The 67,028-nt window shown below is 39.4% G+C and overlaps 3 protein-coding genes across 8 annotated transcripts in view; all 3 read left to right on the top strand.

The window, feature by feature from the left end:
- Nucleotides 1–16,085: 16,085 nt before the first annotated feature.
- On the top strand, nucleotides 16,086–22,705 carry sall4 (spalt-like transcription factor 4). Its single transcript, XM_038721866.1, has 4 exons — nucleotides 16,086–16,237; nucleotides 18,486–20,936; nucleotides 21,019–21,323; nucleotides 21,448–22,705. Exons 1-4 carry the CDS (start codon nucleotides 16,171–16,173, stop codon nucleotides 21,880–21,882), a joined length of 3,258 nt encoding a protein of 1,085 aa, XP_038577794.1. The 5' UTR covers nucleotides 16,086–16,170; the 3' UTR covers nucleotides 21,883–22,705.
- A 2,598-nt stretch (nucleotides 22,706–25,303) lies between these two features.
- Nucleotides 25,304–58,476, top strand: LOC119905130 (probable phospholipid-transporting ATPase IIA). The gene is made up of 28 exons (XM_038721867.1): nucleotides 25,304–25,371; nucleotides 27,862–28,006; nucleotides 30,617–30,730; nucleotides 30,913–31,021; nucleotides 32,251–32,309; nucleotides 33,275–33,326; nucleotides 34,308–34,402; nucleotides 34,716–34,796; nucleotides 35,273–35,348; nucleotides 35,809–35,885; nucleotides 36,117–36,277; nucleotides 36,380–36,522; nucleotides 37,401–37,513; nucleotides 39,313–39,522; nucleotides 42,837–42,998; nucleotides 43,594–43,686; nucleotides 43,819–43,902; nucleotides 44,782–44,952; nucleotides 45,949–46,047; nucleotides 47,594–47,683; nucleotides 47,956–48,100; nucleotides 48,803–48,867; nucleotides 50,310–50,465; nucleotides 52,879–52,943; nucleotides 53,192–53,300; nucleotides 53,393–53,450; nucleotides 55,244–55,447; nucleotides 56,596–58,476. Exons 1-28 carry the CDS (start codon nucleotides 25,304–25,306, stop codon nucleotides 56,730–56,732), a joined length of 3,141 nt encoding a protein of 1,046 aa, XP_038577795.1. The 3' UTR covers nucleotides 56,733–58,476.
- Nucleotides 58,477–65,510: 7,034 nt separating this feature from the next.
- Nucleotides 65,511–67,028, top strand: part of nfatc2a (nuclear factor of activated T cells 2a) — an 18,734-nt gene continuing 17,216 nt past the window's right edge. The window contains exons 1-2 of one of the 6 annotated variants that reach the window (XM_038721873.1): nucleotides 65,511–65,678; nucleotides 65,781–65,838. In XM_038721873.1, the coding sequence (XP_038577801.1) occupies nucleotides 65,613–65,678; nucleotides 65,781–65,838 (124 nt within the window). In that variant the 5' untranslated portion in view covers nucleotides 65,511–65,612. Of the gene's footprint in view, nucleotides 65,839–66,989 lie in introns of those variants that run through there. The other 5 variants (XM_038721876.1, XM_038721871.1, XM_038721872.1 and 2 more) reach the window with 5 other exon arrangements.

The raw sequence follows: 67,028 nt of genomic DNA, 5'->3' as shown, positions 1-67,028 counted from the left end.
CAGACACATGTTTGAAACAGACAATCTGTAATAAAATGGATAAAAGTGACACTTTTAAATCACAATGAATGAGTAAAAACAACCTTGGACCTCATCTAATAGGCTTGATAAATACAGCTATCAAAAAGTTCATGAATAACTGTGAAAATTCCTAAATTTGGATCCATAAAGTTCTACTTTTTAGAATGGCAAAAATATGTGTCAATGAACTTTAAAAAAACTGATCAATATAATAGAGGATGTGAACATCAATTTATTTTTATTTGTCACATATTTGTTTTAATAATTTAGTTTAGTTTTGTTATTTCAGTAGTTGCAGAGTTTAACATGCTTCAAGGAATGAGCAGGAATGAATATTTCCTGTCTGACCAGCCTGCTGCAAAACACACAACTAGACAATGACCCCAAAACTAAAATTCCTCAATTGTCACTTGCAAAACTCTAAAACCTGTTATACTCGCTGGTCCACGATTCACTAAACAAGTGCAATATAGTTGTGTGTGTGTGTGGGCGGGGGGGGGTTGACCATGCATGGTTCGATAAGCCACAGCCACATGCAGTTGCTTGTTCCACCACCATACTTGTAGCATTTGGCCACTTGGACCTCCCAGCAGCCAGCAAGCCCTGCCAACAAGAGGGGACATGAAGCCAAGTCGTAGAGCGAAACAAGAGGATCATGTGACTTCTAAAATGCCACTATAATCCAATATCTATGTCTGTTGGGTAGGTCATTTTGTATTGGAAACTGTGTGGAATGCCAGCCACAGCATTATCACCCCTTCTTGATAAGGGGGGAGGAAGAGATGTAATTTAAAGCAATGATTATCTGGGAGGAAAATGAAGGCTAAATAAAATAGTTTGGCCTTTTATGTAAATGGTCTTACCCCCTTCCAAATTCAGCTCTCCCAAGTCAAATACACCCATCCCCCTCATGTTCTCCTCCTCTCCCTACCCCATGGGAGGAGGGGTGGTGGAGAGAGAGAGAGAGAGATCCCAAACCATCTGAATCCCTTTTAACTAAGTGGCCAGAGAGAAGTAAGGGCAATTATACCACCATGATGCATTCCTTTTCAAACGAGGATACCAACAATATTCAACACATGGAATGCATGCTGTGTTATGGGCACTAAAGGCATGCCACGTCCTCCTACTGCTCATGAAAAACTAGAGATGTCTATCAGATACAGCAAAACAAGTAATCACGAAGGGGTTAAGTGCTGCATGCACAGTGGGAAACATGTGCATCATTTTACAGTATGTTTAATGTGGTTATTTACTATGTGAGTCACAAAAGGCCAATTTATCAAAAAGCTAAGTGGATGTATGTTAAAGTGAAATGTTTCACAATCAAAAAATCATTACTTCCTGCTGAATGCATTCACAAATCAACACATTTATTTCATGGTTTCATTTATAATCAGAACTCTCTAATTCCTTAGAATATTTTACACACATGTACATGTTGAAACTGTAGATAAACAGTAGGAGTTTAATAAAGTTTATATCAGACACTTTGTACAATGTTACTGTAGCTGAACAAAATTGTAGGTCAGTTTTCTGCCACGAACGAAAAATGCGGGACAGTTAAATGGAGAAGCCTACAATTAACTAAGATTAATAATGGTGTGCTGGGATGAAGCCCCTCCTCATCCTGGGTCCCTCAGGCAAAAGTTCTGGGAGAAAAAAAAGTGTTTGTTTATTTTCACTCTTCATAGCCATGCTGATTATCAGAAACTGGAGACGTTGCATTCTTGTCTGCATGGAATTTGAAGTGTTTCTCCCCCCTGTCACCTTTCATCATCAGTTCATTGAAAATGGAACAAAAGCAAATGTTGGTTTTTATGAGACGATGATGAAGACATGAAAGGTATTTTTCAGTGCTGAATCAATGCATTCTAAGATAATTCAATCCGGATAGCCACTTATAATTCTGCTGATCTTTCGTTTGATTTAATTAATTTTAAATCCCATTCTCACACTGCATAACTGCCTTTAAGAGGAAATAATACACTCTGCCACACGTGTGATTTTGGTGTTGTGTGGCCTCACTCCCCATACCCCACCTGTAGCTTGTGCAGTATTGTTTGCTTCACACAGCCTTGCGATGTCCAATTCTTCAGCGGTGTTTAATGGAGCTCATCGTCCCCTACCAATTCTCTCACCATTTCCTCTGAAACTGGACACTTCTGCCTATGTATCATCCAGCAGCACCTTTCTTAGGAAGCGACTGGAGCATGGAGCGAGAGCTTTAACACCATAAAGAGTAAGACAATGAGCTCAAGACAAATTTCCAGCAGAGCAGCTGTGTGGTGGAAAACACTTGTCTTTGTCCAGTCCTTCCCACAGTCACATAGGGGCTGTCATATGCTGAGCATTTGTTTGAATGTTTCAGATGGGGTTTTGAATGCATGTGGGGTGGAACCAAACACATTCAAAAAAAAGTCACCGGGTATAAAGACAGATGTAGCATTGCTCAACTCCTGTTCTCCTACCTCATCTGTAATATTACTTCAGTCTGTGCCCTGGAAGAAACAGGTGGGTTGTGGTATATGAAACCAAGTCACATTTTAGATGTTTTTTTTCTCATATAAGTAGCAATGGGGTTTTTATACTGACATTATGGTATATACGCTTACTCGCTTTCTCGTCTGTACAGTAAATATGAAGCTGGTTAGCTTAGCTCAGCAGGTGGAAACGGCTAGCATGGCTCTGTCCAAAAGTGACAACATATTTCCAAATTTCAAACTATTCCTTAGCGCCACAATGTGGACCTAGTCATCATTTTAACATTTGAAAAAGAAGACATTAGTTTGAAATCTCTTTAGTCTGCATCTCATACCAACTGTCACAGTGTCATCGTGTTAGCAGGCAGATTCTACCTGCTGACACACAGACAGCAGCCAGCTAAATGTGTCTGTCCGATAAGACTTTCATCCTCTGGACTTTTGGACTGAGACACAGACAGGTCAGGGTTAATGACAGGCTGTCATTGCACCTTTTAATGTACTATGTGCTGATTAAAGGCCGTTTACTCCTCCAGATATGGATAATGGTTTTTATATTGAAAGGAAAAAAGTAAAATCGCATCAAAGGTTTTCATAATCAAGTATTGATGGATAAACCACAAGCTGTCCATGTTTTCTAACTGACTGAGTGTTAGACTGAGATGGTCTTTTTGATTATAATCAATTTATCTTCCATGAAGGTGAGTTCATATACCATATCTGTGCAGACTCTCCTCTCTCTCCTGCCCTCCCCACAAAGAAACTAAGTATGAACATTTCCTTTAGAGAAGCCTGACTGTAATGAAATACTTGTTAAAAAGAGAAGAATGTGCTTTAATTTGTCAGGGGGATCTGAGCTGACAACTTTAGTAAAGTCCACTATAACAACCTTCCAGGGCCCCTGACCTAGGGAGGGAGTGACCTCTGACCTTATTTGGGCCTCTTTTATGAGGACTTTTTTTGGCTCTGGCCAGATGGCTAAACTATCAAAGGGTTTTTTTATGAGAAAAATCTGCAGGCAAGAGCGGAGTAGTATATTTATCTCATTGTGTGGAGGATGAAGCCTCTGTAACTTCCGACTAGGTGGGTCGAGAAAGAATTGGATACACAGAGGGGTGTGTATGTGAGTGCCAGCCTGCTCACCACTGCTAAACATCTAATGGGTTTGTCATTTAGCCAATTAAGAAATTATGTATTTTTCATAAATAATATCAGCTTCATCCTAACTTTTTAAGCAAAGAGCTTTTTAAGGAGCCTATTGACCTCCACACTTTATTTCTTTATTTCTATCTTTAGATCTCTGCTTTTTCACATTCAAATGTAACTATATTCATGCTCAAAATGTAGATTTTACAGTGAGGTATAATTGCAAGATATTTTTCATAATGGTTTGGATTAGTTAGCTATACACAAAAAACATTTGACTTTGTGTCTCCATTTTCAGCAGCTTACTAGTGACTCAGTCCTCCATCCCCGCTAACAGCAGCAGCAAACAAGAAAAAAGATATTGATTCTGATGTCTTTTCAACTCAAAACCAGGTTGTCAATAGTGGAAATCAGACAGTAGAAAGAAATGAATGGCATGTTGTTGAAAAAGTCTGCTGCTCTTCTCTTTTTCAAACAATCCCGGTCATTTTCACAGGTAATGTAAAACCAGTGTATGAAAAGATTTTATGAATGCTACCCTGAAACTGATGTGACAGTTCCCTGAGATCACAGATGAGTGCAAATCAGTGGAATTTGTGTGTTTGAGAAAAGGGAAGAGTTGTGTGTCCCAGGGTCGCTATAACTTGCTCCGCTCACATCACTCATGTGGCGTCTTTATGAGCGATGGGCTGTTTTGTTGGATTAGGTTTCTGGGGAAGCATTCAGGGCTGGTCTGAAAGCAGAGCGATACAGGAATAGATTCAAGCTCCCAGTAAATGTTTGATATGACGTTTGATATGCATATGATCCAGTGCACATGTTTGTATGTGTATTTGCATGAATCTGACGTTGTGAATGATAAAATGCCACTATATCTGTGTAGTCATACTGGTGAAAACCCCAGTCAGCAGGAAGTAGATGCCTTCTTATACACACATGAATTGTCACACAGCTGCTGCAAGCATTACCTGTTTGTTGTTCTCGTCAGACACCAAATCAACTGCTCCCTCTGAGCCTACTCATCATACGTCTTTTGACCTCTGTATGAACAGGAACAAGATAATTTCCAGACATGTATTCCACATGAGTGGAAAAAACATAGGAAGGAGTTTTTAAAGACATTGACAGCACTGGCTTCATCATGTACATATTCTAAGGAATTCTCACTTTTTTACATTAAGATCCAAAAATGGTGTCACCTAAAATATCAAAATTTAGTACGTTTTGGTTTTCATAACCTTCCAAAGTTATTCTATTCCCAGAGACACTGATTTATGAACATGTGTAGCTTATAAAGTAGTATCTTACTCTTCATAACTGGGGTAACCTAAGCTGTCACTGGCCTGGTTGTTTTAATGTGGCCATTCCTTCCCCTGATTGCACTCAGAGGTCGAGCAAGATCTGAAGTCACTGGAAGCAGTTAAAATAATAGGAGCTGACCATGTGTTTGAGGTTATGAGAAGGGGAGGGATGGACCCCTTACACAGAGCCAAAAGAGCCTCAGTGTAGACTGCTGCAGTTTACTAGAATATGTGTTGATAAAACATCAGTTAAGAGGATTTTCATCAGTTATTGATCTGTTTAGATCTAATCATGACTGATTTTGTAAATTGCTTTGATCAGTAGTTCTTATATTCTGATGTAGTATTTAAAATTACTTGAGCTGAATATGATACAATAAGAAAAACCTAAATTGAGGTTAAAAATTTAAATCATAACTTAATTAGTAATTAATGTTGCGGTGTGTACATTTGCTAAAGTCTATACAAACATCCTGTTTACTTCCCCTGCAAGGCAACAGCTCAGCACATGTACACTCACACGGACTTGCTTTCTAAAATACTCCACGCACGTACTATATACTCCACACAGCTGTCTCCACCCATTTTCATTCACAAAGACAAGTGTGGTGAGGGAGGCGGAGCTAAAGCTAAATTTGTATGATGAGTCACTGAGAGAGCACACCAGGTATCAGCTATATGCTGCAGAGAAAGTGTACTTATTTTGTGAAAATTCACCAACAGAATGTTTATAATAAAGATGCTTTTCAGTGTTGTAAGTAAGTAAGTTTATGAGTACTTTGCTCCATGTTATTTGACTTCACAGTTTGATTTGTGTGTGAGCTGAAACCAGAATTATGAGGAAGATTTTTCACCTTCAGATACCCCCCCCCCCAGTTTCACTGTTAAATCTCCTAAAGGTTAGAACACAAAGACCCCTCAGCGATGGCCAGCCCACCCTGCAGATGGCCAGAGGATCAGAGGCTGTCAGCACGCTTAAACGAGCCAAGAGTCGAGGCTTCAGCCCTGCGGGGGAGGACAGAGCATGAATGGGGTATTTCCACCAACCTCTATAGCCCCCCACTGGGCATTTGTAAAATGATTTGTGGCAAATTTGTTTAATCAATATGGATGTGGGGGTTTGGATACCCTCCTCAGACAGAAGTCTTTCTTTCCACCCTTTTCTTCTTTCCTGTAAATGCATCGGTGGTCACTATGCATTGGGAAAGACTCAGGGCTATCTCAGTTTTTGTTTGTATTTGTGTGCGTGAGAGTACAAAACTAAGTGGACACATACCTGAGAGGAAATACGTTAGTAATCAGGGGCCTCATTACAGAGAGATTTCCTAACTGCATGTCCTATCTTTAGTTTCAAAGATAGGACAAATACTATCTTCCTATTACAGAAGCAATTCCTAAATTGATGGCTGTGTCCTATCCTCAGACTTTATCTCATATCTTATCATAATAAAACCTAACTAGTACTGTAAACTAGAATCGGCACTTGTCCTGTGATGCCTGTGTCTGAGTTCAAAATGCACAAGACTGCCTGAATCCTTGACAACGGCTGTCTCTCTTCACTTGTCACTGTCATAAAGACAAGGAAAGACAGGCATTCAGTTTTAGCTTCAATTTTATTGATTATCAGGTCGGTGGTGGAGAGGCAGAGAGGAAACCCCACCTTTTTGGGAAGTTTGTTTTTCTCCCAATTATCTGCCCAGGATAAATATTTGAAAACACAGCACTTTTATCAAATTCCAAATCAATTGTCTTGGCAGTCGATATATAGACTATCCACTAATACACAGGAAATTTAATGTGTCATCATACGGTTTGAACAGCCTTTCAGTCATAAAATTTCAGTGTTCATGTTGTTTCGCATGTTCACTGTAATTGCCGACAGACCATCCTGTCGTTTTTGGAAGGTATTTTGAATTTAGGACAGGGTCTATACTATCCTAAATCCTTCAGTTATGGTTCTGTAATGGCTAAATAAGATAATATTTCTTTCTCCAAATGCAGTTGGGAAACATGGTTTGCAATACCAAAACATCCTGAATGTAATCCTAAGTTTCTGTAATGAGGCAGAGCACTTTCCAAACAGCACAGGAATTCAAATAAGTAATACAAATTTGGAAACTTTATAAAAAAAGAGGGATCCTTCCTCTGTTGCTCCTCCGAAGGTTTCTTTTTGGTGGGGTGGGGGTTCCTTATCTGAATCCAGGGTCTAAAGATAGAGCATGTCACATGCTGTACAGATTGCAATGCACTCTGAAGCAATTTTGTAATTTGTGATTTTTGGGGCTATATGAAATAAAATTGACTTGACTTCCATGAATTTCCTTGAAGTTCTCTCTTATATGAACTTTTCCATGATATTATCAACACATTTTGAGATTCTCATTGACAGTGAGTGTGAAGTTGAGTTGCTGGGATATACTTATTGTGTGTGAAGTAGTTTTCACTAAAAGCATAAATCCTTCCTCCATCGTGTAGGAAAGCAGCGGTAGTCTCGCTTTTTATCCAGTGTGCACGGTGGCTTTACAGACAGGCAGGTGGCTCCAATCCAATTCTACCGTGGCTGCTGTCCACAAGGAATCAAAGGACAAAGGCACTAAAGGGTTTTCTCCTTTTTGTCTGGGTTGTGATTTACAGTTGTGCCTCCAATAAAATAAACCACCTTCTCTCTCTGTCTCACACACAAACTTTTGCTCATTTATTTCTCATCAGAGAGGAGAGAGAGGTAGCACATCGGTTGAATTAATGATTTCAGTTGAGCAGTCAGCAACATCCTGTAATTATCTAAGACATTTCTGATAACTAAATACACACAATTACACCCATGTACACATTTTACTCTCACCATACCATCATACCAATGCATTTATCTTCATAGTTCACACACAGGCCCTCTACTTTGTTGTCATTTACTCTATGAATTCTTAGTTATGTTTTAATTGTCTTGATGTTTGCATGTTCTGTTGTATCTGCCTCTCTTTCTTCACTTGCTGATGTCCTGTTATGTTTTACCCATAAAAGCAACACCAAAAAAGGTCACAAGAAAGCCCTAGAAGCATACATATTCTGCCTCTGCATACCTTCCTGGTTGCTATGCACTGTCATTATTTACAGCCTATCCAGCTGGATGTTTCTGGCTCTTCCTCTGGAATGGTTTGCCATTATAAACCCTGCACAGCGCATAAGAACTTTTGTCACACACATTTTTAACCCCCCTGTTGAGTTGAATAACTTCAACAGGCCCTCATTTGTCTCTTTTCTTTCTCTTTCTTTATTAACTTCCGATCAAAACAGTGCCACCACAGCTTACTGCATCAAAGTTCCTGGACAGATGCAGGCAGAATCCCTAATTTCATTCTCATTCATCTCAGCTTGTCAGTTTTGAAAAGGGGAAGCAGGACAGAGAATAATCGGCAGAACATCCCATAAGTCTGAATGTGGCGGCAGCAGATGCGGGTGTGGAGGGGGGTGGCCACTGGGCCTCCCCAAAACCCATCTGACTATTGTTCAGCATAGAAGCCATTTCTGTGGTTGCTATAACAACCATAATGCACTCTTATTCATGTCCATGCAGCTCATGGTAGAATGATTTTGATTGTATGAACTTTATTAACAAGAAGAAGCGATATCAAACTCAAACATGTTTTCTTTTTTTGTGTCAGACATTATGTGACCAAGAAGCAGATACAACTACTACGTTTTCAAGAGCACAAAGTGACAAGAACATCATGAAATGTGACTCTTCTTACGGGAAATGTGAACAGATTTTAAATGCCTGGGAGTGAATATTGTTGAATACAGTAGGCAGAGGCTGTGGGGATTAAGTTTCTTTCAGCGGTCACAGAAGGCAGTCAATACCTCTGAGGTCTGCGGCTGTCTTTGTCAATGGCCGCTGTAAACCTACAAGAGCCTAAAAAACCCACCAGGTGTCTTATAGCCTTTCAGTCCCAGAAGAATGACCAAATTCATTGTCAAGTGCTTTATGCAGTGTGTTTCTTTTGTTTTCAGGGAAGTTTTGTACCCTTCAACACCCAAGGGCACTTTTAAGAGCTTTTTGCTTATTCTAAATTAAGCTTTAATCATTATTTTATTTGTACCTTGTCCGCTACATCTGTTGTCACGTCTGTCAGTGACAAAAGACTCTTCAAAGTGACTGACACTGTATTATCAGATGAGGTCATGGAACATATGGCAATACTTTGATGTGCATGATTTTAAATGTTCTGTTCATTTGTTATTACATTTTGTGTGTGTATATAAATATGACCTAAATTTGATCCATTAACACTTTCTGACAGGAACTGTGTGTGTGTGTTTGTGCATATAGTATGTTGCAGGATGAGATCATGTTAACATGGGTGTGTTACAATCATCAATGTTTCATTTGTCCCATACTTTACTCTTGTCACATTGCCATCTGGCTGCACTTTCCACAAAATTGAATCCCTCCGTGTGAATGAGCAGAGCATGTGTCCTGCTGCACCATAAACTAACTTGGTTACATTTGGTTTAAACATCAACCAAAAAAATAACAAACTTAATTATTAATTTACAAAGTAAATTTTTTTGACACATCAGATGTTACTGATGTTGTTTGGTAGATATAATTTACAAGAAAGTCCATCCATTTGAAGTTTTAAATAAATACGTGCCCAGGATTGTTTTATTATTAATACTCATACATAACATGCAGATTATTTTTTTCACATTCTTGACTTTATCCTATTATTTAAATGGATTTTTTATTGCCCTTCAACTGAAATTAACACTTGGAAATCACCACAATAGGGGATGGCATTATGCTATTGTATAACTAGTGCATTCTCATAAGCTAATTAGAAGTGAGAGAGGGCTGATATCCTGCAGGCCCTCTGCTCAGCACTTCCCACCCTGTAAATGTTTATGACCCTGGCCCAGATTGCATCTCAGATTTGAGGGATTGGCCCCCTGTTGACTCACAGCTTGATGGTGACTGCCAAGCTCTCCCTATCTCTTTGTTTATTGTGTCTCAAATTCTTCACGTTTGACCTTTTCATCCCCAAAACTACAATTCATCTTGATAAATGTATAGAAATGTGTAAATTGATAGCAGTTAAATATTAGAGTTGTGGGGTCTTCCAATATTACAACATCCCTGAAAGTGCTAAATCTGTTGCTGTGCTTTACTTTTGCTGTGACTTCAGCTCTCCATGCTCGTTATTGCACATACTCATCATACGCTTCTCCACTATGTGGCTGATTAGAAGAGAGAGTGCGAAGTGGACACAGTGGGGTTCTTTTCATACAGTGAGTCCTTGTCCCCACCCCCCTCCAACACCCTATTGTTTATTGATGGAGGCGGTTGTCATAGTCATGCAATAACAAAAGCCTGACTATTGGTGTGTTTACCTCTGCACAGGAACCACTGGGCAATTCTCCATTAAATTACAGCCATGTGTGGGCCACTGATCTCTCCCCTCACCCGCCAGCCCCCACATCAGTGATACACACACACACACCCACACACTCAACAGATCACACACTGGGGGGTTGAGAAGGATATTTGACTGTTACCATCACTATAAACCAAGGCTTTCATTGGTTGCAAATAAACAGCGGTTACAATAACCTTGACAAAAATGGACATTCAAAACTACATTTTTAAGATTTAATGACCAGAGCAGAGGTTGTTTGTGGAATTCTGTGGCCCATAATTTCCTCCAACTCCAAATCCCAACCTCTCAGTCAGTGGTGTGAGACAAATAAGCAGTCATCTTGTTATAACCAAAGGCACAGATCTAGTTTAAAAACAGTTGTTTATACTTCCGGTTTCACCCAAGTGTTGACACAACTCTTAACATGCAAAAGGACGTGTAAAAGTTTCATTTTGTAATTTATCACATTTTATATTCAAAGATCCCCTCCAGACATGTTGTAAAACACATAAATATAATATTAAAAGTAATAATTTGCATTGATATGGTTTCTCTACATGATAAAGTGAAATGTCCTCATTAAAATCCCTTATTAAAAAATCCTCAAATCCTCAATCAATAAATGTGATTTACCTACCTCAGGTCACTCCAGGTAACTCCTGCACAAAATACGTATTTATTCCAGCATCCACCTCCCTACATGTACATAGAGGGGGGCTTATATATATATATATGATAAATTACATCTATGACCAGTAGGTATGTGACGTGCTGTATGACTGATATGGGCATGCTTTTCAAAAGAGCAACATTCACTGAGGCAAAAAAACAATATTGGTACAGCAGACAAACATCCAATACCTTTTAACTCAATGCCCTCAGTCTCTATTCTAGGCTGATGTTACCAAACAAAAGAACTAAATACATGTGTTCATGAAAAGGAGGACATTTGAAAGGGTGTTTGCTGATCAATAATGAAAACAGTCTGACACTGTAGTAATTGCAGTGAGCCTCTATACTTGTATTTGCTAGATAATGCCATGTTTAGATGATTGTACAATCACCAAGAACAAAGGGTGGCAGGGAACATTTCTGTATAGTCTTAACAGTGCTGTCATAGAAAAAGCGGCATTGATTGCCCACCAGCAAAGCTTATGTTGTGATATGACTAATATGAATGGAAAAAACATAGGTCCTAGGTAGTCTAAGCAACAACAAAAGGTCACCTGGGCTGTTTTCATTTGTGCTTGCTTATCCTCAGCATTACTTACCCTTTCCATGGGAATCAAGTCCTGCATGAAAAAAAAACTTTTTCCTTTGTCCTTTGTGTGAGTTTAATGAAGTTATTTATGACTACAAGGGAGGAAATGTTTTAAGGGGCACCTGAAGAAAACCAACAGAGGATAAAATAATAAAACAGGATATAGCAAATACACTCAGAAGAAATCCTGATGTCAATGAGCAAGAAACTGGTAAACCATTAAAAGACTTTTTGTGGTGTCCCACTGAAGACAGCACATCTGAAATTATGAGAAATTACCCACCTGGCTGTGTTTTCATGTCCTTACATGCTGCAAGAAAATGCTCTTTTGTCATTGTGTTTCTCCAGAGGCAGTTAATTATTTGCATTCTAACTCTTCTCAAGCATGTGATTCAACGCAAGGAGCTCATGATTATACCGTAATGTCATCGGGAATGTTAAAAGGTTATGACAAGTTATAACATGTTTTTCATGCTACATTATGTGCCCATAGTTTATCATAAACTACTGTATTTGTTTGTATGTAAATGTAGAGTATGCAAATATGTTATATTTCATAAGATTTACTGATGGACCCAAGATGTCTCCCACTTTAATGAAATGTGAACTTGTGCTGTGAGGTTTAGGTTCCCATATCACACCTGTGTTAGTTACATATTGGACAATGATTGGCTGTCTAGATAGTTGTGACACCACAAAATCATGCTTGTAAATACACGACTTAAACTCATATTTGAGGCAGTAGAATTCCTTCTTCACTAGATGAATGTGAAAACAGCCTTCTAGTGTCAAACTAGAAATACATCATTGTGCACAGTGAAGGTCAAACATACAATAAGCAAAACATATTTCTGAGTGGAGGGGTAATTTAAAATTTTTAAATCTTGCTGAGGATTTAGCAAACTTCAGTCAGTCATATCTAATTATTTGACTGTGTTCTCATATGAAGACAGTGATGAGTAAAGCAGACCCTTTTCATTAAAATTGGGCTTGTTTTGACAACAGTACTGATTATCACACTGATGTGAAAAAGCTCATCCTTCCCATGTTGGTCTGTGCCTTTCATCTTTTACTGAGTCCTAAAAAACACATGTTCAATTCACAATTCCTCAGCAAGTGTCAAGCTGTTATTGTTTGCCCACTGCAAGGTCGTCGTAAAGCTCAGCAAATGACGTATCTGAGAAACTTTACGTGTCTCTATCTCGCAGTGTTCTCTTGTGTAAACTCCAGAGGGAATCAGAAAAAGGTCAGGATGCATAAAATATTCGCTGATTAGGCAGAGGCTGTTTTCAGACTACCTTCATTTATGAGGTCATTCATCTGTGACCAATGTAGACTCACTCTTTGTCAGATATATGGCCCGATCAAGGACACTGTGTATGTTATGCTATCTGTGCTCACTGCAACACACCACTTTGACAGTTGTTGTTTCTCTTTTCTCAAAACTGTCATTGACCAGCACAAAATGATCACAATGGACTTCAGCAGCTAACAAAAAGTCAACACTTAAACAAAAGACAGGGGGAAAGCCAATAATCTATCGGCCTATATGGTGTATTACTTTTTACATAATAAGTACGGAGAAGAAAGATGGATTTTTTTCTCAAAATCACTGTCTTCATTTATTGTGTGTGTCAAAGTGAAAACTGATTTTCATTTTCAGTGAACCATGTTTTATTGTTATTTGAGATTCTCTATCTTATTATTTAATTATCAAAAAGGTTAGATCAGATGGCTGATATTCCTCTGGTTCCCACAACTGCAGTTTTACAACTGCACACAGTGAAGAGTTGTTTAGATTGAACGTAGAAGAAACAGCGTATTCAAGCATAGTTTCTTATTGGGGCAATAAACCGTCTAGACAGCACTCCCCTCTTTTTTCACCTTCAGCTGGTTCCTTAAAGAGCATTTGTTTATCTGAATATATTGGCTTGTCTTTGTCCTGCAGTTATCGGCTGTGGCATTATATAACACATGCTGAGGTATTTTAGACTGAACCGATTGGTAAAAAGGCCAACATCGTGTTTTTGAGTTAAAATGATTGCAAATGTTCATCAAAACTGATTACTTTATCGTTAATCTTCTATCAACAAATCTAATAATAGTCTTCTAATGCTGTGCTCATTGTGTTTATATAGTTTATATTGTAATTTTTACATCAGAATTGCCTCCAAATGTGTTTAAATATTTACACTTTCTTTCATTCAATCACGCATAGATTAAAATACCAAAACAGACAGTGGTAATGAGTTAAAAACAGATGAACAATAAATGAATAAATAAATAAGATGATGAATAAAAATGCTAACAGAACCAGTGCCAATACAACAGCCTTGAAGGAGTACTGCACAGACCCTTGGGGGAGGATGGGTAGGTAGAGAGAGAGAGAGAGTACAAATAGAATATTTTTGAATGAAATAATGTGAATGGGTAACTTTCTGTGAACAGTTTAACCCCGTAATACCCTTTACACTCTTTTGACTCTTCTTTGTGCTCAAATGTGTGATGTTTATTTCATGCTGTTTACTCACTCTGGTCATTTACTCACTTAAAGTCATTGAGGAGTTTAACATATCATATCATTCTTGTTTTCTCTCTCCTTCAACATCACATGTATACTACATTAGTATCCAAAATAGATTTTCCCACTCTTCAATGATCTCAAGTGACCCCTCAGTGCCTGTACAGCGGCATTTGTTCACAACGTGGTTTGTCTTTGGTAGATCACATTCCAAAAATAAAATCCTGTCTGCATAAGGAGATGTGAGAATGAGAAAGATACAAGTAGGCAAATTATATGTCCTATTCAAGCATACATACATAATATCATCCATCTAGCCTATGAGATTAGAATTGTGGTTTGGATTCTTGGTCAAATGTCTCAAAAAGAGATTTAGCCTACAGGAACATTCACCAGAATCACAATGCATTTTAAAACACATCCTGTGTTATTACAGATTTTAAGAGAAATCATTGTGAGATTTTGTTTTCAGAAGAGGACGTGTTGGGTAATTGACTAGCTGATTATTCAGTTATACCTGTCTAAACTTTTTTTAAGTTCACTATAAACATGCATGAAGTGACCACTGTTAGATAAATGTAAGGTTTTCCTATAAAGGTTTCCCCTTGTGTAAATTATCCTCAGTGATATGTAGTGAATTTCCTGGAATGTTTTTGGCAGTCCAGCTATGCCCACAAGGTGAATGTTAAGGTGAAACAGAACTAACAGCATTATTCCAGCATCATCTCATTCCATAACACAACTTTTTGACAAAGTATTTAACACTTTGTTACACCGGTAACAAAACATTTGTTGACTGGGGTGACATTTGTCACTCTTTCTGACATTATAGAATATTTTGGAGCAATAGGGCCCAGCACACTGACATGTAAGACAGGGCAAACAACGTGACAAATTCAGCCTCATTAATAAATAATGCATCACTGTAAATTTATAATCTCTCACAATAGTTAGAGGTATCATCTAGAAGAATGAACACTACTAAATTCTATTGCATCGATGAACCAAAGTTGTTTCAAAAATATGTACTTATTTTTGCATTAGCCTGGACGTTCACAATAGTTCATTAATCTCTGTTTATAATTCTAAAGGACACCTTTTAGAGCAAATACATATATAACTGGGCACAGTTGAGCATTTAAATGTGAGGAAACAACCTACAAAATAAATAAATAATTATATCAGCCAAAAACAAAATTTAAGTCATGTAATGTGTAAACAGAGTTATGGTGTGTGTCCCCTCCATCACTGTACATTCCTGAGACAAAACCTTGGACAGTATGTGGAAGAGTTTAGAAGGAACATTTATTCTATTTGTGTATAAACAGAAGTAGGCTATGGTTAGATTACTGGTGTTTCCTTACCACAGATGTACCACATTTGCCTACAGGAACCTTAAATATATTACAGTGAAGCTGTAGGAGGATAAATACAAAAAATATGATGTGTTTCCTGGAAAGTTTTGGGCAGCATGCATACACAATGAGTCCCTGCAGAAGGAATATACACCAGATCATGCATGTGGGTATGAAACTGATAGGGATCTTAAAAGAAATAAAATAAAAACCACAAAGCATCCTAAATTGTAATATCCCGGTGTTTTGAGTTAAAAGTGACACAGGTTGTATACAGACTACCAAGTCAATGTTGTTTGACTGATCTTTTGCTCGCTTGTGACTGTCGGGGACAATCTATGTATATTTTCATGAACAAGGAAAAGAGCAATGAGTTGGGTGTTATTAACCCTGCCTCCATCCTGCAGTCCATCCACTAGCATGGCTCCTCCCGCCCCCTCCTGCCACTCCGCTCCGCTCATCAATAGGGAGCACATTTGAATAATGTGTGAGCCCTTGGACTGGAGCCAATCAGCTGTCAGAGGACCGTGATAAATCGCAATGCATTATTGATAATAATAATTACGTTGACATGCGCGTTTCTACTTGAGGAGCTAATTTTCCAAGCAGAAGAATTTGTTGAAGAAGGAAGAGGAATATTGTTTGCAACTCTAGCTCCTGATGGTTGCACCATGTCGAGGCGCAAGCAAGCCAAACCGCAGCACATCAACTCCGACGAGCCTGGTGCGTTAGGAAATGGTAAGTTTACACGCGAGATGTGAGAGAGTTTGTTACCAAAAAACTTAACATGTAGCCTCGCCATGCCATGTTGCGAACAATCTACATTTTATCTCAAAGTTTAGAGGGCTGATTTTTACATTGTTTCTCTCGCACTTTGACCTGTTGCTGTCCGTTTGAACTGACCAAGAGTAAAAGTGAGCCACAGTCTCGGGAAGCGACATATTCAGAAATTATTTTCAACGCAATAACGTTACAGGTGTTCAGCGAGGGTCCTTTTTAAAAAAGGCAACACTGGAAGCTTTTACTTTTTTGTTTGTGTTTTTTTTCCCCCATTTCTCACAAGCGCAGTCAAAGGAAAGATTGACCTAATTTTTCCCCTTATTTTTGTAACTTTGTTTATGGTTTGAATGATTAACTAAGTTACAATTTTCATCTTAAATAAATTACTTGTAGGTTTTTCGGGTAGGCTATTTAATTCTTGGGGAAAGGCGAATCCCATAGAACTTTTTTTGGATTCTTTGAAGCATGTGTTGCTACCTGTTGGTTGTTCATTGTTGATTTGCTTTGGAAGTTGTGTGGCAAGGAACGAGTGGCTGGTCATTGTGTCTTTTATGTGCATCTTTAAAAATATAATTTAGATATTACTAACTCATGACACATCACTTTAAATTATAGCAAATATTAATGCATATACTTTCAAAGCTCTTTAACTGGATTTAGATGGTTACAGTTGCCATTGTTTTGTTTGTAAATGTAATGATCCAAATTTATATTTTGCTTTAAATGTTGCTGTATTTAATATAATGAAGTGGTATTGGTGAGATTTGTTTGCAAGTGTGCGCCAAAATTGAGGTTTTAAACAAAGGTGCCCCAAAACTGTATGAAATGTGACTCTGGAGTAAGCTGAGCTAAAGGCAATAAATCCCCCCAGTTTAATGCATGACTGTTTCCTTTCGTACATATGTGGAGAGGTGGGGGATGGAGCAGTGGCATTTTTGCGGAGACTGGGTGGGGGTGCGTTTCGGTGTTGCCATATGCAAGCTCCTGCGCTGCCGTGAACCTTACCTTATAATTAGGGAACTTTTTGTTAACACGGAGTTTGAAAAGCCGCAGTGCATTCTGGTCGTATTCATCTCAAATGGTTGTTGTGAAGCGCACCCATTTAGTGTAACTTACCATACAAGGCCAATAAATTGAATGTTTAGTCTGACCTCGTGTCATGTACTCCACTAAAGGTGATCGCATACAGGTCATGCGCCGTCAAGTGGTAAACTGGAGCGTTGCCTCCTTATTTTGCATAGACGTGAAGATTAGGAAATGGTAATGCATGGTTAAATATTCCGCAATTAAACCTCGTGTGTGTGTTCCTATCGAAGTTAATTGTATTCAGATGAGAGCGCCATAGTGCGCAGATGTGGGTGGCTGACTCTCGCTTACTGTTTCCTCCATAGAACAGAATGTAATTCTGTTTGCAACTTTTGTGCCACTGTTCCAGTGCCTCCTGGTGAGCAATTAACAAGTCCAACAGTTTCCTTGGGCAAATGCAAACAGGTGGTCTACCCCCTTTCTCTGAGGCATTAGCATTTAACAATACACCCAGTTGTGAAATGGCCTCTTGGTTAGCAGGCAAATTAAAATGCACACAGGACTCAGAGCAATTATCAGGCTTTCACGGAAACACTTGAATGTCATCAACAATAGGTCATCCTTTGTTTAATAATGTATTTTTCAGTCCATCTTTGCACAGTAAACTTAGTCTTGATCTCTGTTTTATACCCACTGGGACATACAGTTTAAAAGCATATAGCCTTTGCTGATTGTGGAACTATTTGCTCTTGGTCACAAGTTTTGCCCCACATGTGGCACTGGAAACAGATCTGATTTTTAGCAAGTGCTTGGTGGCTTATTTCAAGAAGCACAGTAATTTAATGCCTGTGGCTTTTTGTCTTCTTGGACACTGTTCCTGCTAATGTCAAAGGTAGATTGTTGCCCTCTGCTGGTCCTAGGGACAATAACCCATATACAAAGTCCTCAACAGCCCATTGCGGTGACCCACAGGGGGTGGACCCAAACTTAAAAGCCTAAAGCTGTTGTGCAGGGCTTGTTTTGTCACCACAGTTTGACTTATCTTGACACATTGATAATAAAATGTTTTCTAAACTTACAATTATATTTAATATCATACTAATTTTGATTTAAAATGTACATTAATATACTTTATTGTCAAAGCTGGATGAAGATCAAATCCTATATCCTCTTGTTTTAGGGATTCTTCGAGATGATCAAACTGAGGAGACTGGGAATGAAGTGAAAAGGTTCAGAATGGACAAGACCAAGGTCTGCAACAAGTGCTGTGCTGAATTCTTTCATGAAGCAGAATTTAGTGAGCATGAGAAAAATTGCACTAAAAGTCAGCATGTGGTCATCATGAAAGATGCAGATGGCAATGCAGTGCCTGAGGAATATTCACAAGGCTCTCCTGAAGGCTTTATGAGTGACCATGATGATAGCCAGTCCAGCAGTCATTCCCTATCAAATGTCAATACAGACCACCTGGAAAGAACAGAGTCCAGCATGAATGCAGAGGACTCAGGACAACAGGATCAGGCAGACACAGCTGCTAGCCCTGAAATGACTTTCCATCCCTTATCCAAACGGCAAGATTCAAATGTCACTCTTGAAACCATTGCAGACACTAAAGTGGCTGTCTCCCAACATTCTTCAAATAATACATCTCTGACCTCGTCACAGGAAGCTGTGCAGACCATCCAGATGATCTTGGAACAGTTAGTGTGCCTCCAGCAACAGCAGCTACAGCAAATCCAGCTCACAGAACAGATTAGAATCCAAGTAGCTATGATGACTCCACAGGGTCTCCAGTCATCAGTAGGGGCAGTAATGGACCCTCTGAAAGCCCTTGGTGCACATCTCTCTCAACAGCTGTCTGCTGCAGCAGCTCTGATAGGAAAAAGAACTGGCAGTCAGAGTCTTTCCATGGAGACAATGAAGCAAGGTAAACTACCTCTTCCAAATAGCATCCCTACCCCTCTACCTGGAGGACTGGGTACAACTACTTCTAAAACAGACATTTTAAAGGGCATTCCAGATTTGGCTAGCCATTTACCAGCACTACTGCCACAGTCACCAGGTGTCATGGGTTTCTCTAGCACCTTTAATGGTATCCAAGCAGGGATTGAGTCCTCCAAAAAAGTGAAGACAAAGATGCTGAACATCACACCAGAATCAAAGAATAGTGACTCATTATACAAGCACAAGTGTAAGTACTGTGGAAAGACCTTTGGTAATGACAGTGCTCTCCAGATTCACTTGCGTTCTCATACTGGCGAGAGGCCTTTCAAGTGTAACATTTGTGGAAACCGCTTCACAACCAAAGGAAACCTCAAAGTGCATTTCCAGAGGCATAAAGAAAAGTATCCTACCATCAGCATGAACCCACATCCTGTGCCAGAGCACCTTGACAATATTCCCACCAGCAGTGGCATCCCCTTTGGCATGTCTGTGCCCATAGATGAGTCAAATATGACTGAAATTAAGCCTATGCTAGGCCATCCTGCTACTGGGTTCCACCAGTCATCCATACCAGGATTGAAAACATTTGACAGCTTTGCAGGGGATCCATTTTCCCAAAGACCTTCCCCATCAAAGAGTGATTGTTCCCCATCTGTTTCCTCTGTGTTTGGCAATGAGCCAGGACTGGATCCAAATCAGAGGGATGCTAAAGAACTGCTTGGAGCACTGCTTCCCATGAATGGTAGTGCCCTCCCAGGTGAACAAAACTCTGGAACCGCAAAACTTCAGCAGATGGTTGATGGCCTGGAAAAAAGAACCAGTGACCCCAACGAGTGTGTAATCTGCCATAGGGTGCTCAGTTGCCAGAGCTCACTCAAAATGCATTACCGTACACACACCGGCGAGAGGCCCTACAAGTGCAAAATCTGTGGCCGCGCATTCTCCACCAAGGGTAATCTCAAGGCCCATTACGGAGTGCACAGGGCCAATACTCCCCTTAAAATGCAGCACTCATGTCCCATCTGCCAAAAGAAGTTCACGAACGCTGTAGTTCTGCAGCAGCACATTAGAATGCACATGGGTGGGCAGATCCCGAACACCCCGATGCCAGAAAACCAGTTTGATGCAGCAGAAGCAATGGCACCATCTCTACCGGAGGAAACCCCTATGGATGTCAGTCGTTTTGAAGCAAGCATGGAGGACTGCGAGCCAGAGCTGAACTCCCACAAGCCAAACGACACCTCAGATTCCCTCACATCTGCACCTGAAGAACAACCACAGCAGCATGCTGCCCCTGCTGTGTTTTCCAGCCTGGATGTTTTGAAGAACCTCACCTCTGCTCTTGCACTGAAACGACAGAGTAGCACTGCTTCGGAAAGTGAGGGAACATCCAAAGAATCCCCATCAGCTCCTATAGAGCAGGAATATCAGAATGGCCGTAGTCCGGCCATTTCTGACTCTGCCATGTCATTTAATTCATCTTCCCCATTAAACAACATGAGTAGTTGCAAGTCTCCTGAGTCTGCAGTTGATTTATTTGCTCGCAGCATGTCAAAACCGGAATCAGATGGCTGTGCTCAAGGTGTCGCTGAGTCAAGTGGGGCCCTTGACCTCACAGCATCCAGCAGCTTCATCCCCAAAGCAATTAAAGAAGAACCCAGCATCCCATTCACAAATGGAGACTATGGTGAGTTTTCTAGGTTAGAGGAAAGTATTTTAGAGGCGGTTATGTTGATGCTTGGATCTAATTTTCCACCTTGTTCCAACAGTTCATAGTAACATGGCTTTCATGAGGATACCATCAAGTCTAGCTAGTCTGGAGATGAAGATTCCTCCAGAGAATCCTTTGGGCCCCCATGGTTTGTTCAGCTCCCATATGCCTCAGGGAACTACTATGCCCTCCTCCATCTCCACTGCACCGCGACGATCAACCAAACAGCACGTGTGTAATACCTGTGGCAAGAACTTCTCATCTGCCAGCGCCTTGCAGATCCATGAGCGCACTCACACAGGGGAGAAGCCTTTTGCCTGCAATATCTGTGGCAGGGCTTTCACCACCAAGGGAAATCTAAAGGTAAGTCATCCTTGTCTGACAAAGTGCTGAATAGGCCATCTTCTGTTCATTTTTAAGTGTGTACTTGAGAATAATGTAGTAAAGCATTTTGATGGGATTGTTATTTACTGTGTCTTGTCTTTAGGTGCATATCGGCACTCACATGTGGAACAACTCGTCACGGCGTGGCCAGCGTCTGTCTCTGGATAATCCCATGGCACTGATGGCAATGACCTCCGAGGCCAAGATGTTGCCAGAAATGATACAGGCCCCCAAAGAAATGGGTGCTCCACAAATTAACTTTGACACATCTCTGTGGAACCAGTATGCTGCTGCCTTCAGTGGTGGACTGACCATGAAGACGAATGAAATTTCTGTCATCCAAGGGGGTGGCATCCCACTCCCTGGGAGCCCAGCCGGTGGGCCTCTGATTGGATCCACTGGAGGCCTCGTGAAGATGGATGGATCCCACTCTGGCTTGCCTGCCTCCATGGCCGAAATTGAGAAGAACAGCTCTGACAGTGTACCAAAATTGCAGTTCCCACATTTCATGGAGGAGGGTAAAATTGCAGTTAATTAGTCAATTTACCACCTGAACACAGTTTTTGAATGTCTCCTTTTTGAATGAGGTACAATCAACAGAAAAGATTTCTGCTAAGATTGAAATTTTTCTAATAACTTCATTGCAGCTCTCTTCCCTCCTGATCTGAATGATTCTCAAGTGTTATTTTTAGTTGAACTACTGTAGTTTTATTTTATATAAATATATATGCGGGTATTTTTTTTTTTTTTTTTTCTGACTTCTTTTTTTGTTGTGTTTTTTTTGCTGTCTATCCAGAAGTTTGAATGTATAACTTACTTGAAACTGCTTTAATTCAGACTGTCTCCTTGATACTTTTGAAGGATTTTGACTTGAATAGGTAAAGTTTCAGGGCATGACTTTTTTTAAGGACACCATGTCTCAGTGTTCAGAAATAATGGTGTAGTTAAACATATGTATCTATAATGACTACTTTCCCTCCTATTGTGTGCCATAGGTTTTATGACATTGTACATTTTTGTAGTGGTAAATGTCATTAGCATGTCTCATTTTGTAGAGGCTTTTGATGACAAATTGACAGACTATTCTAGTGTCCATTAAGTCAATGTGCAGCAGTTCATTCATCAGTTACGGATAATGTAAATAATAAAATAGGCTATCATCTTTGTTGCCTTGGTGCTAAGATACAGTAGATGAGGACTGAAACATTTTGCCAAGTGCCTAACGGAATTGTACATGTTGCTATCGTCCTTCACTGCACCCTTAAGGTTGTCATGAAGGCTCTGTTAGACTGATAAATTTGTGTGTTGTACCGTGTAGCATTACACATTTCATATTTTCATCAGTTTACATAAGCCCCCCCCCCCCCCCCCCCCCCCCCCCCCCACACGCATACACACACGCATACACACAGAGATGCACATATGATCCACTTGTAAATCTCCAGAGTCAAAATGAGTTGGCTGAGGTCTGAAGGCTATTATGTGCGTAAAGTTCTCATGCCTGCACTTTATTTCAGGTGACAGTTACATTTTTTTTTTTTATTTACATTTCACTGCTTTTATTGTAATGGCTGAACAGAGAAAGGGCAAATCATCAATTTTGTTAACTTTTCCTTCCTGTAAGATTTTGTTTGGAAATAACCATTAAGAGTAATTTGTCAGATGTTTTTCTAGGTTACCGTATCAACTTGTAGCATCATTTATTTATTTATAATTCATCAAATGCTTGAGTTTAGGGGGTAAATTCTACCTCGTTTAGATTTTAGTTTTCCTCCACAACCCCTACTCTCAATGCAATGTTCTGTACATTTTCCGGTACATTCTTGAGTATGCGATAAGATTTTTCATTCTCAACCTGCTGAGTTGAACAGTAATGAATGTATCACTGGACACTTTACACAACTCAGAATGGTCAGCGTACTTTGTAGGCCCCTGTTGTACATTCCTAATCGATATGCATTTGCCAAGTTGTGCCTTTCTTTAGCAAACCATGTCAAAACTGCTTTCACGTTGTCTCTACAGTTAAAGTGATGTTGAGCCAATTTGGCATGTTTACAATGTAAATGTATGTTTGTGTTTTTTTTTGTTTTTCAAATGTTTTCTTCACCTAAAATGTTTTCTGATTTTTGAAAAATAAAATCAGGGTGACTTTTTCAACATTGGTTTTCGTCCCCTGATGTCATTACTCCACCACAGACTAGACCTTGGGACCAAACTTAATTAAACCCATACCCTACGACAAAAACGGTGTCCAACTGCATAGAGTAGGCTTGGAAACTATTTGATAGTGTTGCTCTAGCGACTGAAATGTACCCTGCCTTTGATGTTACTTTCTATGCCAGCACAGGCAAGTTTGAATGCACATAAAATCCCTAATTTACATCAATTCACCTTCAGATGACTGAAGTGAAGTATTACTTTCTATTCTCATGACCCACCAGTGGCCATTAATCCTTACCATTTTGCATCCTCAACGATAAATAATTTGCATCCATCCAACTGTAAGGTGCTCTTCAATCATGTGTCCATGATGTATTTTAGGTCAACCGTATAGAGGCCTTCTTAACAATATTGACATGATACAATACTCTGCATTACTGGCCATTAAAACTACTGCATGGGCCTGCAGTATTATACAGCACCTATGTTGCTTTCTGGTGCAGTCAAACACCTGTAAACTGCCTGGACCATTAGACTGCAATATATTGAAAGGTGTTTCTAATATGCATCTTACCTAACATCCAGAGAACTAAAAATCTTGGCAACATCTACAATTTATGACAACACAACACCCTAAACAAAGCATTCAGAATTACAAACACAAGTCCCAACAGTTGTATTGAATTGCAATGTAAATATTTCTGATTTCTAGTCACACAGTAGCAGTAGTGGAAATCATTGACTTAAGTAAAAGTAGAAATGTCATTATGTATAAATGCTGTGCAACAAGTAAGGGGCCTCAATTTGGGGGGAAAAAAAGAGTACATATATACATCACTACCAGCAAAATGTATTTTAATTTAATGAATTCAATTATGACCTAATTTATAAACTGTTAGTAGTTCAAATACCCTACACACCCAGTGTCCACCATGTATTTTGCCTGATTATATATTTATGTTTCTCAGGATTGTGTGGGCATGTACAAACTGAGCTTGGCTGACATCATCTCTCACTTATCTGCCAGTTTTGTTGTGGGATAAGTGGCAAACATATAATTTTCATTAGTATGTGGATTTTGGTGGTGACCTGAAATCCCAGCATATTTTTGCAGGTTCAATCTTAGTCAGCCCAATTGCTGGAAACACTGGTATTTAACCTACAATAATGCATCATATTCTATATGTTGTCATTTGTCTTTGTGATGTAAAATCAAAGTGACTACTAGCTATAGCTGTTAATACATGTAGGACATGAGTACAATAAACACATTCCCTCTAAAATGTATTTCATTGAAAATATTGTATAAAGTAGCATAAAAGGTACCTCAAAATTGCACTTAAGTGTAGTACTGAAGTTTTATTATATAGAGATAGGTTGACAGGTATGATGTTTATATCATATATATATATATATATATGCTCACGTCTGTTTTTAGCTGTATTTATATTTCCCTGTAAATTGAGTGCATGGAGAACTTCAAACCAGTCAAATTCCAAAGTCGATTCTGATTGTGATTATCCTCCCAAGCACTATAATTTTCAGTTATTCAGTCCTGTAAAAACATTGTGAACAAAATCAAAATATTATCACATGAAATGGGTCAGTGGCTCAAACTAAGATAGGTCTGCTTGGCGTAGTGCTGCATCAGGCTTTCTGTCCCAGCCATGGTCCCAGCACTGCTAACCTGCTGACTGTTGAACCGTCCTGTGTGAGTGACAGCTGGGAAGCCTCCGCCCAGAATAGCTACTACCAGGCGGACTGCCTACAGCTTCTACCCGCTACCAGGAGCTGGAGGAATGACCGACAATATCCCCCTACAGCCCGTGAGACGGCCGAAAAGACAAGACAGTAAACACAGAAATGGGTAAGGGCGTTATATAGCACATAAATATTAATATGAAGCCATTTTTAAAAACGTATTTCGTTCGTGAGTTTGTGCTGCTGTCAGTTAGCCGTTGTATTGTTTATTGGAGCGCATCGACATTGTCTCAATAGCTAACTTAAGCGGTGGCGGTGTTTAGGGAGAAAATAGCAGTTAGGGAACAAAACAACGACTAACAGATACATGCACGGTAACAATAATTACGTGAAAATGTATTGTAGCTTTTAATAAGCTAGCTAGAGCTCCAGGACATATCCTTGTTCCGGGGTGCAATTGGAGCAAGTGCATTTGACGCCCATGTCAATATTTGCTCGGTTGACTGGAGCTCAGTCTCAGAGCAGATATGCAGGCCCTGCCTTTAATAGCAAGGTGTCCTAAATTCACATGCTGGCTAAATGATGCTTTGTAGCTTCGTTTTGAGCAGTACATAATAGGAGCAGGCCTCATTTACTGGTGATGAAGACACACGTAAAGTTAAAGGGAAGACACGGTGCTAATCAGATCTGATCAGGCTATCATGGTGATGTCTCCTGTAAAAAACACATTGAACAAAGACTGAAAATGATCTGTCATACTCATAAGACTGTAGGATTATTGTATCTAGCTGCTCAATGACTCAGTGTACAGTATATTCTGCAGTTTGCAGTGTCATTTACTAAATACTTCTCTATAATGCAATACAGTTAAACGCCACCACAAAGTACCTATTCCAAAATCCATACCTCGCTTAAGCAGTTTCAACAAAAAGTGAACATTATAACCTTCAAAATTTATTGTAGGAGGGTTGTATTCAATGGGCAGGGGTGTCCCTCTCTAACTTCAAGCTCATCAAAACTCATCTCTTCCTAGAACACTAACATCTCTAACCTGTAACCTCCAACCTGCACTACCTGTGCTCTTCGCCTTACAAATCTCGTGCATTGATTGCACTGGTTCGTTAAACTGATGTTCTTACTAGTATCTGTTGGAACTTGTAGATCTCTTACTTAATACATGCTGTAAGGTTGTTCCGCAGCGTTTGCCAAATGAGTTAAGAAAGAGTGTACTACAAAACCAACGAAAGATTGAAGTACCCCATATATCACTATGTAAACATACTTTGGTCTATTTTTGCTGTAAAGCAAGACATCTGCAGTAAAGTTGATTTATCAATTGACTTCTTCAAAATTGAATATTTTTGCAGCCTTTAACTGTTGGTTGGACAAAACAAGACATTTACAATGTGCAAACTTGGCTTCTGGGAAATTTTAATAAGTATTTTCCACTATTAAAAAATATTTTACATAAACAAAACAGTTGTTAGCCGGGTGATCCCTCACTATGTTTGGCGGGTGTTTGATGCTCTAAACTATAATAATGAAGGCCATTTTTCAAAGCAGACAATTTGCCTTGTCATAGTAGTAGAAACACAGGTTTTACTGATCACATTAATTTAATGATGGCTTCATTCTATTCAACTGTCCCGGTAAGTGTGACAGTGAGTCAGCATGCACAATACCAGGGCTCTGAAATCAAAAAGCAGCTAAATAGAATTCAGCCCGCATTAATATTAATATTCACACCTGTGCTTTTCCTTCTGTAAAATGTCAAGATGTCTTCTGTGAAAAAGGCCTATTGTTAGTTGCAGCCCTTATCTTCTGTAGGATGCACTGTAGGTTAGCTTTAAAATGACTTGTTTTTGTTATTATCTGTCTGTGGGCCTGATAAAACCATATGTTTGGTTCCCTCTGCATATGACCGACAGGAACCCCAGCTGTAGCATATAAAGAGGAAGAGGAACCTTGTCTTTGGTGTCCCGTCCGCTGCACGGTTATCACACAGTATACTGTAAAAATTAATTGCATTAGAAAAGTTGTCAGGCCTGGCACGCAGCTTTTGAACAGTAAATAGTGTCATCTGTCATGAAAGTATTGTTTCTGTAATGCCCTTTCTATGAATGGAACCATATTTTTTCTACAGCTAAACTGTATTATTTGTTGTGCCTATATTTAGTTTATAGTCAATGCTTTATAATTTAAGAAGTTGTTCAATTATTAATCACAAGGTCACTGTGCTTTTAGTTGATTGATATGGAATATTTTCAGTTAGGACAAAGGGAGTGGCCACCCTTTTAAAGAATAAAGTTAATATTTGTTTTGTAAGGCATAATCTCTCCAGACTCCATTGTCATCGACCTTCAGCTCAGCCTCATCTTGTCTGTAGGTTTGTAGCTGCATTAGGCAATATATTAACTAAGTGATGTGACAAGAAATTCATTAAAAATGGAGCCGTTATCTAGAAAGCGCCACAAATGTAACACAGGTTTAAGAGTCAATCTACAGAACCTTAATATTAAAGTGAAACAGCCTAAATTAATAAGTAATTCCTAAATATTTTCTTAAATTTTTGAATGTAACATGTACATCTGCTCTTAAACCAAATGGTGACATTTAATGTGAAATTCCGTTTACCTTCTCCACCTCTTCCTCTCAGATGCTGCCCGTGGTCGAGATGCTGTGGCATGGGTGACTTCCGTCCCCGCACTGTGTGGCTCGGCCACCCAGAAAAGAGGGAGCAGAGGTACCCCAGGAATGTCATTAACAACCAGAAGTACAACTTCTTCACCTTCCTGCCAGCGGTTAGTGTCAGTCAAAGGTCACCCCCCCACTCCTCACTGTTGGTTGCTAGTTATGTGGGTGGACATTGTGGATTCGAGAAGCACATTATGACTGCAGCTATTTTTTATTATTGATGAATCTGACCGTTATTTTCGATAATCGATTACTATTTCAGTCTTTAAATGATGAGAAAATAATAATGTCCATTGGACCTTAATTGAGCCAAGGTTAGTGTCTATAAATCACACGTTTTGTCTGACCTACCGTTCAAAACCAAAGCAATGCAGTTTACAATAATACAAAACAGAGAAAAGCAGAAAATACTCACATTTGAGGGGCTGGTATCAGCAAATGTAATTTATTCAACAATTAGTCATTTATTAGCTCGCTGTCGGCTCATCTTACATTTCTTAATTTTATTTTAAGAATACCTTTTTATTTATGGTCAGGTCAAACCCAAAAGACTACATATTAGCATGCCTGTGGATGTTCAGACACATAGACGCTGGTTACATTTTCACTATCATGACTTATGCCAGAGGGCATTTGCTGACAGATGAACAGTTTGCACTGTCATAGTCATGGACCGGCCTGATATGCTGCCGAGCCTTGGTTTGGAAATGATATATTGATTACTTTCTTCAGTTCACTTGTCAGAAGCATAATAAGATAATTAGTCATTCATAATAATGGAATATTTCATGTTAAAACTGCACCAGATCTTTATTATCACGGTCTTGTTCCTATAGAAGAATATTGTAGTGCCCGATTTGACATCAGTTGGAGATTTACTACATTAACATCAGTTACTAAGCAGTGTGTTTTTGACCATCGCATTTGGCCGGCCTGATTTACATATGTATTTGTTTTCCAGGCATACAGTTGTCTTAAGATCTTATGACTTTTTCTATATATGTATAGTCAGACATTGAAAGTAGCTCAAATTTGTTTGGAAAGCAGAAGACAAGAGCAATGCCTTTTTGCATTGCAAATTGTGATGCTTTTTATTTACTGTGGTCATGTCAAGACGTTCTTCTCACTAGAACTTGTTGTGGTCTTGATGTTTCTGTGCATGTTTTCATGTGCTCTACTCTCCGCTAGGCAACAGTTTTGGAAATTACACACAGTAGCAATGTGAAGACACAAATTTTCCCTTGGTAGTAATCTTGCACACTGGTGGAAATGAAAGTTGTTGCTTGAGTGTTAATTTTAAGGATGACACTAGTGGAGGAAAAGCTCCTACATGTGTTTGCGTATTGTTCCATATCTCTTAGGTTGGTGAAAAGATTCCCAGGTTAAAACTAGGCTATATAGGCCTAGTTGAAAATGTTTTACTCTTTTGGAGGGGTGGAATTGAAATGAAATTGTATTGATCTGTTGTCAGAGATTATGCCATACATAGTTATCCCTTCTAAAATGTCTGGGTGTATAAGGCCAATGTGGAAGATGTTACTAGTCATTGTGGACAATACTGGATTTAATTATGATTTTTGTTTGAGGATGTTTTTATTCACTGGATTTCATCCAGAAGTAGCTAAAGATTATTTTGCATCTGCTAATTATTTTCCCTATAAAACAATTAATTGTTTGGTCTATAACATATCAGAGAACAGTTAAAAGGATCATTGCTATTTCCTAAAGTCTAAGATAAGCAAATTGCTTGTTTTGTGCAATCAACAGGCTAAGAAAAGACTTAAAAACAGCTAATATTCATACAACTGCATTTTCTGTCCATCAGCTAATCGACCATTGACTGATTGTTTCAGCTCTAATTATGGTATCTATATCATGATATAGAATTGCATGTACAGTGATAGAGGATTTTACCCATATCGTCCGCTACTACTTTTTGGATTTTAAATATTTGCTGGGATACATGTTACATCAATAGAATTCCTGGAAAGGGCAGTTTTTATTTTTATATTTTTAGTTATTTAGTTATTATTCAAACTTGTCACACATTCCATATTGAAATTGTGTTGAAACAAATGTTTTTTGTATACCTGAATCACAATGATTTATATTTTATGCTTGGATGACTTTTCACCTAGATGTCACCAAAACAGTGTTATAACAAGGCACAAGGAGACCGTAGATGGAGACCAATGGTCAGTCACGGTCATAAAAGAAACATGTCTGGCAGTAAATGTCAGATACAGTCATATGCACAATAACTTGGATGCACGGGTCCGATACTGACTCAAATAGCTGTATATTCAGTTATGCTTGTACTATTCAATGAGCCAGCAGTGTGCCGGTAGACCTGAATATTTTGCTAGGAGAGCTGACATTGTATGGAGGGAGATAAAACCAAGGGGTCCGCTGTTTGGATGTTTTTCATGTTTGCTACACCAACAAGTTTTATGGCTGTTGCAAAATATGCAAAGCCAATGCTTCGAGGGGTGGTGGTAGAACTGCTAAACATAACACAGCCAACTTAATCAAGCACCTACGGTAGCATCATGCTGAAGAACACTATTCCCAGTCTCTTTCCCAAGTGAGGAAAACAGCTTATTCATTTTACACTGGATACCAGGTATTGGTATTGGGATAGGGACTGAAAAAGAGTAATCTGTGCATCCCTACACAGTACATATTTCACTCTGTGCTTCTTTGTTTCATGTTCACAGGTGCTGTTCCATCAGTTCAAATACTTCTTAAACTTATACTTTTTGCTTTTGGCCTGCTCTCAATTTGTCAACGAGCTACGCTTAGGTGCGCTCTACACCTACTGGGTCCCTTTGGTATGTGTTCTCATCATTGCCGTCAATCAATTTGACCTCAATTTGTGTTCAATGCATCTTAGTGTTAAAATGTTAAGGTATTTCCCACAAACATAGTTGCTACAACATTTGCGTATGTAAAATTTGTTTGTTGTTCTCTACTTTGAGGAAAGTTACTTTTTTTTTTACATTTTACTTTCTAGGGGCTTGTTTTGATTATTACCATCATGAGAGAGGCAATCGAAGAAATAAGATGTTACCTTCGAGACAAAGAAGTGAACTCTCAGATTTACAGCAAGCTTTCAACAAGAGGTAAGGATTAGAAGCCTGCACGACATTGGTTATGTTTTGTCTGTGTTGATATCTGAACCATGTTGCTGATTTCGTAGCATCAGCGTCTATTAACTGTAGGAGGTTGGTCCTATTAAAACTTATTGGGGCTAGGGGAAATGGTGGGTAATTCAAAGCAGAGATGTAAAAGTGTACATAAGAGGCCTCGGTATAAAGTGCTACCAGCAATAAAAAGCAGGAGCGCTCTTGTGGTTTCCATCACTTTGCCCCTTTGATGTGGCAGCTTGTTTTACCCATAAACACAATGACTGGTTGCCTACATGATAACGGACCCTGTTTATATCTTGTGGTTTATAACTCTATGTCAGAACTTGGTGTGTTGTTTTTCTGGCTTAGGAAGAAACTGGCTGAAGTTGTTTTGCCACAACATAATGAAAATAGCTCGTTATAATTTCCCACTGCTCAATGAGATGTATTCAAATAGCTTTTTTCGACAGTCTAAAAAGCAAAGTTGATGGTCATATATGACAAAGAAAAGCAACATTTGAGAAGCTGGAACTAGTAAATGTTTGGCATTTTTGCTTGAAAAATGAATAAAGTCATTAATCGATTAGTCAAAATAGTTGATCTGTTGATCAACAAACTGGTACATGAACAAATGTGCATGAGATATTGATATAAAAACTCATCCATATAGTAATCAAAGCTCCATCTTTTATTTTAGAAAATAACACATTTTGTTTCAGCTGTGTTCTGAATTGTGTCCTTTTTCTTCTGTAATCTAACGTGAATTTTTTAGTGGAGCACTAATATGACGTCCCGTGAACCTTAATGCATAGTAATATTAATGTGCTTTAATGTCTTACATATGCAAGGCTCAGAGGTCAAGACAGAGGTTAAGGGTCAGTGATCTCTTCCAAACAGTTTTGCCTATTCGTTCCGAATGCAATGAGAAAAAAGGCTCTACTCCCCCAGCATTCTTTTAAATCTGCAAGGAAAATTGCCTTCCCAAATTTGCTGGGGTGACTGGTAGGGGATGAAGGACAATAGTTCATCCAAAGAAGACAGTGTTTTAAAGCCATATTTGATTTAAAAAAACACAGTTTCTGTTCTGTTTAGATATGATCTTAGGAGGATCATTCCATAACCGGTCCACATTTATTGTAGATGTTAACTACATAGTTGGTGTATTTGCATTTCATATTAATAATCAAATAATATACAAAGTTAAATTTTGTTCTGTATTTCAGGCACCGTGAAAGTTAAAAGCAGCGGTATTCAAGTTGGAGATCTTATAATCGTGGAAAAGGTTTGTTCAAGATAGTTTCATCCATACCATCCATAGAGTTTTGCTTTTTAGGGCTGTCAAGTTACCATTTATATGACAGCGAATAATGAGGGGGTTGTTAATCTTCTTTGCTCCACTGGTGGTTGAGGTGAACGGAGTTAGTAAAGATTTTGTAATCTTGGGATTAATTCTGAACATCAACCTGTCAAACTCAATGCATACACAACAAACATGAGTCTAAAATGCCTTTAATTTGATCTTAAACGCAAATTCAATTGTGTAGTATTTCATGATATTTTATATTTTTTTCATCTTGAAATCCCATTTATATTTTGTAGTTGTTTAAAACATCTAATTAGTTTTCAGGGGAATCTGTTGTGTTGCTCTTCTTGTGGACAGAGTGGATTATCTGAGGTCTTTGTACATGAAATATGAGAAGTGAGTCCTGTCTTCAGTTTCCAGCTCATTTCACTGCAGCTGAAGGAAAGGTCACACATGTTGTCCTTCACATTTCACTAATATGACTGATTGAGTGATTTAGAGTTAGTTAGAGTGTAGTGGGTCACAATTCAGAAATGTGACCTCCTCAGCAAAGGTGAAACCAGTAGCTAAAAAGAAAGGTTTGGAATTTTTTTATTAACCGGCATTTGACGAGCCATAATACATCTTTATTAGACTATCGACCACTTAGCAATAATCCATGCACTGTTCAATTTTTGGGAAGCTGTCCAGATGAATTAAATTTAGCATTTGTAGAGAAGGGACTAGGTCAGGCAGAGTGTAAAACCTGGCCAGGGCCCTGTTCAGGCCATGACTGGATGATTTGCAGGAGGGCTTATTATTTTGACTGACTGGCTGTTGGTAATGTGGCACATGAAAAGCTAAAAGTATTACTTTTCTACAGTTGAAAGCAGAGGGGGAGGGGGGAAAGTGCTGGATCAGGAAGTGATGCTGAAGTCATGTTTTCTTTCTGCCTTTCTTTGTAGAACCAGCGTGTTCCTGCTGACATGATCTTTTTAAGGACCTCTGAAAGAAATGGTAAACATCTGCTGGTCATTCATCCAGATCTCCACAACAGGCTGACTGCCTGGCTGGCAGGCCGGGAAAATAACTTGTTTAAAAAGGCGCTGAGGTGCAGGGATTAACCCTGAGCCAGGACAGGAAGTCCTACAATGTCTAAATTGTAATTGGGTCCAGTACTAAACTATCACTCAAAAGTGTGGTGTGGTGGAGAGTTCCTTCTCCATGTAATGGTGAGATGGGCACTGTAGACAAAACATTGTTCTCTCTTCATCTTTGTCTGTGACTCATTTTGTCTTTCAAATGAGAAGATAATGAAAAGGAAAATCGAGGGACACAGAAAAATCAAATGCAAAGACTCATCAGGCGACATCAGAGGAGGATGCCTCATCTGAATAAGCAAATAGTGGATTAGGACAAGATTTGTCAGTGATAACACAAACATAGTGAATTGCTTTGTTAATTTGCACATATACAAAATCTTCACAACAATCTCTAGGCACAGCACATCAAACATCTCAGGTTCTATTTTCAGCTTCTACAATCCCAAGTATGACTCTGTAAGAGAAGCTAGATGCATGTTGTTGTTGCGTCTTCCTGTTGCGGGAAGAAAAGCAGCAGCTTTGTTTTACTGGAAATAGTGCTTGGTTATCTCTCTTCCATGTGGAGGCCATTAGGTCAATTATGAAGAGCCTAGTCCAGGAATGGAAGTTTTGGGCAGGATGATGCATGTAGGCCAGAGGGGGGATGGGATACGGTGGATGCCTCCACTTCTATGTGACCAGTAATATGCAGTTTAGATCCATTCACAGAAGAGAGTTGACAGCAGCCTTTAGTATGTAATGAAATATAAATGTAGAACTTTGTACAATCAATGCTATCACCAAGAATAGAGATTGTGATGTTACCTTTTAACTAAAAGCCTATCTATTGTTGCCCCCTAGGGGTGAATGTGCTTTCATATGGCGTTATTGGCACTTCTTGTCCTCTCCTTGCCAGGTTCCTGTTTCCTGCGGACTGACCAACTGGATGGAGAGACAGACTGGAAACTACGCCTCCCAGTGGCCTGCACACAGAGACTGCCAACTGCCGCTGTGAGTCCTAGAATAAAGATGGAGAATCACTAAGGATGCAGGAGAAAGTTGTAATGTTGAACAACACTTTTTGCCATTGTTTTGTCTCCTATTGTCTGCTACTTTACTTACTTTTGCTGCTTCTGCTATCTATCATCTATCTATCTAGCAAAACCAAATAAGTGATCTATTATCTGAGATAGTTAGATAATGTTTGATGAGCAAGTTAGTCAAAGCTTTGTTTGTTCTTGTCTTTTTTTCAATTGTTTTAACATTATTCAAGTCACGTTTTCCTGTGTCAGTGACCCTAAACCATGTTTTGGATGTCTCACAGGACCTTCTACAGATCAGATCATATGTGTTTGCAGAAGAACCAAACATTGATATCCATAACTTTATTGGAACTTTCTCCAGGGTAAGTGCTTATATTACTGTTCTGTTGAACCAGAAGCCCCTTTCAGGCATGCACCCCATTGTGTTAATGTAATACTGGTATCTCAGTCTTCATGTACCATACAGAAAGATTAAGGATAAAGATAATAAAAGTAATCTGTTTAATAAACTATAAAATTCTTCTCACATCAGATCAGCTTATAAAACAAATGTTCACGGTGCGACCAGGGTAAAAGAGGATTAAAAAAATGTAATTAATAATTTGAGAAAGAGACTCTGCCTGTATTTTCATTTCAACTTTATGGATGAATAAATGAGTATCCAGTGAAATGTTTTACATATAGCATGTGAGCTAATAAGAATTAAACAAGAGTCTCAGCTTCACTTCCTGTCATTCAGTGCTTCAGATATTATAAAACAGGCAGCAGAAATTTGCTCTCTAATGACAATAAATTATGAAATTGATTTGAAATGTATTTGTCGTCTCAACTTTTACAGGAAGATGGGGACCCTCCAGTCAACGAAAGTCTCAGCATTGAGAACACCCTGTGGGCCAGCACTGTTGTTGCCTCTGGTAAATATCTGACTGGTGGTGCAGCTCTGCTGATGAGGCAGCTAATACGCAGGAAGTAACCAGGACCAGCCTCTGCTCTTAGTGTACAGAGCTGCTCTCATGAATTGCTTCCTTCACAACTGTTGATCTGATGACTTGTCTAATTAGGCACACAACACAGAAACAAATTATGAGGCAGTCATACCTTTTGCTTATTTATAAATAGCTCGGGTGCAGCTAACCATAATTGTAAAGTGTACTTCCTCAGTAGCCAGTAGCCACACTAACATGTTGTTCATCAAGCAAATCTGTATCCTATATTCCCAATGACATTCTTCAGTCTATCAAGTCTGTTAATGATTATTAGAAGATTATTAGTCTGGGAAACATCTTCTTGACATACTATTTTTCATGTTGTCCCTTTTATTATATTGACCGGAGGCAGTATTTTTTTAAGGTCTTTTTCTCTCCCTCACTCCAGGCACAGTGGTGGGGGTTGTGATTTACACAGGCAGGGAGCTGCGCAGTGTCATGAACACCTCCAACCCGAGGCACAAGGTACAGTAGTGGGAACCAGAGCCTGAAGACCAACATTCATCATTTAGTGTGCATGAAGATGTATTTATTTTATTATTTATATATTATGATTTTAATAGAATTTATCCATAATAGAATAATTGTGTAATTTGTTTAACTTTTAGATGATTTAACCTACATATTTTATATACATAGACCATTTCTGCTTACATTAATTTGACTCATAATGTTTGCCTCTGTTGCTCATGGTAGGTGGGTTTGTTTGACTTGGAAGTGAACTGCTTGACTAAGATCCTGTTTGGGGCCCTGGTGGCGGTGTCACTTGTTATGGTGGCCCTCCAGCACTTCGCTGGCCGTTGGTACCTCCAGATATTTCGCTTCCTGCTACTCTTCTCTAACATTGTGCCCATTAGGTAAGACTTGAGATTCTCTACTTCAGAGTCATCTGTATTGTTGCATTGTATTTACATGTAAGGAGTCTAAAAGCACTCATTTACTAGTTTTATTTGATGCAGTTTGCGTGTCAATCTGGATATGGGAAAGATGGTCTTCAGTTGGATGATAAAGAAAGACTCCAAGATCCCTGGGACGATGGTGAGGGCTAGCACCATACCTGAACAGCTTGGACGTATCTCCTACCTGCTGACTGACAAAACAGGTTAGACTGCAGGAAATGGCTGTGAAAAGCAGCTTACTTTATATTCAAATAACCTTGGTTGTGTGGCCAAAAGAATCACTGAGGCCACCGTGTGGAGCACTACAATGAGAGTTTATAGTGCTGGGGATTTGCCAAGGAAGTATCCAGTAGGACAGAGTTAAGTCATTTCCTTCCCTTGGGGGTGGGGTGGGTCGAGGGGGTGTTTGTTCTGTAGTGGGGTTTCTGCTCCCGGAGACCTGTTACTTATTGAACCCTTAAATCATAAAAAAGTCCCTAACTCTCTCAACCATACACACCTTTTAGAGCACAACACCTCCACCATTGCACTTCCTCAGATGCAAGGTGTTACACATCAGATTTATAGCCCTCATGCCCAATAAAATGATCAGCCATTTCCCCAACCAGAGCGTGATAAGGCCGGTGGGGTCTGCAGGTCAAACTAATGTACTAGTGTACCCCTGAGGTCCTTTTGATATAGTGGCCAAAAATGCTTTTAATGTGAGTGCGACAGAGGTTGTGTGTAGTGGGTGAAGGGAAGACTTCTGGCTTTCTTACCATTTTTCCCCAATCACCATATGTGACATGCAAACTCTGTTCTATGTTCTCGGTGATTCATGTCTGTAAATCCCAACCCCTGAAGGAAATACTTTACTACTACTACTTATCTATTGATAAAAGAGTTAAATATATAAAAAATTATAAAATAATATTCATTTAGCAACCTAAATCTAAGACAGTATTTCAGATTTTGTGCTGCCAATCAGTATGCAAAAGTGTAGCACATGGTGCTGAAATAAATCGTGAAATGAACTGTTTTCAGTTGTAATTATTTTTGAGGAATTTCACTATTTTAATGCCTGTAATGTAATCTTTAATAGGGACTCTTACTCAAAATGAAATGGTGTTCAGGCGGCTCCACCTTGGAACTGTGGCATATGGGATGGACTCAATGGACGAAGTACAGAGCCATGTGTTCAGCGCCTACACACAGGTAAAAAATAATACATGCATGAGTCTGTGCACTGCACCGTGTCTGTAAAGAGAAGAAATTAATGAAAATTAACACATTCTCTCACAACATTTAGAAAACAAACGGAAAATAAAATGTTGAGATTCAAAAATTCAGGGAAAGGGTAAAACAAACAGACATGAGCATTGTTTTAAGAAACATATTAGTTTGTGATTATTGTTTGGTTGAATGCTTCCTGACCTCAGATGACACTCTTTGTCCCCCTTGACACCAGAGGTTAGTGAAGCAGGAAACAGGATTAGCCCACAAGCGAAGCACTGACCGGACTTCTTTTAATGACGGTGCCATTAACCCCTGGAACGCACAGCTTTCTAAAAATAGCAATGCCACAATGCAAAAGCAAATTGTTCATATTTACTTTACACATCTGGGTATGTTTATGGGCCACTATCTACTACTAGAAATTATGGAAACTGGTTTTAGTGAAAGAGCTAGTTTAAACTTGACTCGACTAAAAACTACACATCTCCAGTCAGCAATCTGTATTTTCAAATGAGCTTTTTTGAATGTGTCTTTGTGTATTGTTGAATATGCACTGAACAAAATTACTAACACAACACTTGTTTTTGGCCCCATTCATCATGAAAATGTGCAGTTTCACTGTATTGGGGTGGTCCAAGGGGTCTGGAAACTGGTCAGTATCCAGTGTGACCACCATTTGCCTCACGCAGTGCAACATATCTCCTTCGCATAGAGTTGATCAGGTTGTTATTGTGGCCTGTGGAATGTTGGTCCACTCCTCTTCAATGGCTGTGCGAAGTTGCAGTCAGTCGAGACCCTGATGAGGATGACAAGCATACAGATGAGCTTCCCTGAGACGGTTCCTGACAGTTTGTGCAGAAATTCTTTGGTTATGCAAACCGATTGTTGCAGCAGCTGTCCGGTGGCTGGTCTCAGACGATCTTGGAGGTGAAGATGCTGGATGTGGTCCTGGGCTGGTGTGGTCACCGGTTGGATGTACTGCCAAATTCTCTGAAACGTCTTTGGAGACGGCTTATGCTAAAGAAATGAGCATTCAATTCATGGGCAACAGCTCTGGTGGACATGCCTGCAGTCAGCATGCCAATTGTACGCTTCCTCAAAACTTGCACATCTGTGGCATTGTGCTGTGTGATGGAACTGCACATTTTCGAGTGGCCTTTTATTGTGGCCAGCCTAATGCACGCCTGTGCAATACCCATGCTGTCTGATCAGCATCTTGATATGCCACACCTGTGAGGTGGATGGATTATCTGGGGTGACCATGGCACATAGATAAGATGCTTGCCTTTGGTGTTGGAGACCTGGGTTCAGTTCCCTTTGTGAGACATCCACCAATGTGTCCCTGAGCAAGACACTTAAACCCTATTTGCTCCAGATTATGATGACTATTATGATGTGTTGAGTGTTTATTTGTAATTTATTTGTAATTGGTTTAAACTACACTTCATCACTTCACGCTACACTTTTTATTTCATTTTTTCTAAAAATTAGGCACTTTATTTTAGTTTACTTAAATTTAGAATTTATTATTAGAGTAGTTATTATTTATTATATCTCTCCAATTTGATGTGAAAACTGACTGAAATATTATTTGATTTGACAGTCCGTTGTTGATACAACTATACGTTATGGTACTGAATGATAACGCAAGTTAGTTGTTTTGATGTTCCAGACCTTTGCTTCAGGAAATTTTCTCTAACTGGACCACTTTGAATTCTAATTGAATACCCCTGCAATACCCTTCTTTTGATCACAGTACCTTCTGTAATTCTCTTCAGCCCACCCATGACCTTCCAGTCTCCAGGACTCCAGCGGCTACCAAGGTACGCAAGACCATCAGCAGCAGAGTTCATGAAGCTGTAAAGGCCATTGCCCTGGTACACAATGTGACACCCGTATACGAGGCCAACGGTGTGACAGACCAGGCTGAGGCGGAGCAGCATTATGAAGACACATGCAGAGTCTACCAGGCTTCCAGCCCAGATGAGGTATGATGGCTAGCCACACAGAACAAAATACTGTACATGTTCCTCCAGTTTTAGCGACATCTTGTTATTTTTGTCAACAGAAGGGTTAAATGTTCCTTGTAGTAGAAATTCTGTTCTTGAAAACCCACAGGGTATGTGATGATATGAAAATTTAATTATTCCAATTATCTTGGCTTGAATTTGAACAAAAGACTATTTATTTTTTTAATCCAATAATGTATCATAAAGAACTTCAGTTATTTAAAGCCCCCCCCCCCAGTCCAAAATAATCTTTGCTTATTGTTACTTCACTTGGATATTTGAGCTTGTTATCTGTTTTGTCAAAAACCCATACCAACCACACACAAATTACTAATCGCAGCAGAGTATTTTTATATGTCTTAAGACATGTCTGATAGGGGATAATTTTATCAAGTAAAATCTAATTATCATATAACCTTTAATTTCAGAGAATCCTTTATTGTTGTAGATGTTTCAAAAAATGTTTTTATATATTGAACTGAGAAAAAGTTCTCTGTGCTCTCTGTAATTACTAAATATGACAGCAAGAAGTATGTGACATTGTGAGAAACTCAGCATACAATTACTGGAGTGCAGGTCATGCTACTCGAATAGTCCTAATAATAAACTTTATATGTTGGTAGAACCTTTCAAATGCAACAAGAAATTCAACAACAGTTGAACATCAGGGAATTCAAATAAAAAAAAATGTTACAGAGGAAAATAAAGTAAATTTAAATAAAAAAAGTTGAGATGGGCTCACTGGATTTATACATTAGAAACATTTTTAACAAACAATACATTTTTTGCATTTGTGTGGAATCATACATGTTTCCCACATTTATTATATCAACAGCTGCAGCATATCCATCAAATGATATACATAAATAGACACAAAAATACATATAGTCCTGTTAGCTAACTGAATCCAGAATGGGCACCAGAACCAGAGCAGGGCGACCAGGCAATGGATCCGGACTCGAATGCCTCCCACTGATAATGGCCAGACCAGAATTAAACACAGCCCCTGAGACCAACGGAGGCCAATTTGACGACAGGGAATACATCACCATGGTGATTTACAGCTGGTCCAGTCTCTATGGACCAGCTGACTCTGACTCCGGAATGACGAAGACACGGCGGGTTCAGGTGGCAGAGCGAGAGGGAGGTCGGAGGTCAGAGATCCAGCGACAGCATGTAAAGCCAGAATATTTTCACTTCTAACTCTATGAATTAAGGGTTTATTTCGACCAAACCACAGTTGGTGATAACTGGAATAGTGGAAAGACTGTTTTTTTTGATGAGTTAGTTCAGTAAAAGAGAAAGTTGAATTCACAAAGTGTGCGTTTGTATTTTTCTATTTAATAAGAAAAATAGGTGTAAGGACATTTTGTGAGTTTATTTTGTTTATTTATTAAACTCTAAAAGCTAAGAGAGCTTGTGTAACATAGCGAACTCATCGCACACACACATCTCCCAGCTGAAACTACGGGGGGAGACCTGAGATATACTATCGGACTATCACCACATGAGGCGCAAGTGGTATTACAACACAGGACGGGCCGGGGCTAGGTGGTCAGCATGCTTACTTCAGTAGATGTCTCTGCATCATAATATATATACGTCTATAACATAATGTTAGTTCATTTTTTTTTTAAATCACATCCACATCCATTCAAGGACAATCACAGAAGGCCTGACAGGAGAACAGACTTCCGATCTCAACATAGAGAGTTTGTCAGCAAATGCCATTATCTGTGTCTTCACTGCTTAAAGGGGAACATTCACAAGCCAAATGTCCTTGATCAGTATGAATTCTTTGAACATCAGGAAGAGGGCTGCGGAATTCGACTTGATCCATTTCCTGCAGTGTAAATACGGATTTCCTTAATGTGTTCCCCAGCCCATTGCGTTTATCCCCTTTTGAATTTCCTCTTTGATAGCATATTTTAATAGAGCGCAGTACATCTGTTGTGATTAAAGAAGTGTGGTTTATATTGTGGGAAGGAAATTGAGCTGTTTTATTCCTTAAGGTCACACTGGATAAAAATTTCAACTGTTTTCTTTGAGTTGTTGAGCCTGTTGGTCTGTTGTATCAGTTTGATACAATCTAGAGTAAGATTCAGTTTGCTTTCAGGAAGTCTAAATATAGATTTGGTTTTGGCTGTGAGCACAGTGGACACAATGTCAGTAGCTGTTGAGTGCATGTTTATTTGGTTTGGTACTAATGCAGTCAAAACTGACATTTTGCTGCATGTCACTTTTTATAGTTTTCTACATGCAAATGAAAATAGGTAGATATTTTGCTCATATATTAATGTCAGAATCATCTTATGCATAAGTAATAATAAAAAAAGGATGACTTATATTATGTGTGATTCACTGATGTCAGCCATGTGGTGGTTCTGAGTCAAGCCAATTGGATATAGCATTATTCAGTCAAGGAATCTGCAGCCAACCCAGATGCTGCTGTTACAAGGTGGTGCTGTTACGACTGACACCAGATCCAAGAATGCCTCCCCACTGACTATTTCTAGACTGTGACTAAGCACAATCTTCATATTTCCCAACCTGGATGACAAACATTACGGCAGTCAGAGCTTTTCTGACGTTAAAGTGCTTCTGGCCAGGCATTGTCAGACTACATGGTCATGTATTTCCAAAATAAGTAATTTTGGAACCATAAAATCTGTGGTTATTTAAATTAGCAGGGACGTGGCCATCTTCTTTTTTCTTTTCTCTCATCTGTGTCCATTTGGCCGCTATGCTATTAGACCTGTCAGAAGATGGATGAACACTTGGGTATGTAATTTGGCTTCTGGTCTGGAAGTTATTGGGCAATGTCATCTCCCCCTTTTTTCCTCCCCACAGAGACCCACAAACACACAAGTTAACATTGTATTAATGGATGTTGTCTGTTGTGTCCTTCAAAAACGATCGAGCAAAAATAATATTTTCAGTTCAGAAATGGACATCTCCCTAGTTTATCCATCAATAGTCTTGAGTGCTGAAAATGCTTGAGCTATTGATTAAGGCTGTGCTCTCTGACATCCTACTCAGTCCAAAGTGCCCTACACTGTTTTCTTTGTGATTCGAGTAATGGAACATCATATTGACATAATTGCTTTACCATGAGAATAATAAAAACCCAAAGCAGTGGTCACTTTTTTCTGTTCTTGTGTGTACCTAGAAACTATTTAGGATTTCTTATTTGGAAAAAAACATTTTTGAAAACAATTTTTAGCTATATAACAATATTCGTTTATATATTTAAATGACCACCCACTGAAGCCTTTACAATGTGGTGTTCATAGGTGTCGCTGGTGCAGTGGACTGAGAGTGTTGGTCTGACACTTGTGGGTAGAGACCAGTCCTCCATGCAGCTGCGGACCCCTACTGGCCAAATACTGAACTTCACCATCCTGCAGATATTCCCCTTCACTTATGAGAGCAAAAGGATGGGCATCATAGTGCGAGTGAGTACCAAGATCATTTTATTTAATTGATTAATACACTCTTCTGTCAGTTAAATTGCATTAGCTGTTGTACATTTTCCTTTTTCATGTGCTTCAAAGAAATTTAACTGATTTCCTAGTTTGCCCTATTGCTTAAATAGGAAAGACTTTCTGTCACAGGTCAGTTCTTGTTGCTAGGGTGAGATTGGGACTTGACACTGACTTTAACAAGACAAACAAAAGACAAACAGATGACTATTACAGCATATTATCTGAGAAAAACCTCACCTTTAATAACCTCTGACTAAGTCTGATGACTAACTTTATTTTTTTTGGCTGGGCTATAGTTATACTCAGGAAGCCTGGGATTCTGAAAGTGGACTACCTCATGATAATATTTTCAAATGCTTTTTGAAACCCCCTGTGAATACCAAAATAAGTTATGCATTTCTAGGCAACACAAAATCATAAAATGGTGTACGTGCACCTTGGCTCACGTGGGTATGGACTGGAAATCCCTTCAGAGCAAAACATACTCTGGTATTTGATGTAAGAAGAAGTTTTTATATCCGGTTTATGTCTCATGCTGTATAAACTGGAAATAATTGTTCCCTAGGATGAATCTACAGGAGAGATCACTTTCTACATGAAGGGTGCTGATGTTGTGATGGCAGGCATCGTCCAGTATAATGACTGGCTGGAAGAGGAGGTAGATTTCCTTCGTTTTTTACAAGACATGATGAAGATGTAACATCAGTGATTTTATTCCTGTTATAAATAACTCACAGATTAATAGACTTTGTAACCTGCTGAATCCAGATTTGCTGACTGTGTTTTCTAGTGCGGAAACATGGCGAGGGAAGGCCTGAGGGTCCTTGTGGTCACCAAGAAGTCCCTGACAGAGGAGCAGTATCAAGATTTTGAGGTAAGTACCGTCTCCAGACCATAGACCAGACACTACTTACACAAAACTTATACATTTAGTTTGTCTGGCTTATGATAAATAAGCTATTTTATATGTGGTAAACCACAGAATCATCAACAGACATCTCAAAGTGCACTCAAAGTATCAAACACACAAATGCAGAATTATATTTTGTGCAGACATGTTCAGTATTTCTAAATGTCAAAGTGTGTTGGGTAATTAGAGGATCCAGTCCATATACCCCACCCTCCCACGCACACACCCAGGCCCCACTCATTGTTTGAGCAGGGCAGGGCTGTCTCCCCTCAGTCTTCAGCCCCAGGCCCATTACTGTGTATAATGGTGTGAGCAGAGCTGGTGGGCAGCAGTGAGTCACCAACTGAGTCACACACAGAGTTTGTGTTCCTGTATGAGTCACACTCAGATTGTTTTTGCTTTATCTGTCTCACAAATTGCCCTGGAGATGGAATGTTGTAGAGGGGCGTGAACCAATTGATCATGTCTGTTTTGTATTTGCATCTTTCTAAAAATAGTAGCTTTAGGGCTGCTTGTGAGAAAATACCTGGATGTTTTTGTTTAAACTGAAACTCTGATATATTGTATAGAAGTGTCATGTTATTCATGCTGCACATAGTTTAATCTCTGTGTAGGTCGCACAGATTCTGCTCATGTATGCACACTGTGTGAGGCATCCCTTTTGGTAGTTTTTTTATACTTTTCCCTCTGCGTTTGTCATGACTTTCACAGCAGGTGGCCACATTGATATTTTTTCCTTCTATCCCTGGCTATCTTCCTTCTTCAGTCTTGCAACGATTCTACCTTATTTATACTAATTTAATCTCCCGCTCAAAATATTCCCATCCCTGTCCTGCTCCCCAGGCACGGTACGTCCAGGCCAAGCTCAGCGTCCATGATCGCTCTCTGAAGGTGGCCACAGTGATTGAGAGTCTAGAGATGGAGATGGAGCTGCTGTGTCTGACTGGGGTGGAGGACCAGCTCCAGACTGATGTCAGGCCCACCCTGGAGATCCTCCGCAATGCAGGCATCAAGGTGTGGGGGGCAGATGGCCTCATAGCTCACAGTAGCAACAAACTAAGAAAACAGAACATAGAAACAAGACAAGTACATATGTTTTTCATATCTACCTACATTAACAAGATCCATCCAACTGCCTCTTTTTAATTTTAAAAACCAAGGCTATGGCGAATTTGAATCAATTATATATATATATGTGTGTTCACCCAAAATCCAAAAAATAATGTCACTTGCAGTGGCATCTCTCAACTCCAGTGGGATCTGAAGATAGTTTTATTTGTGTAGGTTTTGAGGTATCTGTCTCTCAGATTTCTGCCTCCACCCCAGTACAGTGGAGGTGAAATGGAATTTAATTTAATTTAAAAAATGTAAATTTACTTGTGAAATCTTTCAGAAAAAGGGATGAACAAGATGAACCACAGAACATGCTGCCAACAGTTTCATAGGGACTACTTTTTCTGTAGAAAGTAGTTCCAATTTGACAGTGTGTGAGTAACAAGAATATTGTTTCTGGAAAGACATGTTACTGCTAATGTTTTTAAATATTTATTCTATGGTGTGAGCAGCAGAAATTAAATTCCATACATCTCTCGTATCAACCATTTAAATGACCTTCTATAAGCAACATCCTAAACAACATAAAGAATTAGTCTGAAACAGAATTTTGATACTGTGATACCAATCTATGTGATGACTTGTTTGTCTTCTGTTTGAAGCTCAAGTACTAGAATAAAGTAAACCATGTTTGATCATAAGATAAGTTCACAAACTGTGGCTCCCAGACAGAGCAGTTAAAGGTTGCTTGATTAAATCAGTGATTAGAGTCTCTGATCCTGGGAATTTTGCTATTGTTAACTGATTTAACACAAAGATTACGGAAACATTTAGTTTCATGTAGTTACAAGTTCGAGTAGAATTTCTCTTCAAACGTCAGTGCATCTCATAAATCCAAAAATGATCTTTGCTACATGTTACTCTTTGGTGTGTGTGTGTGTGTGTGTTTGTGTGTAGGTTTGGATGCTAACAGGAGACAAGCTTGAAACAGCCACGTGCACCGCTAAGAATGCCCATCTGATCACCCGCAACCAGGACATCCATATCTTCAGACCCGTAAGTGCAGGACAAGGACCTTTTCCTTGTATATGCATATGAAGTGGGTAATAGTTGATTTTAGTCACTCAGGGTTCATCCCAGTTCAATGCAGCGCTGACAGTTTCCTGACTCCATCGACCCACGGGCATCCATCCTCTGTGCGACCAAGGCCCATTAGCTGGTGGTCATAGAGCCCTACACAACTACGCATGCAGCCCAAGCCAGCATGCACAGCTGAATAAATCACCTCCCACCAGTGAAAGCATCCAAGCCACTGTCAAAGAGAACAAACAGGCCTTCGCTCAAACAGAGAGGAGAAACCAGCTGAACCACTCCCAGAGGGAACATACAGAGGGCTCACTTCCTAATTTGTTTTGCAGGTTTCAGGCGCTCTCGCTGCTTTGATAGTCCCCCTCTGCCTTCCCCTCTGGAGTCGTGCCAGAGCAGAAGGAGCGCTTGCCATATAGGAAGGTTACAACTTGCGTATAACTGTGGTTACTGGAAGAGAATAACAATGGTTGGCAGGGCTTGAAAACCTCTGTCCCAGTGGACATGGGAGTGCTGACTGGGCCTGCAACACATACATCTGGATTAGTTTCCTGGTGGCCAGCAATGGGCCGATCTGGATTGACGTATGAATAGTCAGCGGTTGAAGGATATTCATTCCAGAGCATAACTCTTGTTGACGGATTAACACCATGCCTTGTCAGTGCTGCATTTTTGGAGACTTTTTAAGTCTATATTTGACCCAACACAGTTGTTAGGAATCTCAGTTGCTTTTAAAGTACGGTATATTTTCCCTTTCCCATTCAGATTTTGGTACCGCTTTACTTTACTTTTACTGTCTCCAGTCTGCATTTGAAAGCACTACATAAACATTTAAAAAATGGTGCATAACACAAATAGAGCTGCAACAATGAATCAATTAGTTTTGAAATGAAGTTTTGTATGTGCTGATTTCAGCTTGTTAAATGTGAATATTTTTATAACTCCTCTATGACAGTAAACAGAATATCTTTAAGAAATTTGAGGATATTATTTTGGACATTTTTTATAATTTTCAGATGATTATATCAGAATATATTTTAATAAAATCCTGTCATTTTAAATAATATTTTCAGGCAGATTGTAACAAAAACCAAGAGAATTTGTTGTTAAAGTTTTTTGTTTTACCCATTAGAATATTTTTTTCCTGATGTAGTGCATAAAAAGTTTGTTGTGTTAAACATTGTTTAGATTATTGTATTCATGATTGTGCCTTTGTTTAAGGCATATGGATAATGTGATCTGCTTTGTTAAGCGTCTCGCGTAACAGCCAGAAGTTCATTGCGTTTTTGTTATTTCAGTCGTATCATCCAGCCTTATCAGTTGGTTATTTTGTTGGATGGGTGTTTAGAAGGTATTTGGTTGCTCTAACGTTTGTAGTCATTGCAGCTGCAGGGAAATCAGTTGCCATTCTTAAGAACTACCGGTCTGATAACAATCAGGATGCAAAGGCTGACAGATTGTCATTCTTGATCATTGCATATGCGTACATTTATAAATGTGGTTGCCATTTCCGTAGGTGACAACACGAGGGGAAGCTCACCTGGAGCTCAACGCTTTCAGGAGAAAACACGACTGCGCGTTGGTGATTTCGGGGGACTCGCTTGAGGTAAACTCTTGTGTGCATCTTTGTGTGTCTAACCCTCCTCCCACTGACTTGTCTCTCCTTATGAAACTCTGACATGTTCTCTGTGTGATGCAAGATAATATCACTGCCACTGAAACATTTCTGGAAGTGGTATCTGTGGTTAGAGTCACTTTCTAAACTGCAGTGGGAGTTAAACTGTAAGTTAAATTGAGATGTTAAAGATTCACAGTTGAGAGCAGCTATATGCGGGGGCCTAAGTTGCTTACCTGTCTGTTTTGGTCGGTTTCTTGCAGGTTTGTCTGAAATACTATGAGTATGAGTTTATGGAGCTTGCATGTCAGTGTCCCGCTGTGGTTTGCTGCCGATGTACCCCCACTCAGAAGGCTCAGATAGTCCGGCTGCTGCAAGAACGCACAGGCAAACTCACCTGCGCTGTAGGTGAGTTGAAAATAGCAACTGTCCAACAGCCTTTTCATGGGAGGATTCAAACTTTACAGCTTGCAGCTTGATTTTTCTATTCAAATGTTTTACTGTGGTTTTTTAACATTTAACAACTTCTTCTTTCCCTTTTTCACATCTTCCTCAAAATATATATATCTGTTTCAGCAGCAAACCTCACTTATTAATCCCACCACCACTTCCAGTATGAGCACTGGTAAAATTCCGCAATTAAGTAGAGCTGATTTAAATGTGCATTAAAGCTAATAAACTACTTATCACTTGATGATGGTGAAGACAGACACATAGGGCTGGATGATTATTCATTATTCTTTTTATTTTATACATGTGAAGAGTTTTGTAATGTATAACAGTGGAACACAGCTCACTCAATTGAACAACATTCAATCTAGACAATGATTTTATTGTGTTATTGGAAAGATATTTTTTTAGTAATATTGTATTTTTCTATGAATTTCAGCCGTATCAGCCAGTTTATCTCACCCTTATCTGGCAAGTTCCAGACAGACATGTAATTTTCCTTTATTTTTGTTGTAGTTCTGATCTCTTAATCGGACCAAATTGAGGGAGTGTCTTGTGAAATACACACACACAAACACACACGATACTCTCACTAACAATTTGTATTGGTGAGTCACTGGTGTGAATCCTGACACCTCCATGGCTTTTGTTTTCTCTTAGGGGATGGAGGAAACGATGTCAGCATGATCCAGGAAGCTGACTGTGGCGTGGGAGTGGAGGGAAAAGTAAGACTCTATCCATCTCATCGCCTCACATTGACGTGCTGCTCTCACAGATTTTCTGCTTTGTGTTTCCTGTCAAGATCTCTCACATTCAGAGACATGTAGAGAGACGTGCACACAGATGATTCCTCTTTATGAGGGTCTATTGTCTGAGTAGAGGAAACAAAGATGACAGGATGCTTTTGTGCTTGAGTAAAAGTAAGAGTCTCTCATCAGCCCTTCTTCTCTCATGGTTCACTCTGTGAATTCCCTGTCTGGATGGCTAGTTTGCTCAGACATGGACCTCATACAAGTGTCAGCAATAATACTGCTTGGAGAAATGTTTAAACTTTTTGGGAAATTTGCCTTTTCTCTTTCTTGCTAGGAGTTAGTTTGGAGGAGATGATCATTACAACTTGAATGTCCTTTAGATATGTCAAGTCAGGACATATAGCCTAATTTGCTTCAAGGGGCTTTACAATCTTTACAGTATATGACACCATTTGTCCTTAGACCATGGCAGCTGAAGCTTGAGCAAACAACCAGTTAGCTTAGCTTAGCAAAAAGACTGAAAAAGCTTGCCTGGCTCTGACCAAGGGTAACAAAATCTGCCTGCTAGTACCTCCAGAGTTTACTAATTAACATATTATATAATGTCTGTGTAATCCATCCACAATTTTTTTGGCTGGGAGCAGTAAACTAGTGATGTGTCCGCTGGTTATCTTGCAGCCTCATGGTGACAACAAGACCCCAGGAAGTCTGTGCTCCCCCCCAAGAAATAATCTGGCACATAACCCCCAATTTTCTTTTTTACAGAAAATACAAGAGTGATAATAGCATCATGATGAAAATCTGGAGAGTTCATATACATTTTGTAATGGACTTGTTATTAGAGGTGAAGAGGATTAGAGGATCAGCAACAAATTCAATAATTGAATCTTATTAAGTCATTTTTATAGCAAAAACTTGCTAGTTCTTAAATGTGAATATTTTCTGATTTTGTAATTCTCCTGTGACAGTAAACTAAATTTCTTTGAGTTTTGGACTGTTGATTGGACAAAACAAGCAATCAGACTATATCAACTTGGGCCTTGGGAAATTGTGATGGGCATGTTTTACAATTTATTGACATTGTACAGACCAAACAATTAATCAAATAATTGAGAATAATCAATAAAAGAATAATTTGTTGCAGCCGTACCGGTTATTATGGATTAATATGGCACATTAAAATTTTTATTTCCAATTATTATCATAAAAATCTGCAGCTTGCAATGCCGCATGTATTAATGTCATGTTTGCAGGGAGTATTTGTCCACTTTCAGTCTGCTTTTTGTATTTCCAAATAACCAGGCTAAATATTTGTCACCAAACGATCAATTCATAATGAGCACTGCCTGCTTTTCAGGTCAGCAAAGACTTCTTGATGCTTGTCCTCAATACCCTCTATGATTTGTGTTTGTCAGGAAGGAAAGCAGGCCTCATTGGCTGCCGACTTCTCAGTGACTCAGTTCAAACATTTAGGTCGTCTCCTCATGGTCCATGGTCGGAACAGCTACAAAAGGTCTGCAGCCCTCAGCCAGTTTGTCATCCACAGGAGCCTGTGCATCAGCACCATGCAGGTAGAGTACAACATTAACACGGTGCCATTTAGGTCTGTGTTCATCAGCCGTGTTGAAACTACTTTATACCTTTTGAAATATTTTACATTTGCTTTGGATCATTTTTCACAACAGAGTTTCAATTTGCAAAACTTTGACCACAAAAGTCTGTTCTCATTTTTTCCTCACATAAACAAATAAGGTAATACATCACACACTAAGGTAATCAAAGTATCAAACAGTTAATACATACATTTTAATTACTGTTGCATTTTAGAATCGCAAATATTTTTGTCAAATGCAGTCTGCAGTGGTGATTTCCTCATGATTATAAAATAGAAATTAGAAGAATAAATACAATTTATGCAGAAGTGAGGAATGATTTAAAGTTAGAATTTTTCATTTTTAAATATGCTATATTACTGTAAATATACATATTATATTATTAGGTACACCTTGCTAGTGCTGTGTTGGACCCCCTTTTGCCATTCGAACTGCCTTAATTCTTCATGGCGTACTTTCAACAAGGTGTTGGAAACTTTCCTCAGAGACTTTGGTCCATATTGACATGATAGCATCACGCACTTCCATCAGATTTGTTGGCTACACATCCATAATGCGAGTCTCCCGTTCCACCACATCCCAAAGGTGCTCTATTGGATTGAGATCTGGTGACTGTGGAAGTCATTGGAGTACAGTGACTCATTGTTATGTTCAAGAAACCAGTTTGAGATGATGTGAGCTTTGTGACATGGTGCATTATCCTGCAGAAGATGGGTACATTGTGGTACATTGTGTACTTTCGTGTGGTTTACGCCAAATTCTGACCCTACCATCTGAATGTTGCAGCTGAAATCGAGACTCATCCGACCAGGCAACGTATTTCTAATATTGTGTTGTCCAATTTTGATGAGCCTGGGCGAAATTGTAGCCTCAGTTTCCTGGTCTTCTGCTGCTGTAGCCCATCGGCTTCAATTCAGAGATGATATTCTGCATACCTTGGTTATAACGAGTGGTTATTTGAGTTACTGTTGCCTTTCTGTCATCTCAAACCAGTCTGCCCATTCTCCTCTGACATCAAGACATTTTCATCCACACAACCGCCGCTCACTGGATATTTTTTTCTTTTTCGGACAATTCTCTGTAAACCCTAGAGATGGTTGTGACTGAAAAGTAGATCATCAGTTTCTGATATATTCAGACCAGCCCGTCTGGCACCAACAACCATGCCACTTTCAAAGTCACTTAAATCCCCTTTCTTCCCAATTCTGATGCTCGGTTTGAACTTTAGCAAGTTATCTTGACCACGTCTACATGCCTAAATGCAGTGAGTTGCTGCCATGTTTTTTGGCTGATTAGCTATTTGTGTTAACAACCAGTTGAACAGTTATATCTAATAAAGTGGCCAGTGAGTGTAAAAACAGATGTAAAATATTCAAAGTTAGACTTTAGACTTAATAGTAAACCCCACATTCATACAAGACTAAGTAATGACTGAGATTTTGCTTCACTGCATCACTTTGCTTTTTTGTGTTTAGTATCAACCATAAAGTTTGTTTTTTATTCAAGACACCAAACCTTAGATATTTTGATCACTTGTAAGTTTAATCATCTAAAATACAGTAAGCTACAGTAATGCTGGAAATCATGTAACATTAAACCACAATTCACACTGCTGTAACTGACACTCGATGCATCGGAACATTTTGATAGGATTCGAAAGGAAAGAAATTGCAGGGTTTTTTTGTTTTTTCCTTTCCACTCAAATTTCTGTGCTGTCCTTGCAGAGTTGGTACATTGAAACATTGAGCAAAGCAATCATAAAATACTGAAATATGTCTAAAAAAGAATGTTTCCCATCCCAACTTTGGACAGGACAACACCTAAAATCTAAATGTGAGGAGCAAATGATTGGTGCAGGGCAGGGGCGGTCATGGAAGGGTGGGGTGAATGATGACTCAGAGGAGTGGGCTACTTGTGCCCTTCTCAGCATCCCCCCGCACCACCACACACACTCAACACCATCCCCAGTCCAACCTCAGCCCCTGCCACGGAGGGACAGCCCGTGACTCACTGCATCATGGACTTTGGGGTTTTAGGGAGGCCCTCCTCCACATGCCTCACATTAACACCAACCACAGCCACAGCTGTGACCTGTCTGGTTTGGGACTGCCTGGATGGCAGGCTAACTAGTTGCTCAATATTGGCAACATCCATATGTTGAAGACGCATGCTAGAATTAGTCAGTGAAGTTTGATTTTCTCCGGCAGTTGCGCCACGGCAGAATGAGGATTATTGCTGTGTTGCATTTTAGCAATTGATGCTCCGGGTTTTATTCCATTATCATCTGTGATTCCATTTGATTATTAATATGAAAAGAAGAATAAATGATGGCTCACTGACCTTCCTGGGTCTTCTTTTTCTATTTCCATAGGCGGTCTTCTCCTCTGTTTTCTATTTTGCTTCAGTCCCACTCTACCAAGGATTCCTGATTATTGGGTGAGATACAAACTCTGAATGGCGATGACTTATCAAGAGAGCATTTGGCTGCCTTGTTTCCCTGGCATTTCCTCTGTGTTAAAGCACTGTTGAAATGTGAGAAGGGGAAAATATGAAAGTATTGACTTCTGGACTGATGCATTTCACTGCTGAATCAAACACTGACATGTGTGAAATGTCTTGTCCATTTGCTATTTTATCGGGAGCATATTCCCCTCACTGAGGTGACATGAATTTCTCTGTTTCAGCTACTCCACTATCTACACCATGTTCCCAGTCTTCTCCCTGGTGTTGGACAAAGATGTCAAGTCCGAGGTTGCAATGTTATACCCAGAATTGTACAAAGATCTCTTGAAGGTATGTTTACGCTGACTGTTACTTTGCAGCCAAATATGATATTCAGTACCACGTATGAAACTGCGAATATGATGTCTTCTTTCTTTCCACAGGGTCGACCACTATCTTTCAAGACATTTCTAATATGGGTCTTAATAAGTATCTATCAAGGTAAGGAATAGTTTAAACAAACTGCTGTTAATCATAGTCCATAAATGCTGCTGTAGGAAGAGAGATACTTATAATAACCTAAATAAAAAAACAACAGTACACATAAACTGTGCTGTATGGTCAACATACAGTGAAAAACATTGTTTTATACACAGTAGATAGTCATTATTTTGGAGCATTCAAACAGTACAGACATTTCTGTCTAGTCGTTTTGCAGATGTATAAGGCACCAGATCAGACAACAGGATAAAGGCTAACAAATCAAATCCTGACTAAAATAAAAGAAGTTATCTTGCGTTGTTTCGTGACATGTTACTGCTGAACAGCCCACACAATTTCTTCTTAATTTGTAGTGGTGTTTATTTCTGTGTGCAGCCTTTGTCAAAAAGCCTGAGGTAACTTTCCGACACGGTCCATTTACAGTGAAAAGGCATTTACAGGAGCATCATAAGCTACGCCCCGAAACCTTTTTATATTTCAGTCAAACCATGAATGTTCCATGTTACTACTGATCTTAAGCTACTGTATTTATAAAATTTCGAAGTAATGAGGGCTGGTTTCCACACCACTGCTCTGTATCACTTTACTCACAGTTTCCTCTACTGTACCTTCTCTTTGTATGCTCGAGGTGATGAAATGATTTCAGGTACAAAATTGTTTCTGTGACAGGTAGAAGATTTTTTTAAAGAAACTTCAATATGATAAAATAAACTTGAACTTTATTTGTTTTACTCCTCTGTGTATCTTTCACTAGCTATCTTGTTTCCTTTCTATTTTTTTGGTGTTGGCAAACAATTAATGATTTATTTATTCCAGGTCCCCCCCCCCCCCCCCCTCCAAGCAACAATTCCCACTTTCCTCATGCTTAGACCTATATCATCATGAGCTGGGCATGTCCATGTGTGTCCAGGGATTGGTCCGAGGTGTGTGTGTGTGTTTGTTTAACATCAGTGAAGCAATTGAGAGGACCATGTGACTACATAATTTACTTAAAAACACTGGTAGCTTAATACACTGAGCAGCAACCTTTTCAGCTACCTACCTAGCTGCAGTAAACTTTTATCAAACTACTGCACGTAATGTTAATCATCCATATACTGTACTGCATACTGCTGTAGCATCACTATATAAACTCATGTTGCAGCAACTAACAAAGTTAGCTAGCTATGATAAAAGGTGATGAAAGTAGCTAGCTGAAAAGGCTCTTGCTCACTGCTTCAGTAGCTACAAGTGTTTTCGGGTACGCTAGCTAGCAACACAGTCCTCTCATTTACTCTAGTCCAGTGGTTGTCAAACTAGCGGGGCATAGAGCCACTTCAGGGAGGTCGTGGATGTTTAGCAGACCTAAAATTGCATTAATATGATTCATGTGGTGACATAAACAAACAAAAGTGGTCTGATGCTAGCAAGGCTATTTTGCTGAATCTTGTTTATTTCCATCGCCATTATTGTTAATGATTGATACAAATTAAATCCAATTGTGCTGGGGTGTGGGGGCATCCACTTTTTTTTGGCTTCTGAAGGAGGGTGTGACAGAAAAAGTTTGAGAACCACTAATCTAGTTTGTGTTCACCACTCATGTTAGACCCAATCCTTGGACCAATCTCTGCTATGGACATGCCCACCCCATTATCATAACAGCATGAGGAAAATTGGAATATGTAGTTCTGATCCTGTGGGATAATATTTCAGTCACTCTTTGATAAATCTTTTTCACACTAAAGATTGACTGTAATGCCAAGTAAATGTTGCTGTTTATTCTTGAGAAGTGTTGGTCTCTTTTATCTCCACAGGGAGCATCATCATGTACGGGGCATTGCTGCTCTTCGAGTCAGAGTTCGTCCATATCGTTGCCATTTCCTTCACCTCTCTTATCCTGACTGAGCTGCTGATGGTGGCCCTGACCATACAGACATGGCACTGGCTCATGATAGTCGGCGAAATCCTTAGCCTGGCCTGTTATGTTGCCTCACTCGTCTTCCTGCACGAGTTCATAGGTGAGTGAACACAAACGCACATACACATACACCCATGTTTCACCCACAGAGAAGGTGACGCGGAGCCTATGACAGTGTATTTCATTGAGACAAGAAAACAAATGCAGTCTGCGTTCATTTCACCGCACCCTGATTGATGTTGTTGTGCTTTTGCTGACCTTGAAATAGTACGTCAGCATTCAGCAGTAAGAGGGACTTGCTTATTCATATTATGCCTCTGGTGTACAATAAGCTGTGGTATGCTGGATATGAGGAAGGTTAAAGGTGAGAAATTGTCCTGGTGTGGACGAGGCTCAGGCATACCGTAGTATCAAAGAGGAAATACCAACAGTCCTGTTTCCTGAGGACTGCCAAGGTTCATGTGTTTATCATAGTAAAGATAGAAACAGATTAAAAGCTGTTAAGAAGTCTGAAGTATAAACTTTTATACCAGAATTAAGATTGTATTGTTAGTGTTTATGTTATTATGTTACAGCCTGCATGTTGCCAGACTGTTGGACATTTATTTACTTGAGCTTGCAAAAAAATAAGCCAATTTTAGTTGTGCCTTTTAAGACTTGTGACATATACAATACTCTAACCGAGAGCCTTCCGAGCCATTATTTTCAGCTTTATGTGGGGTGTGGAGTTCCATTTTCAGCCTACAAACTCGACCACTGAGGGTCATGACTGGCATGTGGTCATGTGTACCCTTTTGGGACACTTTTCTTGCCTCTTGAAGTCGGTCTGGAATAGATTTTAAAGGCTATTCTTCTGTTGTGCAGTTTGCACATTTTATTGAACATTTTCCAAGGAAATTTGTTTGAAACTGTAATAGGTTTATTTTCTATCTCCTGCATACAAGGACTGATATGGTTCCACCTCAGAAAGATTTTGTCAGTGGGGAGTCAGTTATTGTATTGTAGTTTGGATCATCAACAGTTAAAGCAGTTGTCAGACTGGTTTATACCAAATAACACAACAAAGCCAGTACCATTACCAACATTTTACATGACTTGATTATTTAACAAGAAATTAGTTGAGCTATAGTTATGATAAAACTGACTACTGTTGAAAAATTACATGAAGGAATTACTTTTGCCACACTTAGGAATATATGTCTGTGTCCTGCAACCTCATTCTGACTGATGATTCTTCATCTATGCCAGACGTATACTTCATCACCACAGTATCATTCCTGTGGAAGGTGACTGTCATCACGCTGGTGAGCTGTCTGCCCCTTTACATCCTCAAGTACCTTCGCAGACGCTTCTCCCCTCCCAGCTACTCCAAGTTGACCTCTTAAAGACTAAGACGAGCATCCAGCTTCATTTACTGCAGGAAGACGGAAAGACATCCTCCTGTCTTCATCCAGCAGAGCCTGCGCTTGGACCGGAGAATTATACATGGATTCATTCCCTTTAATTTCTTGAAGTTTGACTTAAAAATGTGACATTTGTCATGGACAGGCTGTTTGCTGAGAGGGAGAGTTTGTATTAAAAAGCAGTGTTACTTGCTACACGTGTTTGATGCAAAGACTAACTGATGATTTCCCTATGTTGAGAACAACTGCAGTGAGTCGTAGGTTGAGTTAGTTAAACTGATTTATTTGTTGTCAGCTATCCTCAGAATTATGAATATCAAGACTTCCTGAACAGAAATGTACATATGTAATGTAATAACGCGCTGCTATTTAGACTATATGTAACACAATAAGGCACAAAATCAGTTCAGTAAATTATGCAGGTCCAGTTTGTATTAGGATGTCAAAAATCACAACAAGGAAAGTATCTGGGAAAGTTGGATATCTCTCACTTAGTTCTGTAGATGTGTCACTTGGGCTGGAAACAAATTTTCTCTAATTTCCAGTTCCATCCGAAATAGTAAAGCCGTTTTTATTGTTAGACACTGAAATTGACGCAGCATTGTCACTCAGGACTTGATTCACACTCTCCTTAAACATTGATTTCTAAATGGAGTTTGAGAATTATATGGTAAAAAAAAAAGTTTACTGGCTAGACTTTGCATAAAACACACGTCTGCAAGTTTGTGTATTTGTTTATGCGTCACCACGATGCTACTGCCCGACACGGCGGAGGTGGTGTGGTTGTTTATTTTAGCATGACCTGTGGTGTCTGATGTTAAATCTGTCTTTGTTTCTTTGTATGGACCCAGAGTTGTTAGTGTTTGTGGAGCGCGGTCAAAACAGCCACAAAGGAGTGTTGGTTATTTGCAGCCGAAACCTTCCGCCGGGGCTCCGAACAGTCTGTGTGTCCGCAGGGGAATGTGGAGCCTCTTATGTGGCTGCTCGGCACGCCAGCACCGGCCACGCTTCAGCATTGCATGATGACTCACTGTAACAGTGACCTAAAGCCATAACTGAAAATACCCCGGTGACCGGTGTCCAGCTGCCCCCTTTCATGTCGTCTAATCCAGGGACCCCTCACTTCTACTAACTTCCATAGTTCAGCTGTAAAAGAAAAAAGGGATGAAATCACCTCTCCTCAGTCAAACACAATGTGAATATTGTCAATAAGTATTACCACTGCACATTGAGAGAAAAAACTGATATGATACTACACTCCTCGTATTTCATTTCACTAGTGGTATGATGGGGGAGAAATAAATAATCAGCAACTAACATTTCAACACACATTATTTCAAATCAATTCAAAATATTATTTCAATTAAGTTGTAAAAAAAAAACTTTTCTCATGTGACTTGATGAATCTTAATGTGTCGTTAAGGGTGCCATAATCATTTCAAAAATATGTTAAAATAATACTTTTAATCCCCATAGAATTCAACAAGCTGTTTTGCACATAATTTTGTTTTTTACAACTGATTATTATATTTTTATGTTGTAATAGAATTGCAAAAGATAAATTTGCTTTCGATGATTTGGTTGCTTGTAAATAACCCATTTTTTTTATTTATTAACATGTTTTATTTAATGGTGTCGATTGCACTCAAATGAGCAGAACAAAAAAGGGAGAATTGTGTTGATGTCAATGTTGTGATGATGATTAATAAATCTCATGTTTTCCTTTCTTGTGCCATTGTTTTTTAAATGTGATTATTGCAATAATTTGGAGAGGTTTCATAAGGATAAGGCTGGCTGTTATTTTATATTTTTCTTATTGTCAGCAAATATGAGGAAAACCCCAAATGTGTTATTCTGTGTCTTAATACATTCTGATTTTCCTCCCTTATTTTTAGCACTCAGCCCCAAGCCTGTTCAGTAAAGAAGAACATATTTAAGAGCAGTTTACAAACATCAGTTAAGGCTCAGAAATTTCCTGAGGCAGCTGGGCACAGTAGTTTCTAACACAACTACTGAGAAAAGATTATATTGTGCATTTGTTGGGGACTACTTTCAGCTGTGGATTAATACACTTTTTCTGCTTAAGTGAATATTGATGATGAAGAAAAGTAAGTAAAAAAGATAACAGATTTTTGTGAAAGAAACAAACTGTTATTCTTTTCTTTTCCCAGTGCACCCCTCATAACTGAATTTGGGCTGAAACAATTTGTATGGAAAAACAATTATGGTTGTGTTCAACTTCAGTCCAGTTTCTGATGAGGTGTCAGATACACAGGACCTGCAGGATTGAGGAGCCTGGGTGTTTGGTACTCTCTCACCAGAGGAGGGAGTGCATAATGCCTGGAGACGCTGTTGTGTTTTCACTCCCCTTCACTCATGGTCACATCCTACATGTCTCAGGTCATCCACAGTCTCAGACTTTCAAATTAAACAGACACAGAAATCCAAAAGCCAATTTAGTGTTACACAAAAAAGTATTTGACTTTATTAGAAATGAATGAATTCTTAAAATCTATGAAATCACTTCTAATTAAAGGTAAACCTCCACAGAAAACATTTCTTCATTTTTCTTTGAAATCAATGTCCACGCTTAGTTTGAGCTAAAGTTTTTAGAAGGAATTTGATTAATTAACCGTGTAGGTTACAAGTTATAAAAGTGTTGAAGCTCACATGGTGTTTGAGCCCAGAGATGGTTTGAGTTGGAATAGATTCCCAGTCATAAAATCTTTTCCTTTTTTTAACATGCAGTCAGGCACCTCAGAACTGCATGTTCAAATTAAAACTTCAGTGTATGGCCAACTTTTTTTTTCTTGTTCCATCGGCCAAATGCGTAAGTTATACCATTAAAAGAAACCATTTAAGTTAATCAATCCCATGAGAAGTGAAATTCCACTCCAGAATCAACAGAGCTTGCCTGCTAACCTTAACATTCGTGGTCTTTCCTCCTCTCTTGAAGCCAGCTATGGAGCCCCTGCTGGTCCACTGCCAAATCCACAATCCAATCACAGTCAAAGGAAGTTTAGAAATTTACTTTGCATTTTACAAGGTTTGGTTTTTAAGGCTTTAAAAGAGGTAGCTTACAGCAGTTACATAACATATCCAGGCTAATTATCACAAGGTCGGTGCATTTTATCTTTGGCGCTTCAAGTCAGGAATTTGTTTCCAGCTTGGAAACATCTTACATGCTGCTCCCAATGGAACAGTGCAAGAGAGAGAGAGAGAGACTACCATGAATGTGCTACAGAACACACCACAAACAGTCACAGGGTCCTCCTGACTGGAGAGGTTAATACAAATGAAAGCATGGAACCATGTGGGATCTATATCCAACCTACAGGCCACAATGACCACATCAACGATGTCACTGGGCCTTTTCCTGGAGAAAACACTTAACTGCTGCTGCACAGTTGAGGCCTGAGGTCAGTTCTGCTTCTGTGTAACATCTGATTGGTTGAAGGCCTAACGAACTAACTCGCAATAACTTAAATTTGCATAATACTCCTAGGATTATATGCCACATTAAACTTGTCTGCTTAGATGCAGCGAGCTGTTTTGGAATAACAGAAACGCTTGATGGATGATTTGGAATGACACCAAATAATGAACAAGCTAGTGCAGCTTAATTGTTTACTACACACTGTTATTGTTCTGTGTAAACATTGGATTTTGGCACTGATGGGCCCCTAACAGAAACATTGCAAAGCATGAACACACACCCTCCTCTGGCACTATTTATAGCTCTGTGGGTCTGGAATGCTTTGATTTGTCTTAGCACCATGACTTTTAAAGAAAGGCCGCAGATGTGTTTCTCTGCCTCTCCCCATGATCTCTAATGACACTGGTTAATGCCTCCCAAAACAACTGAGCGAAACCGCCCAAATCACTTTAAGACTGACTGGATTAAATACATTTTTTTAAATGGTGCAACAAGTGATTTATTGTGATTGTTGAGGGTGAGCAGTCAGTTTTTGTTATGAATGAAGTTACATTGGGTGGGAGTAAGTTTTTCTTTCAGCTGAAGTCCTGAATATGTTTGTTCCGCTTTGTTTTGACTACCAAATATTGACTTTTTTGCATTCATATGTGCTGATAATAGATACAGAAAGATGTTAAAGTTATGCAATACTGTAGGATGGAATTGGAAACCTGGACAAGACAGAAAGTAGTGTCAACAAGAGGGGGGTGATATTGTTTCATGGGTTTTCATAATGCTGTGCTCAAAAGGGAAAAATCCATGAGCTCCTCTACCACTTTTCCACTGGACTTCAGACACGTGAATTCTTTCTACGAACATTCAAGTATCGATCAGAATCCTATTACATAATGAGAAGGTTTCATCCAGCTTGGATGTATGCAATTTCCATGTTGATGGAACATATTCGTTCATATTTGTACAATTCGGAAAAAGAAGGAAAATGTTTTCCAGGGATCTCAAGTTGTGGCAGGAAGGAAATAAGATTCCTTATTGCACAATGACATGCCAGCACTGCACCCACTCTGAAATCCTGCCAGTAGCGGTCTCAGCAGCTACAGCGCTGCTTGTCTAACATCTCAGTTTTATGATTCTGCTTCATCATTAATCCACAAATTGCTGTGTGCTGCACTCATTTAAAGCAGCCATTTTTTTTATCCATTCACACTGACCTTTGCTGTGCAGAACGTGCAGAGTTAGACACTAAAAGCTGTCTTCACATTAATCTGCTGAATAGCTAAACCTTTATCTGTGCTCATTTTAAATACTGTATAAGCATAATTTTGTGACTTCACAAAAAAGTGGAAGCATCATCATGCCAAATCACTGTCTTATTTGTGTGTGATGTGGAAACTTAAAACCTCCAGCATTCACACACTCACACACTTCACCGAAGTAGCCCTTCATGGTTGGTCACTAGGGCGTCTTTTAGGGTGTTGGAGATTGAGGCTTACTCACTGCACAGCCTAGCTGGCTACCATTACACTCACCCCCCTAAATCTCACTCCTGTCTTTGTCACGGCACCAATGTAAACAGCGCCAAGTTATACACGACCTTGACTCGAACCAGCAACCTTGGGTACAGCAGGCAGACGAACTAACAAGGAGGCTAAAATACATGGGCCCTAGCATTGGTCACCAGTGGACAGCCTAGATGGCTACCGTTACATGAGACTAGGCCTCACTGATTACAGTACATAAACACAGCTTTATAACTTTATTAACTGATTTTGGTTTAACAGGTTCATATTTTTTGGAGAGAATATTTTCTGGTTTTCCATCTGATGTCCTTTGGCTGCTCTGCCTCAGCTTTTGGTGATTTACGAAGTGTGCTGATGGACAGATAGCTCTACTTGTTGTTAGCAGTTACCCAAAAAATACTGCCCATAGTAGGTGGTGCTAGCTAGTTAGCAAACGAGTGTATTTCCCATAATGTCGAACTATTCCTTTAAAGTGGATTATTTTTGTAGGCCTTGTAAGTGTGATGGTTATTTTTAACGTCTTAATCTAATAGGTTAACTGGCAAACCATCCAGGGTGTACCCTGCTGCTCACCTTGTGTATGCTGGGATTGGCAACCATCCCCCCGCAATTCTAAATGATGTGGTATAGAAAATGGATGAATATGAGTGCTTTACTCCACATACATAAAAAGTTTAATCAGAGTTAATGCAAAGGAGAAAGGTACAATGTACCCGGCATACAAGACAGCAGATCAAAAGACCCGAATGGAGGCAAAAGTACATGCTTCTCTTTGCCCCCTGAAATTTCCTAAAAAAGATTTCCATGAGACACAATATAATGAACCATTTCCATATCAAAGTTCCACTGCTTGGATTTAAAAGCTCAATCACATATGTTACACTTGGAAAACTCGACTAGGGCAATGCTCTAACCCAGACAGCTCTACCTCAACGAGCTGTTTTTACAGTGATGGAAAATACTGCATGAACTTGGAAAAAGTGGGCTCTCTGAGAGAGAAAAAAAGACGGAAGTGCAAACTCGGCCGTCTGGACACAGGCGGTTTTCCTTTCTTAAGCATGTGCCGTATTCATTTACTCATTCATAATTTGAGTTGCATAAGTGTTCCGTAACAGTGGAGGAATTTACATCTGGTAGACAAGGCTGCCGGATGGTTACCCCCAAAATGAAGGTTCTGGCCACTGTGGTTGATAGACTCATCGCAGTCACCTTGTTCACCCAGCAGTCTAGCACAGACTCCCTCCCTCAGACAAATCCATGTCTCAATCCAGAACAGATCCTTTGATTATCCCTCCCCCTTCTCTCTCTCAAGTACACACATTTTCCTATGAATGGCCTTGGGTCTGACATTACTGATGTAAGCACAGGATCAGTCACTGTGGCTGTGCAGAAGGCTTGGCACGTGCAATATAGTGAAGATGAGACAACATTTTTTTTGGTTTTCAAATCAAATCAAATTGATGAGTAGTGTGTGTTCTGCCATCTATTCTATATCTCAGGGACGCAGGAAGCCAGTTACAGTTGGTGGTGCTGAGAGAAATTCTATATAATGACGTCACACTAAATGCTGTGTGACATTTTTGACCTTAATTAAAATGGCCAGGATCATTTATGTTTAGTTGTTATTAACAACAATTTATAAATATTTTAGAAAGTTTTACAGACAGTAAACTTCCATCATCAATATTTTTTCCCATAAAAAGTTTTTCCCTCATCTGAATCTAGGGTCTAAAGACAGAGGGTGCATTTGCTGTACAGACTTTATACAATCTATATAAATAAAACTGACTTGACATACTGTAAGTCATAGCAGCAACAGCAACTACATGGCAAAATTCAAAATTTTGGACCCTGTACATAGATATTCTCTATGGGCCCCTCCCCACATTCATGGCTATTTATCTAGGGTGAACAGTGCCCTGAAGTTTTTTGGTTACTTTGGTTCAGTGGGACACTTAAAAAACTCAAAGATCACCTCAATGTGATGTGTGTAATAGAAAAGCTCCAAACTAATGTGAGTCCCCACTGGATAATGGAGTAATCCACCACCTCCTGGCTCTCACATAATATTTAACTGACAGATGTGAGAGTGGATCTAGTAGATCTTTTCATCCAGATCTCTGCAATAAAGCGAAAAACCGTATTTGTATCAATTAAAATGCTATTTAAACGTGAACCGACAACGTCATCCAAACTGGAAATTTGGAAAGTTGATTCCCAATTTGGATAAGTTCAACAGAGGAAATGTTTTTGCTGAATGCAATCATACATTTATGGATTTTAGTTTTTTTAATCTGTATTTTGGATTTAGAAGCACATGAGCAGAGCGCAGCAGTAAAAGCACCAGAACAGGCGTCAATTCATGGAACAGAAACAGTAATGTATAGTTTAACATAGCTCTTCTGGGAGGCTTATTCTACAGCTTCCTCTCCTGGGCAACATGTGAACTTGTTAATGTTAAAACAGCTTCTCTTGAAATAGTTTCAACTACCTGTTTCTTGACTTAAGCAAATGCAGTCAGGATCAATTTCAGCTGTGTGTTCTGCACTAACTGAAAACACCACAATGTATCACTTATGATTGTAAACAGTTTACCAAAAGCAGTGAGCTACATACTTTTGCTTGCCCACCCAGCTGAAGTACATGAAAATTAGTTGTTGCTAGTCTATGTTGTTGTCAAACATCTCCTTTCACCTTTTATGCCACAGTAAGCCTGTTTATGTTTGATGATTTAAGGTGTTAGAACTCATTGCCTATTTAGAAATTAAAATGGACCCTTACCAGACGAGAACTGACTTGATGCCTTGATAAACTGACTGAACTATTAATATACTTTACAGCACTTAAACTGAGACATGACTCAGACATGTATATAAGATTTACTCATGGATTGTTTGGCAACACTGGAGTGAGGTCAGTGTGGGATTTAAAGTAGTAAGAGACAGTTCACCATGAAATGCTCAAGGCTACTGCAAGAAATATCATGATCACTGTTATACAAGAGATACTTAAGAAGTTCCTGTCTGGATTTTTATGTTTCAGTAACCTCTGGTACACACGTGTGTTGACACCTCCCTCCATACACAAGCACCTAATGTAGTTTCGTGTGGCAATGAAAAAGAGAGTCTGTATATCTGGTGTCTGATAACAATGTATACATAGGCTTTTCCCCCCAATGATGCTCCCTTATGTAACACTTTTAATTTCAATGGAGAATGTTCCTTGTGACTAGTGGGGTCAGTCTATGCAGTTATGTAGTGGTCTTGTTCAGCCTTTTTTTCAGTCAGGAGACACTGCAGATTTCCATTCGGAAATGGAAATGGATTGTAGCTTCTTCCCTCAATGGGGACAATGGTATTCTCTATGTTCCATGTTCAAAACATCAACTAACTGAAGCCACTTAAATTCACTCACAATAAATAAACATTTCAGAGCCATCTGGTGTACAATCATTCATAAAGTGGAAGATAGAATGAACTGCTAGACAGAGTAGTCTAGTTAAGTACATTTCATGTAGTGCATCCTGTAATCAAACTTCAGAACTATTTTTTCTCTCTCCTTCAGCGTCCTACAGTAATTTCTTCATCTCTACAATGAAGTTCTTGTGTGCTACTGTCTGAGTGAAGCCGCAGAAATGCCTTGGCGCAGGAGCTGGAGACGTCATGGATTCCTGAGTGTGGGGCTTTGCAGGAAAGCCCTGAGTCTCCGACATGGACCGGCTCCAGGTTTCCATGGCAAAGGCGCACAAACAGGAGGAAACACTGAGGGAATCCCGTTATTTTACAGCATTGGACCATTATAAACACCCAGAGCGGGGAAGGAAGCCGCTCTTGATACTGAAGTAATCCTTATAGAGCTCTAGGAAGGGGGACTTCATACCAGAACCACTGCCGTAGCTGATGCGGCTGCATGTTTTTTGAAAAGAAAGGGAGTTTGCGCGCAACTGCTGTGTCGCAGCCTGAAGTTTTTGAACGTGTACAGAGACTTTTTTCCTGTTTCGTCTGCTTTCAACATTTTTAACTGAAGAGTTACTGAAAGTAATTTTCTTTGTCTTTATTTTTTCGCTTTTTTCTCCAGATGTTTAGAGAGACTTGGAGGCTGGCGCAGTACCACACCATGAGGTCGATGGATCAAGGTACTGCTGAAGTGTTGTGATTATCTGGTAATCAAACCATTTTTTAATTGATAGCGTAGTGTTAGCCCTGGGGTGTTTAAGTCTGTAATCATGTGAGCTGTAATGGCATGTGTTGTCTGTCTAACTCTTCAGAGATAGTTGGGATGTTGATGATTGGGAAGAGACATACTGCTGCGCTTTATTTGATCAGCGCTGTAGCGTGTACCTTGGCGCTAGAAACACCTGGATGTTGGTGGTGGAGTGGGGATGGGGGGCGGACGCAGTGAGCTAATAACATACAACACTATAACTGTAGTAATAAATTGAAAAATACTTCAAACGTATATTATTGGCGCAAAATATGAGAGAAACATTGGATAGTATTAAGAAATAAATAACTTCTGCCATACTGTCAAACAGTTACAAGTTGTAACTGTTCAAGAGTTACATAGGTGGCATCAGTATGTAATATCTGAACAAAGAGAGCAAATGTTATATTTTTAGACCCAGGTTTTCCTATTAGGCTCATAGAAAGATTCAAATATGCTGCAAATTATTCTGGTTGTTGGTGTTTATATCCTGTTATCCTGGTGTGGTTTGCTTACCACTGGTCTTGGTTCATTTGTGTTGCGTGCCCAAATTAACACATTATCAATATTATAGTCTAAATTGAGATTACATATCATGTTTGCTATGGTGTACATGGTGTGCATCTGTTTGTTTTGCTGACTGAGCAAAGGCTACTGGGTGTAAGGCTACAACTGTAAGGAACGCCTTATCTGTGCTGCGTGGTGCGTACATTTGGGGATTCCCTCAGGAGTCCATAAACTCCCAAAGAGCGCACATTGGCTCATTGATGTCATTAAATCCAATAAACTGGGAGAACATGATGCAGTAGTGCATTCTGATGTATTTGTACACTCTCGTATACATCTATCAATGTACACACGAACGTGAAATGTATAAATTACAACCCTGTTTTAAACGATAGTTGCAAGTCAGTTGTTAAACAGATGATGAGCGCAGTCAGCACCCTGCTGTGTCAGTGCAACATGTCAAACACCTGGGGGCAGCAGCAGGCTGCATGATCTGTCAAAAGACGCGCATTAATCTGTTTGAATTGGGAAGTTAATTCATCACTTCCAAGCGGCAAATTTACTTTTTTTTAAATCTTCGACACATCAACGACTAGAAGAGGCGTGATCAGACAT

This window comes from Micropterus salmoides, unplaced genomic scaffold, assembly GCF_014851395.1.
Source record: "Micropterus salmoides isolate LMB-PRFRI ecotype aquatic unplaced genomic scaffold, ASM1485139v1 Ms_hic_scaffold_16, whole genome shotgun sequence".
In the NCBI taxonomy this organism is placed as follows: domain Eukaryota; kingdom Metazoa; phylum Chordata; class Actinopteri; order Centrarchiformes; family Centrarchidae; genus Micropterus; species Micropterus salmoides.
Note: the sequence above shows the minus strand (reverse complement) of the source record. Positions and strands in the feature narration are given on the sequence as shown.

What these genes read in the sequence shown, in the direction of transcription:
- LOC119905130 (XM_038721867.1), top strand. Translation starts at nt 25,304, where the DNA reads ATGACCGACAATATCCCCCTACAGCCCGTGAGACGGCCGAAAAGACAA. An exon ending in AGCAGTATCAAGATTTTGAG is followed by an intron (nt 43,903 to 44,781) that starts GTAAGTACCGTC and finishes CCTGCTCCCCAG; the next exon opens with GCACGGTACGTCCAGGCCAA. An exon ending in CAAGGATTCCTGATTATTGG is followed by an intron (nt 52,944 to 53,191) that starts GTGAGATACAAA and finishes TCTCTGTTTCAG; the next exon opens with CTACTCCACTATCTACACCA.
- sall4 (XM_038721866.1), top strand. Translation starts at nt 16,171, where the DNA reads ATGTCGAGGCGCAAGCAAGCCAAACCGCAGCACATCAACTCCGACGAG. An exon ending in ATTCACAAATGGAGACTATG is followed by an intron (nt 20,937 to 21,018) that starts GTGAGTTTTCTA and finishes TTGTTCCAACAG; the next exon opens with TTCATAGTAACATGGCTTTC. An exon ending in CCACCAAGGGAAATCTAAAG is followed by an intron (nt 21,324 to 21,447) that starts GTAAGTCATCCT and finishes TCTTGTCTTTAG; the next exon opens with GTGCATATCGGCACTCACAT.